The following is a 72089-nucleotide window of genomic DNA, read 5'->3' as shown; positions in this document are numbered from 1 at the left end:
CCGCTCATCATTACACCTCATCACTTGTGTTTTAATCAATTTTTTCCGGTAATAAACTAGCAAAAACACACTCCCAGTCATCTTTCCAAAATTCTCAACTTAACTATGGCTCGATATACATTGTTTTTGTTTATTTATAGCCTCTTTTAGTATATAAATTGTTCCATGGTCATGAGTTTTGTATTTTTTTAATGTAAATCATCCTGGTCTAATGTGCCTTACCATAGTAACACATAAATCGTGCTAAGGTATTGAGGGGGTGACTAATTAAAAACGTAACTCATGATGGCCTAGGCGATTTATATACATTTTGTAACACATAAAGGCTTGGGACGATTTATGTATTTTTGAGCAATGCATTTCATGCATAAATCGTCCCAAGGTAACATGATTCATATATTATTTAAATCACAAAAGTTTAGGACGGTTTATATATTATATGATTTAGGGGAATTACGTTTTCGAAATCCATTTAGGGGAATCGAGTAATTTGGTTCTCCTATTAATTTATTTAAATAAAAAAAGTCTTTTGTTAAGTATATATTATTTTGTGATTTTTTAACGTATTATTGGTTGTTAAAAAATTATAAAAAAATTATAAAAAAATATATACTTAACGAAAAATTATCAATTTTTATGTATAATAATATCTTATTTTTATACTCATACTTACAAAAAATTGCATCAAAATTCAATCTCTAGGGTATTTTTTGAAAATATATATTTATTGTTGGGTGTTGTTGTTGTGTTTTTAAATTATTTAAAGGTATTTTTGTCGATAGTAAAATTCGGGTGCATTTTTGTCCGCGTTTGAATAATTCGGGAACATTGGGTTCTTACCTCATGCTTCTGAAACCATCTCTCTCTAGTCTCAGTAGGAATCTTTGTGGAGCTCAGTCATGGGTTGTCGTACATGGACTTAATCACATTGGAGATCTCATGTTTACATGCATTGTTGTTTGGTGCAAACCTATCAATAAAAACTTAAGATTAGCAAACACATAAAACTTAACAAATTCAAAATAGATTACAGATAAAAGACATTAAAATAGTACTTATGCCTGCATGTCATCAGGTCAAATCCTCATCTGTATGACGGGTGGTGGTGGAGGGGCATCTAGCTGGGACGCATTAAAGGAATCACCCACCGCGGTCTCTGTCGTTAGAGTTGAAGGGGAACATAGCAGAAGGAGGCACATAGTTGGGGTTCAGGACTATGATAAACTACTAGTCTGGTAAACGATCCACATGTGACATCACAAGGGTCGACGGGGTAGTTAGGGTAGAAGGCGATGACTGAGAAGTCCCTGGGGTACCGATGGAAACCCTCCCTCTACTACGACCACGAGACTGACTCGTGACACCTCTGCTACTTATCGTCATGTCTGCAAAGAGAATACCAATTAACACTAATCAACATATATACAATACAAATCCTTCAATATTTATATTATTTCAAAAAACTTTTGACATAACCTCCCCTAAAATTGGACATATATCCACCTTTACAGTTTTCACAAATTCAACCAACCTCAATCTACAACATTAATCATGCAAAACTCAATTAAATTCACAATATTTTTAACAGAGTACATTGACTTGTTTATACTATTATATACATTTATAAAGGCATTATATATATTGATATTTAAATCTCAAAGAATGTCATTATATGTAATGTTAATCATTATACATTTATTTAAAAATATAAGAAATGAAGTTAAATTTTACCAAAATTTAAAAAATGAGTGTTAATTATTGTTTTAAAATAAATGATTTTTTCAATAACTATAGATATGAATTAGAATAATCCTACAAATAATACACTTACATTGACATAGTAAATCAGTACAACCTAATACTTTACATCTAACCTATCTTAACAACTTAAATCTTTTAGCTAAAACTAAATTTTAAATCTAACTCAAGGATAATACTAATTATCAACTAAAATATAAAATAGACATAGAGGCATATAATCGAGCACTTAGCATGCAAAAATATCAAACAACAAGAAATAGCACAACCAAGTATTCCTTCAATATCAACTCACACAAATCAACATTAATGACACAACAATCAATAACAGATTGCAGAAATTCAGAAGAAAATCAATTAATCCAGTCCAAACAAATTTAAATTCAAATTCAAGAAACATAACAACATATTGAACTATATATAAACAAACAGCAATTCTAATAAAAAATTCTAATCCTAATCTAAATCATCTAACCATAAGAAAATAATGATAACCAATTTTACTTACTAATTAGAAACTAATATATAACTAAATCCTAAATTAACTTAAACAGATAAAAAGAGTGATCATGGGACCTAAGTTTCACAATAGAGAAAAAAGAACTCAGAGAAAGAAGATGCAGTGGCAGCGACAACCGTTGCTGGTGGAGTGTCACAGCAGTGCTGGACAGCGAGACGAACTGAGAGGGAGAGAAGGAGTCACGGCTAATGTTGGGTTGCGAAGGGGAGAGAATGAAAGAAGGGGCTGGTTTCGGTGAGGGGGAGAAGATGCGGTGAAAGGAGGTTGCATAAGCGTTGCCGGTGGCGGTGGGATTGACGGAGCAGCGGGGAGAGGAGAGGGTTAGAGAGAGAATGGGAGAAAAGAGGTTAGAGAGAGGGAGAGGAAAATTCAAAATGAAGGGGGAAAGGGTTCGCACTTCGAATTTTAGGGCTCATAACCAAAACGCAACATTCCACTAATTGGGTTTACCCGCAAAAAAATCCGCCGGTAAATCTCACGCTACATTTCGCGCTTATTTTTTTCCGTTTTCTCTCAAATTATTACTGGTGAAATTTCCGTCGAAAACGAAAATCCGCTAGTAATAATTTGACCTGACGAATTTAACACCTAAACTGTCAATAAATTCGTCAGTAAAGCCAACACTAATATACGACGATAAATCTGACGATATTTAACATTTTTTTTTTTTAGTGTTAGGGATAGAATATGATAAGTTAGGTTAGGAAGAGGTAGTTTAAAAACTTTGGATAACGTTTTAAAGTTTGGTATTTTTATCAACTAAAACTCGTTTTTCATGAGTACGAAGTTATTGTCGTTTTTTATGGATAAATTTATTAACATTTTAAATATTTGTGGATAAAAATAGTAGATTATTTTATTACATAAAGAATAAAAAATTAAAATATTTATCTTTAATACTATAAAAAAATATATAAAAATTATACAATAAATATTATTTCTCTAATTTTATCCAATCAGTTATCTTATACCTAGAATCAATCCAATCAGTTATCTTATACCTAGAATCATGCGAAGAGCTAGACATTTCTTAAGAGACTCAAAATTATTACTTTCATATATATATATAAAAAAAATAATAATTTAAAGACAATAATATTTAAAAACTAATAATTTAAAATTATTTTATTTAATTTAATATTTATAATTTTATATATGTAATATCTATAATTATTATAACAATAATTAAAAAATATAAAATAAAATAACTTTAGATTGTGTTGAATTAATTTTTTATTATCTCAAAATGTAAAATTTAGGAGTCATCAAAATAAATAAAAAAATCAAAACTTTGTTAATAACTTTAGGGGAGCACCATGCGTGTCTTGGTATATATAAATAATTTAGAAGTAATTATATATGTCCAAATTTTTAAAAAGGTTTTTTTTTGTGTTTATACATGAAAAAAAATAAAGCAAATTCTATTCTATATCCGAGCGGATGATTTATTGAAGATCAACATAAGGCTCACACTAAATAATATGATTAGAGTTACTTTTGGCACCATATCTAGCCATCCAATACGCAGCTCTATTTACTTCTCGGGACACCCATTCGACGTGAACAAGCCAAGGACGAGATAAAAGCTCCTGAATCTTGTGAACTAAATCTATTACTTCAGATGAATACATACTTGTAAAATCATGCATGATGGGCAGAATGTCGAGACAATTCGTTTCACATATAATATCCTTCAAATTGCAATCCCAAGCTAAAACTAGCCCCCTCCAAGCAGCAAATAATTCACATATGATGATAGACCAGAGGAGAATGCTTCCAGAGCAACCCAGATTCAATCTCCTTTAGAATCTCTAATAATACACTCAAATTTCAACTAAATTCCCATTTTGGTCACTGAGATTCACGTGATTATTCATTTTGGTCTTTGAAATTCAAAATTACCTATGTTGGTCCTCCAGATTCAAGTCCGGGCACCAATATGGTCCCTTAATTCTTTTCGTGCTGAGATTGCACCCTCACTGCCACGTTGGATGATGAGTAAACGACATCGTTTACCTTTGGCGTCCAAATAAGTTAGAAACGAAGAATAGTAGAGGTAAAGAAGAAAACAAATACTTTATTTTGGGTTTCCATCGTTTTTTCTCTTTTTATATACAAAACGACGACATTTCTGACTTGTTTGGGTGACAAGGATAAACGACGTCGTTTACCCATCATCTAACGTGGCACGAAAGGTGTCATCTGAGCACTCTGTTTGCCTAGTCATCACCGGAAAGAATCGAGGGACCACATTAGTGCCTAAACTTGATTCTGAAAGACCAGTATAGGTAATTTTAAATTTTAGGGACCAAAATAGGTAATCGCATGAATCTCAAGGACCAAAATGGGTATTTAGTCTCCAAATTTCGCTAAATTTAAATCCAGATACAAGCTTGTATCACAATTAACTTTAAAACTGTTACCTGCCGGTGGTTCTCAATACAGACAATTTTGATCTATGTGAGTAGACCCAAAAAATTGATTGATCATTAAAAGAAAAAATACCCAAAATTTTTTTATTAAAAAATTTAAAAAATATATTAAAATTTAGTCTACATTTAACTAAAAATTTTTTTAAATTATTAAATAATTTTACATAATTAAAAATATTAATAATAATTAATTAATAATTACAAATAACAAAACCTTACCTTTCCCTTTGGATTAGGGTGCTATCTGTTTTTGTTATATATGCCTTTAATTTTCATTGTCTTGTAGTGATTGTAGCAATGGAATAAATCTTGGCGATAGAATTGCTAAGTAACTAAAATTCGTACACTGTCGACTCAATAATGAGGGTTAAAACCTGCACTACTGTTGAGATAGGCTTTTTGTCCTTTCTGTAAAACTGCAAGTTTGCATTTCGAACAGGCATTGTGATGACCGATTATAAATTATAAAATAAAATTAAGATTTAAATTACTCGATATTATATGCATTATTCTTTAACTTTCATGGAACATTATTTTTATCTAGAGTTGCCATATTGATGGGATTCATTATTGTTAATAATATGAATATTTTACTTTAAGAAAATATAAATTATTTTAATTTATTATCTTTATATTTGTTAACATTTTTAAATATAATTTTCATAAAAAGTAATATTATTATATTTTATAAAAAATACTAGAAATTCATCAGAATTTAACGTTTTTAACTATCACTTTATTATTAACTTAATTTTTTAATCTAGTATTTTTAGTCTAATAATTTAATAATATATTTTATAAATTTATTCTATATTTTTAAATATTAATAACTAATTGATTATCAAAAATAATAAATTCTAATAATCGAATATTTTTCGTTTATAAGATATATTTATATTAAATTAAATTTAAATAATCACAAAAGAAAAAAAAAAGTAAAAAATATATACCTAATTATTATAATTAACATTAAACTTAATTATAATTATAAGCATATATATCATAACGGTAGCATTCACCTTATATTAAATATTTATATATATAATTACTACCATGTCTAATAACAGTTAATGTTTGTGCCTATTTTAGAATATAATGCCACTCCAAGCTGTGATAGATAGAAAAAAGAAGAAGCCGCCAAAAAATAAATAAATAAATTAAAGAATTGAAAATTAAATGATAGAATAAGAAAACTCTAGTTCCAAACTTGTTGGAGTTATTTTAATTTCCCCCTTGTTTCTCTAAGATTCACTTCTATTCAATATCCAATAATACATACCTAACTAAAGCTTTTTTCTCCATGGAGCCTTCCCAAGATTTAGCACCAGCTGAAGAATTCAACACCACCAGTGAGTCTGGATGGACCACTTATATCGGTTCTCCAATCTACAAGAATGATAATGGTGATGACGATGATAATCGGGGAAGTGGTGTAGATATGGAAGAATATGGAAACGAGAATAATTATTACAAGAATAATGTTGTTGCTGTTGACGGCGGCAAAGGTGGGAACAGCAGAGATAAAAGAAATATAGAAGATGATGATGATGATAATGATTCCATGACTTCTGATGCATCCTCTGGTCCAAGTCACCTTCTACAACTTGGTGTGTGGATAAACAGTGAGAAAAGAAGAGATGATCATCACCATGGTAATGATAAGAAGATTTACACAAGAAACAAGAGAACCAGGAAGATTAATAATGAAAGGAAGACAAGATATGAAGAAATAATGGTTGAGAAAGAACAGGATGACTCTCTATTGCTTGTAACAGTAGATAGTGCTTCTAGTCATGTTTAATTTAAGGTAATAAGAATTTTTTTTTATTTTATTTTAACTTTTGGTATTCAAAATGTCGGCAAGAGAAGGGTCCAGTGCATCCCACCGGGGATCAGCCAGTACGTACGTAGTAGAGCAAGGTAAGAACATTTTTTCATGTTCAGAGGGTTTCATAATTTCACATAATTTGGGAGTGGTCCAAAAAAAAAAAAAATGATGCCCGTACATCTATGTAGAGACTCGGAGAGAGTGTCCGTTATGGTATCATTAGCTAAAGTATTAATGTATCTTGTTTATGTTCAAACTGAGGGACAGATAAATTAACTACCCTTCTACACTAAACTAATAGTTTATTTAAATTTTTTCTGAGTTTTTGAGGGTTTTATATTTTTTGGAAGGGGCATGAGTATTTTACCTCATCCACATTTGATGACGAGTTCTCAATTTTAATTTGATACCTGAAGTTGAAGCAGTTTATGAGTTTCTTATTTTCTCTCCCATTTTAATCTTCCATTTGCTAAAATACGCTTAATTCCGTATACTTTGTCTGTATCAAATTTCCGTCTTGTATGATGCATTTGCTCGTTCTGCATAATTGATTGTACTTGGTACAAACTTCCTTAAATAGTATATATGGATTAATCCAAGGGCAAAATAATTATTGGAGGAAACTTTTTCCTAAAGAGCATATGAAGCTTGGAGATGAGAAAAGAAAAATAATTAGATGTTTCAAAACATGTTTAATATGCATATAAAAGAATTCATAATTGTGATTTTTTAAGGATAAATTATCAAAATAATACTTGAAAATTTTGTGGTCAACAAAAATAATTATAAAAAATATTAATGGTAAGTAAGTCTACGTCTAATGAAGACATTTTATATGAAAAAAATATTAGTATTTTTGTTGAAAATAAAATTATTTGGTGTAATTATATGTTGGTATACAGGGTGTGTATTGCAATAAGCAGGATGCCTATTAAATATATGTCATAATTCTGACAATATGCACGGTATACGTTAGACACGTGTTATCATCCTAACAATATACAGGATGTATGTTAAATATCTTTTTTATATTTTTACAATACTATAATACATTTTAAATATCAATATATTTAATCAAAATATTATCTTCATCTCCATATTAAACATAATTTCTGTCAAATGATGCTTTTTTGGTTATTTTGTGAATGATCAAAATATTTTTAAAAAATTAAAAAATTTTAGAAATTAAATTTTATTCTGATTTTTTATATTTATTTTTTAAATTATTATCTAAATATTTTTGTAAAAATTCAGATCAAATGCATAAGTTCTTTATTAAAAATATATTTTTTCATGTTTTTAAATATTTAGAAACTTATTTATCTTTTATATCTTTTTAAATTAATTTTGTTAACAGTATAAAATTTTGGATAATATTTTAATATTTGATCTATTTTTAATGATATTTATAAAATTTATATTAAAAAAATAAAAATAAGTGATTAAAAATATTTTTCAACACATGCTTTAAATTTTTTTCTAAAAAATCTTTTAGAATAATATGAGCCCATTTTACAATCCTAAAAAAGAAAAAAAAATCATTATCATAAAATTCACCATTATTAACACTATCTCCGATGACTAAAGGATCAGTAACTTATTTTAGTAACAGTTAGGACGTCGATAAATGTCTATTAAAAGTATTTCTTGTAATACTAACAGCTTAGTCCTTGGTAAAAATATTTTTTTTAATTAAACATGTCCTATCAAAATAATAATAATAATAATATACACCCAAAATTACTCAAAAATCATACTCAAATAACAAAAATAATGTATTGAATGCAATTTAAAATAATGTAAAAAGTAAAAAAAAAAAAAAACAAAGTACATAAAAATCATCAGTCGTAAGCCTTATCAAGAAACACACTATCCTCCTCATTACCATCAAGGGCAGGAGTGGGATCGCAGGAAGTGGGTGGTCTCGCAGAGGTAGTAATCAACAGAACACTACATAGCATTAGGAAGGATACATGAAACTCCAGATCTAGCTGAATGAGCTCCTCATCACGATAATGTGAAGTCATGAGTGGAGACGGTCTATTAGAGTCGGGTGATCTCCTTCTGCTGTCTCTATTGAGTCTGCCTCCACTCATCATGCTTAGCATGGTATTATGCCTCTAACACAGCGTATTGTGTCCCGTACTCCGTCTACTGCTCGAACTGCTAGGTAAGCTCCATGTTGAGAAGAGTGATCTGCACCCTCAAATCTAGCCTACTGGTAGTAGAGTGCTTCTCATCAAATGTCCCTCCTTCTACAAAGTAAGGTATGGTGATAGTATTGATGCGATCTATGCCATACATCCTTTCCCTTTGGCGACCAACCATTTGTGTCCAAACCTCATCATCATGTGTAATAAGAGGGAAGTTTGATGCCCCTGAAAAGAGCTAGGTGGCACAGTCTTCCTCGACCTTTACTAAGGCCTCCTCAAAACATTTCTATGCGCACATAACTTAGTTAAAATAAATATAAAATTAAAATGCGAGAATTGCAAAGTATATGAAAATTCAGAGCGACGATCAGCCTACTTGTTGCGATCTTCCTTTCTCATGTGGAGTTGCTTGAAGAGCTCTCTCTTATAAGTTGTGCGACCTAGTTCACTGTTCTGAAGTGTATTTAAAATAAAGAGATTTCAAACAACAAAATAAACGCAATAATTTTAAAAATTTAGAGTAACATGTATAAAATGTTGCATACCATCTTCTTCGCAGTAGCAACGTATGAAATGGAGTCGCTAGTGTACAACGATCCACCTGTGGCAGATGCCCTAATGGCCTTGTCCTTGGCCCTCGTTTGGCAATAGTCCTCTATGGTCTAATACTCTTTCAATTGGGCAAGAATATTGGACGAAATCGAATCTATTGAGGCACCCTTATGACAAATGTTAGACAACATCTCCTAAAAGCATTTAGCAACCTCGGTGTTTCAAGCATTATGCACGTACTACTCGTGACTAGGTCAAAACCTGAAATGTTTCAATGAGGAAAACAACAATGTGATTAATAAAGTTATTTTAGAGTAGTTTTAAGATAGTAAACATTGTAAAATTGTAAGTTTGATAAAATCACTTACCCTAAATAGGTCCCACCACATGTCTTGCGCATGATCAGGAGCCATGTTGAACTTTGGAATAAACCACTTGAACTGGTTCTTAAAGACCCACTTGATCCGTTTGGTGTTGATGTGAGGACGATGCCAACTGTTCATTGATAATAAAGCGCAAAAGTAGACATCGAAGCATTGGGGGGTTGATGCTTGGAAATTTTGTATCGCTACAAACTTCCTTCGACAAGTATACCGAATTTATCGTCAAATAAAAACTCACAATAGAGTGAGATCGAATCCCACAGAAATTGATTGGTTGATCAACTTTAATTAGAGAGATGGTCTAGATGAATTGAACACAATTGAGTTGAGATTACAGAAAATTAAATGGCGAAAAACGTAAATAGCAAGAATTGTAAATGACGGAAAGGTAAATAGTTGAATTAAACTACTGGAATGTAAATTGCTGAATGTAAAGTGCAGAAAGTTAATAGCAAGAAATTAAATGGGAATGGGGTGATGAACATCAAAGTAAACAAAATATAGAGAATGGGAAGATAAGAATGGGGAAGTTCATTGGGTTCAGGAGATGTTGCGTTATCCGGATCAAGTTCATTCTCATTTCTTCCTCAATCCATGCAACTTGTTGATCTCTTGGCAATCTTAGCTGATTGAATCCCAATTGCTTGACAATTCAATCTCTCTAAACTTGAACAATTGTCCAATTCCTTGATCTAATTGCTCATGGGAAGAAATGAAGTACGATCACTGATTATACCACATACTTTTCTAGATCAAAATATCGGGAGGATTATATGTCATTATATCCCACCAATTCCCAATCTAGTCCAGCATGAGAAAATATTTCTAGCATGATTTTCTCATTCCTCTTCCAAGGTTCCGAGGGAATCCAAGTATGAACAATTTTTCTTCCGAGACAATTGCACAATTGGATGAAGTCCGAAATCTTTCAAGAAAATTAAAGAGAATGAATAGAAGAAGAACAATAAGAACTATTATTGATCCATTGAATTACAACAGAGCTCCATCCCCCAATGAAGTGGGGTTTAGTTGATCATAGCTCTGGAAATGAAAATAGAAATGTAAAGTGCATCCAAAGTAAGCTAACTATAGAGATGAGTAAATGAGTGTTAACAATTCCGGATTCTCAGATTTTTCATCCCCTTTCTAGTTCAAAACTACTCCTATATATACTACTTCTCTAATCCTCAGGTGAGTCTTCAAGTATCTGGATGTGGGCCCTTGGCCTTAGTTGAAACAGTTAACAAACTCTTTGTGCTTTTTTCAACTTTCTGGAAGGGTTTAGTTGAGGCAGTAGTCACGTTAGTGTGGGCGTTAGTGTGAGTAACGTCATGTTTAGTTGCATGGTTCGATGACGTTAGTGACACCAATGTGGTCACTAACATTGCAAACCTCTTGAATCCACGTTACTCTTAGCGTTAGTGGCACTAACGTGGCTACTAATGCCACACCTTGCCCCAGCCAACATTGCTCCTGGCGTTAGTGGCATTAACGTGGCCACTAATGCCACCAAATCTTGCCTTATAGCCCTTGTCGCTGGCGTTAGTGGCACTAACACCACCACTAACGCCACCAGCTTGCCTTCTCCACGTTAGCACTAGCGTTAGTGGCACTAACGTTGCCACTAACGCCACTCCTCCCTTGCATTTGAACCATCGCTGGCGTTAGTGGGTTGATAACGCCACCACTAACGCTACTTTGCCCTTGCTTCCCAACGTTGATGCTGGCCGGTGCCACTAATGCCACCAAGCCTTCCCTTAGCCACGTTGTTACTGGCGTTAGTGTGCCTAACTTGGCCACAAATGCCACTTATCCTTGCTTGGTCCACGTTGGTGCTGGCGTTAGGGTGCCTAACTTGGCCACTAACGCCACTTTGTCTCTACTTTTTCCTTGCCTGAAATCAATTAAACAATTACATCAAAACCTTACTCTAATCACAAGATAATGCATCATTCATTGCATCAATTTGTTATTTGCATAAATTACATAAAAATGTTTATAATTCACAATGTTTGATTGAATCAAGACATGCATATATAACTCATCCAAATGCTTGTTTATTGACTGAGAAAATGCATGAAACTAACCTAAAACATACTAAAAATGGCTTGTAAAACTAGCCAAGATACCCTGACATTACAACACCAAACTTAAATCTTGCTCGTCCCCAAACAAGTGATAAAACATAAGAAGAATGAATGAAAACATAAAGGGATATGAATCCTTATTGGAAGATTCCAAATCCTGGCTTATTACTTTGTTAGCTAAGTGCTCTGTGTTAAGACAACTCTTCATGATAAGCTTTCAGCCAACACTTCCGAACCAGTTGATTCAATGTGCTAGGTGTTGAAACACCCCTGAGGACTTACTTACTCAAGCCTCTCCTTAACACATACACACCACAGGCACATGGCTTGTTATTCATCCCTGAAACCTTGGTGTCCAACACCTCTTTGGAGTACTAAATGTTTTGTGACAAGGTTGCTCTTGATAGTGGACTTTTGGTTGATAATCCCGAATTAGTTAACCCAAGTTATCAAGTGATGAAGTACTCCTTAGAACCTAATCATCCAAACATATCCTTGCACAAAATCACCACAGACACATATCTCAGAATTCAAATTATTGGAAAATAATTATGTTTTAAAGTGTTTATTTATAATTTATTTATTATTTTATTACAAAATAATTTTTTCGATTGAACTACAGTTGGATTAATAAACTAATAAACTAACGACTCGAATGGCTCAATAACCGATTCAATTTTTAGAATCTTAGTATTAATTGAGTATTATTCTACTAAATAATAAGTTGTATATATTTATAAAGTTGTTTATTGAATTATTTAATAAAATAAACCAGATGTTTAAAAATATTAATTTTACAAACTTAATTTAAGAGAGAAAAGATTGGATGATTTAAATCAAGCATAACATGTCCATCTCTACAGAATTAAAGAAGGTTACAAAAATGCCAAAACATACGACATGTTAAAAGTGTCGTGAAAGTTACAGTGAAACATGAGTTGTAAAGTTTGACTGGCAATAAATGTTGGAACCTTAGAGAACTTCAAAGCAAAATTGTAGGAATTATACTGGCTTGTAAAACGTGTTTCGGTTGCAAATTGCACAGAAATCCACCGCCAATCTATAAATTAGTGGTTGTTTTATGCTTGTATATGTGTTCCACGAAATAAAATGAGGCCCATGTTTCAAAGAATATTTGTATTTTCATGTTGTTTTAACGAGTACCAGCAAGTTTGAATAAAAAATATGATAATATTAATTATATGAGTGAATAATCATAAGGCTAATTGAGATTTATATTTAATTATCTATAAATACTTTTTTAAAAAAATAAAGTTTTTTTTAATTAATACGATAACTTAGAAAAAAATTATATAAAATAAAAAAAATAGTTTAGTACACAGTCACCTCGCGTTAATGCAAGATTCGGAAAACAATGTACCGAAAATGTATAACCTGGTAATTTCACCAATGACTATTACTACGGCTTAAACTGGTGACTTTCAAGTCACATGGTAACAATTCAACTATTCAAGATTCTCCTTCAAACAATAATTATAGAAGATGTGTGTAGTTAATGTTTCTGTGCCTAGAGCACAACCACATGATACAAATGAAAAATAATGCGTCAAATTTCAAAATCCTCTAATGTAAACACCGTACATTACAATCACGTACAGCCATTACCACTCTTGCAAGAAAAGCAACGAAATTAAACATGCAGAAAATTTGAAATGTAAGTAAAGTACCACTGCATCTTGCTGTTACAAATCGTGGAACTGAAAAAAAAAAAGTAAGTGAAATCCAAATCAAATGGTAATTTTATTTTTTAAATAAAGGAATGGATCTGAAATGCATATTTCAACTATTTCCGGGATAAGAGTTCCTTCAGTTTTTTCCATTGAGTTGCAGGGTGAATTTCTTCAAGGACAGAAGCACTTCCTTCAACCGTTTCTTGGCATCTTCATCAATCAAATCACCATCATCGTTAAACTTTGCGGGAGGCTGGAATGCATTTAGGAAGAACTCAGGTTTATTTATGAAATGCAGATCGAGGAAAACCCCCACTTGGCGGAGATGATATTGTGATCTTCCTCCGCCAAAGCCTCCTCCGGCGCTTACAATGGCCGCAGGCTTACCAGCCCAAACATTTGGCGCTCTAGATGCCCAGTCAATTGCGTTCTTCAATGGAGCTATAATAACATGAAAGAGAAAATTAGTCAAAAGAATCACACATTTTTACATTTGATTATCTATGAAGTTCTGACAGGTGTTACGATCTTCATACAGTAAGAACTGATAGGTAATATGTGAAAAAACATCAATTGATGTTTCGAACTTTCTTGTAATTACTCTTCGGTTTCTTGATACAAAGTTGCAAACAGCTAGTTTCAGAAAACAAAACTGAAATGAGGACAGTGATGAGAAGATTTCTAGAGAGTGAAGCAACACTGAGGCAGAGTAACAGAAGCAGAGAAGTGTAGTAAACCAGAACTAGAAAACTAAGGAAAGAAGAGAATTGAGTGTGGAATTCAATAAACTAAGGAAAGAAGAGGAGTGTGGAATTCATTCTCTGTATATTCGTATCAAGCATGCTAGGTGTACATAGCATTTTTGTATTCCTATTCATATGGTTAACACAATAGAATCCTGAAGCGCTGATTTTTATGCATAACAGAAAGCTGTTATACTATAACAGATTGTAACTGAAAATGTAACAGCCACACAACTAACCCATGCTAAATCAGGAAACTGTCTCCTACAACTAAACTATCCTTAATAGCTGTAAAAGAATCAAATTGAGATCAAGATAGGTCTGAAAATTGCCCGACTAAGCATGAATTGTAGCAGTATGTGCTAATTACAATCCATGATAAAAGTGCACATACAAGAAAAAAGGATTCCCCATTACTTCTTCCGCTACTATCACAAAAGAAACTTTCATGAGATGAAGTTGAAAAGAAGAGAAGATGAAGAAAAACAAATACATATCAGGAAAGGATTTGGAATTAAAATTATGCTCCAAGTTTTCATGACCAAGTAGATACAACCTTGGTACAAAAGTGCACATTGGACATAAAAATTCGGAACCATTCTTCTGATACTGTTGCATAAGTGAATGCTAATTATGCAGTCTCCATAATAATAGAAAGAGAAAAGTTTAATTACTTTGTTAGTCCCTGAAATTTCCCTGAATTTTTAATGAAATCTTTACATTTTAAAATTTTGTAATTAGGTACTTATATTAGATAAAAATTTGTAATTAGATTTTTACCAATTGTTATTTTTTTAAAGAAAGCATAACAATTCTGGAAAATATTTGCTTCAGAACATTTCATAATTTATCCTACATCAAACATAAAAGAGAATATCTCAAAAAAACATTTGTATTTTTTAACAAAAACTGGTTAAAAAGGACCTAATTAAAATTTTGAAGGAACTCTAGGCATCAATTCATGCAATGGACTTCAACGGAACACTTACACTAAGGGCTTAGAAATCAGAAATTTAAGAACATAATCAGATAATAGAAGAAAGCATTCAGATCAAGCATCTTTGTTAAGGCACACTAATCATTACATCATCTTCACTAACGTTCGTTCTTCAAATTTCCTAATTTTTGCTGCAAACGTATATTATGTACTAAAAAGGAACACAGACAGAAGATGTTGTTCATAGAGGCTTCACCATCATTACTGATTTTCTTTTGCCCTTCTTCTTAAAGAGTTATTATTTATTAATGACAATTGAGCAATTATTGATCCACAAAAATTGTTTAGTAAAAGTTAGTGCAGGTACCTGCAATTGAGTAATTATACTCAGGGGAAGCGAAAAGAATGCTGTCAGCTACAAGAATCTTCTGGCGAAACGCTTCAACTTCTGGAGGGTAAGTCCCTTCCTTCTCAAGATCAGTGTTCAATAATGGCAGTGGCGAAATGTCAATGTACTCAATTTGGAGGCCTTCAACCGCAGTTTTGCTTAGTTCAATAGCTACGATTATACAATCATCAACCCCAAATAAGAAATTTTGACTAGATTTGATTTGTGCTTTTATTTTTATTTTTATTTTTGATGTTTTGTATTTTCAAAATTTTGCCAAAATGTAAAACAAATCCATCTTTTATTCCCTCAAATATTATAAAAGTTTGACAAATTTGACCGATTTAGCCGCAAATTTTAGTCAAGTTTGTAAAATTTTGTAATATTCGAATGCCTTCCTTTAATTGAATGTTATTGATATTACGTGTTAATTAAATCATATTTTAAAATAAAAAAAAAATAAAAAAAGGCAATAATAAAATTTTATTATCTAAAAAATAAATAAAAAGGTATACAGCAGATGGTAACACTGACCTGAACGGACAAGACCTCTGTTGTAAGATCCCTTTCGCAGCGAACCAGAAAGCGCCGCAACCTTAATAATCTGGGAGGAAGTTCCACTGAGTGCTGCCATGTCTTTCTTTGTCCCCGTTGTTTCAGTTAAATATTTTCGATGGTGAATGGAATGAGGGAAAGTGTGATAATATATATAAGATTTTGCGTTAAAAGAGCGTGTCGAATATTTTAGAGGGAGTGGACTTTGGGAATACGGACTGAATTCAAGTTTGGGGGTTCTAATTCAAATTCGTACGAGTGTTCTAATTCAAAAATTCGTATGAGTTCAAATTCAAGGTGGCATGTAAATATTGGTAAAATTAAAGTCGCATCACCAAAATGTTACTTATTCCTTAAATTTCAGTCTTTAAATTTAATAATATAATTTTAATTTTTTATGTCCACTTTTATGCTATTGATTATTCAAAAATAAAAAAAAATTATTTTTTTTCTCTTTTAAAAATTGAATAAAAGAATAATTTTTAAAAAAATTATAATTGTGCTGTATTTTTAAAAAATATTATTTTAATTTTAATATTATTTTATAATACATCATAACCATGGGAATATAATCATACTAACATAACATGCACTTCTTTATTAATATTACAATTTTGCCGGCTGCTTTTTTGAGGTGGCTGGATTCATGTCATTCAACATTTATGGCCGTCTTTTAGCCGAGAGAGTGATGCCATGAATACGTAGTGGTGACAACCCTGCTTTCTTAATAGACTATTGCTATGGAAAATACTACTCTATCTCTTTTAGAAAATAGCGGTTACGTTTTATGTTTATTAGAAAAGTAATATATTTGAATTACTTTTTAATAAACTAAAATATAATTATTTTGAAAAAGAAGATATACTATAATGGATCAATGAGCGAGTTTTTTTTCCCCTCAAAATGTCTAATTAATAATTAGACTCTAATAATTATTGAGCTTGTCGGTGATTTAAAAGAAAAAAAAAAGACAAAGTAGTCGGTGCTTCTCGCATCTCAATGCTTTGGCTATCCTCCCCAATTTTCAAGGTTTAGTAGCTTGCATAATTGTTTTTTCATTATGCATTTTATACATTTAAGAGTGAGGAGTTGATAGAATTGGAATTGATTTATTTGAAAATCAAATTATTTATTTAGAATAGAGAATAAAAGAGGGATTGAATTAATTTGTAAATTCATAGATTTTACATTGAAACTAAATTTAAATTTTTCTATATATATATATATACGATTTTTAATTGTCTTTTTTTACGGGTTCCTAATCAACCTATATTTTTTCAAATATTATGTATATATTCTGTTTTTAGATGTCGTAATACCTTATCACTGTTGATTTATGACCTAAACTTAAAATTCTGTGTGGTAGGGTATTACACTGAGAACTCTGTAAGGAATGATGTTCTCACCCGTTTAAAAAATTATTACTTTTCAAATGCAGGTTCCAGCGCTTCTTAATGAGCGAGAGGTTTATCTGAAAGGACAGTGAAAAAGATCTTTTATTCTGCTTTAATTTTAGACTATCTCCTTCTTTTGGAAACACTTATATACTTATTTTGGAAACTTGCCTTTAGAGGCTTAGGATGTATTTTGGAGAAATAGGTTATGTCTATCCAACTGTTTTACTGTTGTAAATCTAGCTAGCCTAATCTTTGCGGGCCAAGACTAGTTGATACTTATATATACTTATATATGTCTCTTTACTCTTATTCTTCCATTCGAACTTTTAATTATCTACTTTTCTTTTAACCCGCTTATATATATACATTATCGAGTGTGAGGGATCGACAAATTGTCTTTTTCTCGAGTTTTAAATCATTTCACAGGCTTTTAGTGCAATATTCCTATATATATATATATATATATATATATATATATATATATATATATATATATATATCTTAACTTTGTGCCGTAACACCAAACCATAATTGAATTATGACATAAGTATAAGGCAATAAATGGTAGGGTGTTACAGAGCCCAAGTTGGACAATCCTAAGACATCTGCTACTAGTCTTGTTGATGATACTTCTTAGTCTGCCAAGGACCAAGCTGCCCCCGGATCTTAGTTTTTCTTTTCTTGTATTTTGATGTTGATGGCCTGACTTATGGGTCCAAAAAATTTTATTTTTTAAATGACATGATCTATCGGTCTTTATAAATGATGTAATGTAATATTTTCGGATACTTTTTAGCCATTATAGTCTTTTAAATTTATTCTGTTTTCTACTTTGTTTACTTATTATTTTTATGATTTATCATCGTTCAAATAGCTAATGCAAACCAGTTGGGACCTTGTTGTTTTATCGTGCCGACCATAGAAGGCCTGTCGTGATTTTTACGATTTCTTGAGCATAAGTTCGTTCAAATAAAAATAACATTTGACAAATGCTTTTATTATTGATAAAGTGGATTACAAATGTGTTCGCTAGTTGCTACTAAGAATTTTCTAAGTTCTAACTCTTAGCCCTCACTATGATGCCTCATTAAAACCCTCTTCAGTAAAATTCATTGGAAAAAAAAACCATGAAGTTGGAAAAAATAATACATCAAGGAGTAAGGTTCATCTCTAGCTTTAATATTTCTTCAAGTTGTAAGCATACCACGATCTTGGTAACTCATTCCCCATGAGGTCGGATAATCTGTAGTATCCTTTTCCTAAGACATCAACAATTTCGTAAGGTCCTTTTTAGTTGGCTGCTAACTTTCCTTCGCCCGACTTTAGTGCTCTAATGTTGTTCCTGATTAAAAATAGGTTGTTAGCATTGAAGCTCCTCCTTATGATTTTCTTGTTGTATCTTGTAGCCATTCTTTGTTTTAATGCTTCTTCTCATAGCTGAGCTTGTTCTCGTATCTCTGGTATAATGTTGTGTTCTTCCTTTTAGGCTTGCATGTTCCCAACTTTATTATAGAACCGAATTCTTGGGCTTTTCTCATTAACTTCAATAGGAATCATGGCTTCCATTCTATAAACAAGTTAGAATGGATATTCTTCTATGGTTGATTAAGGGGTTGTTCGATATGCCTATAGTACTTGTGGGAGTTCATCTGCCCTTGTCCCTTTTGCTTATTCTAGTTTCCTTTTGAGTTTGGACAAAATGACCTTATTTGTAACTTCTGCTTGCCCGTTGGATTGGAGATGATATACTGATGTGAACTAGGGTTTGATTTTCAATCTTGCTACCAAGTTCTGAAAGGTGGAATTAGTAAGCTAAGTCTCATTATCAATGGTGATCGAGAAGGGTACTTGATACATGCGCATCTTTAGTAGTTTTTAGTTGTTATTCCTTTAAATAGTTGTAGTGATTTATTGTTTTGATTAGGAATTTCATGCTTTTAATATATGTTCTTAGCATTTCTTTCCTTAAATTCAAAATAGAGATTTTCCTTGAGTTAATTAAGATTTTTGGTGCTTTGATTAATGCTCTTTGGAGTTGTTTTGTACTTTGATAAGTGTAGAAAATGAAATAAGGATCAAAAGAACAAAGAAGGAAGTTAAGGACACGCTTTGAAAGTCAAGAACACGCTTTTTCCAAAGACCAAAAACAATACATTTGGGCCTGGAAGCTATTGCCAACCAACGTGGAAGTATTGGCATCCCACGGCACTCGTGCATACGCATCATTTCACACATACACACAACCGGCTCGATCTTCAAATCTTGCGTACGCACGCACCCATGCGTACGCACAACTGCAAATTGGCGTCCCACGCCAAGACTGTCCCGTGCCATGCCTGTGACCTTCATAATTGAATTTTGGGTCATGCAAGAAACATTCCTTTGGCGTTCCACGCCAAATCTTCAGCATTCCACGCCAAATTTTCAGCATTCCACGCTTATGCTCCATATTCATAGATTTGGGCTTGTTTTCTTTAGTTGCTTTTGAAGTCACACGCCAAGGCTTTTTCCGTGCCATGCTAGTTACCTCATTCATCAAATTTTGAGCAAATTCAAGGAGGAGAGCTGTTGGAATGCCACGAAAAGTACAAAAGAGGCCAAATTGGGCTAGCCTTTGAGGAAAAAGTGTGGTGTTACTTGCTTTCCAACCTCCAATGCTTAACTTCATCATTCATTCCTCAATTCTTCAATCTTCCAATTGGATAAAGCCCATGGAATCCATCTCAATTTAATCTTGAATTTACTATAATTTGAATTTCATTTGAATTTGTAATTTAGATAGGTTATAAATAGAGGGTCAATCTGAGAGCAAAAGGAGAAAACTTTCCCACACATCTCACTCTCAGATCACTTCTTTCACTATTCTCCTCTTCTTACTTTTCACATTTTGTAAGCCATGAGTGGCTAATTCCCTTTTCATTGGTGGAAAAAGAGCTCTATTGAATTTAATGGATCAATTGTGATTTACTCTTCATCTTCAATTCATCCTTCATTTGCTTCTTTAGAAAGAATCTTCCTTCTTCATCCCAAAGATTCAAAATCTATTGCGAGATAGTATGAATTTCATTTGAATTCCATGAGAACTTGAGAGAGGGATCATCGAATTGAGCTTGAAGATCTTTCTCCCAATTTGGTGAATTTGTGTTTGGGATTGATATGTGACATGTAATCATCCCATAACTTGGTTCATGAAATTGTGTGGTCTAAACCAGAGACCAATCTTCATCTCTTCTCATGAGCTATTAGATCAAGACATTGGCAATTGATCAAGTTAAGAGAGATTGAATTATCAAGACATTGAAATTTAATCACTTATGATTTGCCAAAAGGTCAATGATTACATGATTGAAGTGGAGATGAAAATCTATTTAACCCAGAGCATTCAATATCTCTGTACCCCAATTATCTTCCCTTATTCTTCTATTCCCTTCTTTATTAATTGCTTTCAATTTAATGCTCATTTACATTGCTTTCTTTACATTATTATAATTTACCTTTCTTACAATTTACTTTCCTAGTATTTACATTCTTGTGATTTACTTTCTTGCCATTTTATTGCTTTCTTTTAATTCAAGTCATTTAAGTTCCCATTGAAATTTCTTGTTTGCTCATCATCCCAATATGAACCGTCTAACTAGAATAATCAATCAACTATTGTTTGCTTAATCCATTAATCCTCATAAGATCGACACTCACTCACCGTGAGTTTATTACTTGGTACAACTCGATGCACTTGTCGGTAATTATGCAAGATTGTAAAATCTCGTATCAAGTTTTTGACGCCGTTGTCGGGAGTTAACGATAATTAACAAACTACTGGTTGATTGATTATCTAGATTAGACATTTTTTCTTTTCTTGTTTTAGTAATTTACTTACTTTTAATTTTTATTTTCTTTTGTTCCTTAACTGTTTGTGTTATTGCCTAACGTGGAATTTATTTCACTTTGACGGAAGAAATTTCAAACACTCTTTTCTTTTGTTATTTTTTTTGTACATGTGAGAAAAATCAAGAAGAGAAACCTCTCCTTTTTTATTCCGAAATTGAAAGAACTCTTTGGAAGATAAGAAAAGAGGCAAGAAACAAGAATGTTTGAATGGGTGGAATGCAAGTCTCTGCCATCAAGACACAAAGCTCATTGTATGACATAAATGGAGGGAATCAATCTGGTAGAAATTTTGACTCATTCAACATTAATCAATCACAAGTGGAGCAAATCAATTTCATGAAAAATTCCTCTAAGACACAACAAAATGATCCATATTCCAAAACATATAATTCATGGAGGAACCATCCTAATTTTGGGTGAAAAAACCAACAAAGCCAAGACCAAAAAAGCCACAATTTCAACCATACAAACAATTCCAACTCCCAACCAAACACTTAAAACCACTTCCGAAACCTAAAAAAATCTCCCTTTCAATTCTTCAAACAATTCTCACCAACCACAAACACAACCCATACAACCTTCTCAAAATTTCCAAAGACTTTCTAATCTTGAAGTTGTCCTAGAAAAATCCATGGAGGAAATATGGTCTAATTTTTAAAATCAAGGTGCTTCACTTAAGAAATTGAAAATACAAAATGGCCAAATTGCTCAACAATTAGAAAAACACATTAACACTTTTTCAAGTGACACTGAGGTCAATCCAAGAGATGAATGCAAGACAATCATGTTGAGAAGTGAAAATATTATGGAGAAAGAAGCCACCAGTCATGAAGTGCACAATGAAAAAGTTTCAAAGGAGGAATTGGAGGAGCAGAAGCAAGAACAAGAAGCCTCCACACAAAGTAACACTCCAATAAAGAAAGAAGCAGTGGAGACATACAAACCAAAAGTCCCATATCCTCAAAGATTCAAGGGAGAAATTAAAGAGAAGCAATACTTCGTTTCTAGAGGTATTCAAGACACTCCACATCAACATTTCTTTCATAAAAGCACTTGCGTAAATGCCAATGTATGCCAAGTTTATGAAAGAATTATTATCAAAGAAAAGATCCTTGAAGGGAGGATAAACTATAGTCATGATCAAGGAGTGTAGTGCCATCATCAAAAAGGACTTGCGAAGAAAGAAGGATCCAGGGAGCTTCCAAATCCCCTATACAATTGGAAACATAACATTTGAAAGAGCATTATGTGACCTTGGTGCAAACATCAACCTAATGTCTTTCTCTGTAATGAAGAAGCTCCAATCCATGAATTAAAATCAACAAAAATTGCTCTTCAATTGGCTAACAGATCCATGAAGCAAGCACATGGAGTTGTGAAAAATGTTTTGGTGAAAGTTGAAAAATTCTTCCTCCCAACTGATTTTGTCATTCTTGATATGGAAAAAGACTACAACACTCCCATTATTTTGGGAAGACCCTTCTTGACTACTGGTAGAACTTTGATTGATGTTGAAAATGAAGAATTGATGCTAAGAATGCATGATGAGCACTTGGTGTTTCATATTTTTAAAACCATGCATGAGTCAAATCATGCGGAGACTTGTATGAAGATTGACTTCAGAGACCCAAACTTGAAGGAGGAACCTAATGAATCACTTCAAAAACCACCACTCCCATGTTTAAAAGAGAGCAAAGAATTAGAAGTGAAACAACAAGCTGAAGGGATCATTGGAGCTAGAGAGAATATGCAACAAAAACCTCCATTTATGACAACCAACAAAATTCTTCCTGACATTGAGCCTAAGAATGACATTAACTGCAAACCACCACCACCAAAAAGGGAAGAAAAGAAGCTAAACAAAGTATCTAGAGGGTGGAAAAATAAAAAGATCCCTACTAAAGACTTCTCACCAGGGGATAAGGTGATGCTAGTTTACCAACCAAGGCAACTATCTCCACATTTGTCTGGGCATTACACAATCAACAAAATTCTTTCTCTTGAGCATGTTGAGATCATTAAAAAAGACACTAGAAGGAAATTCACTATGAGAGGAGAGAAGTTGAGACATTATGATCATCACTCACCATGACAAGGATCAATCGTCAAGCTAGTGAGTTAAAGAAGCGCTTATTGGGAGGCAACCCAACCATAGTATCATTTGATTTTCTTGTTTATTCTTATTTTTTATTAATTTTCTATTTTTAATATTAAATGCATGCATAAAGAAAATAAGCATTTAGGAACCAAAGTTTTTAAAGGAGGAGCTAGTTGAGGTGTTCCTCAACCATGCAATGAGAAAATATGTTGATGTTTGAATGCATATTGCTTTCCAATGATGAACAATGCATTTCATGGTTTGGTGCAAGATTTTTTGCCTTTAGGGATCATGCAGGAAACAAATTTAATGTTGTATCATGCATGCAATGTAACAGTGCAATGTTACAATGACATTCATATAGCTTGTGCATTAACATGTCATGCATGCATTATTAATCTCAAGATTTGAACCAACATTATACTGTATGAAACTAAGTTTAGTGTTACAACAAACCTTAGAAGGAATTCAATGAAGGATCGATAATGAACCATGCAACATTTGGTAGCTTGAGCATGCATTAAAAAAGGACTAAATTGAGCAATATGACTGTGACATGAAGAAAATTAAGAATGGTGTGCCACAAGACAAGTTTAGTGTCCAATAAGACCAAATGACATCATTTCTTGGCTTGCCGTGGCACAGCATTGTGATGGCACTCCACGCCTGTTACTAACATGCATATTTAACTTGTTTTGTTGCTTCTCGTGGCACGCCAACCTTGTGGCGTTGGACGACAAAAGGCACTCGTGCGTACGCATGGCATGCGCGTACGCACGATTTGGAAAAAATGGCATTTGTGCGTGTCAACGTACACACGAATACACTTTGGCATCCCATGCCAGTGCCTTGCTGTCCCATGCCTGGTGCATTTGCACTCTTCTAAAAAAAATTGGAGGGGGGGGGGGGGGTTGTCGTGCGTATGCATGAATTGGATTTTCTCTGTGTAGTTATCATATTGTGGTTAGTGACAAGGACAGTGATCCTTAACCCTTAACCTTTGCAAAGATCTTTTAGAATTTGAATTTCTTTTGATATTTAGTTATTGCTTGCTTCTTTAATTTCTTGCTATTTCAATTTTTGTTAATTGTGGACCAACCCCTCATGACCAAGGATCACACCTTTTTCATCTTCCTCCGTGAAGGTTATTATGGGCAAATCGGACTTTTCTTCATTCTCTCTAACTTGATAAACTTCCTTCAAATGTCTCTTGCAGGAGGACTTGGTTACTTATTCTCTTGCAAACCCACCAGTGTTCACATGAATGTGTCTCTCAAGTGTTCTTGCTGGTCATTCTTTCTTTTCTCTATTTTTCTCCTCTATTTTTTTTTCGTTAACTTCGGTGGCCTTCCAACAAGGTATTTGTCCAATCGCCCTTCTTTCAAAAATTTTTCTATCACATTCTTCAAATAATAACTATTAGTAGAGTGGCCATAAATGTTATGGTATTCATAGTATTCTGACCAATTTTTTCCTTTCTTACTTCGAATTAGCCTTGGAAGTGATATCTTTTCAGTGTGATATATTTTTTTATAGACATCTACCAAGGAAACTCGCAATAGAATATAGGAGGGATACCTTCGAGGCATGTTCGAGTTATCTCCTCCTTTTTTCTTCTAATCTTTTTCATTATCTCGGGGCTGATATTGGTTGTCGTGTCCTGGTGCAAAATTTCTTATTTGAGTAATTTTTTCCATGTTGATACATTTTTCAGCGCGTTTCGATACTTCATACAAAGAGGTCAGGTGCCTCTTTGATATTGACTGTGAGAAAGGACCCTCCTTAAGACCATTGACGAATCCCATGATAGCTGCTTCAGTGAGTAGATTTTGGATTTTTAAACACGCTTTGTTAAAATTTTCATGTAGGCTCTAAGGAACTCTCCGACCTCTTGTTTGATAACCAAGAGGTTTTAAGCGTGTTTGGTCTTGTATTTTTAAATTGAGAAAAGTGTGAGGAAGCTTTTGGCTAAGTTATCAAAATAGGTAATCAACCTGGGCGAGAGGCTGTCAAACCACTTCATTGCGGCATTGGTTAATGTAGTCAAAAATGCTTTGCACGTCGTTGCATCAGACGTATCTAGCAAGTACATACGACTTTTAAATTGCTTAGATGATGTCATGGGTCTAAAATGGCATTGTAGAGATCCATATTTGGGTTTCTAAAAGTCCTAAACTTTAGCCCCCATGATTTCTTCTGAGAATGGGTAATCGCTTCCTAAAGGGGTTGCATCAGGTCAGTTCAGGATTTTTTACCCTTAAGGTCGGATTGCAACCTCTTCAATTTTTCTTCAAGATCTATACGGCTTCATAGTTCTCTCCGCAACAGTTGTTCAGATTCGCGTTATCACTCTAACTCGATCTTTAGTTCTTCTAAACAACCTTGATGACCATGGACCAATCACATGATTTTCGTTACATCCCTGTTTCCTGATCCTTCATGAATGTGAATTTGAGAACCTATCCTTCGTCCTCCTAAGTCACCTTTATCTTTGTCCTCTGTAGTATCCTTACCTCTTTTTGAATGTTCGCGTATAAAGAGTGCTCGATTGTTATTAGGATGTCTCCCACAATAGGATTTTAAATCAGATGCAATGTGTCCATCTTGTGGGTGAACTTCCGCCATGATTTGGTGTTGACTTCCAATTCCCCATCAATGGCGCAAATGTTTCGAGGATTACCTGAAACTAATATGATTTGGGCATAGACATGAGGTCCAGACTCCTTTATGTTAGGGTTCTGATGTCTATTTCAACAAGGCAAAGCCGTCAGAGGTCTTTGAGTGAGGATGGAAGGTGGTACCTGCAAAGAATTCCGATGCTTAAGTTAGCAAGAATTTTAGCAGATTTTAGTGAATCGGACTTGAAAATACCTGAATTTGATTAGGTATTTATAGAGGAAGGTGACATCTTGTCCTAAGTATCCGTACTTTATAGCATTGAGTGGTTTCTTCTTGATATGTGGGGAGTTATCTCATGTTGTTATTGAAAAGAAACACATCTAGAATAATAGTTTTAACCAACTTACTTGTTATGCAAGTCGGATCTGGCATGGGTCGGGTAATTCGTGCCCCATGTAGGTCAGGCTGATTGACCTACCTTAATCTATCGAATTCTTTGAGAGTCTTGTATAATTGGGCTAGTTTATTTAGACCCTGATTTCTATCTCTGGGTTAGGGTATGAATAGTTAGAAAAGTTATTCTGGAGCACAACCATGATTTAACTCTAGCGGGGATGGTCCATATGATACTGAATTTTAGAGAAACGACATATTCAACAAAGACACAGGTTGATGTATACATGTGCATTGTGTTCCAACATCTAAGATCTTAGGGTATATGGTTAAGCACGCATGTGAGTATTCTTTTATGGGATTTAGTAAGACGGATACAAACAATTATACTGACAAGACTAAGCGTGCCAAGATTGTGGATGGAGTTTATATTGCAACAATAGTATATTCGTAGCGAAAAGTAGGTGCGGATGCTATGTGCATCGCGAGATACAATTTGATTGATGATAATATATTGGCAAATATGTTTTGGGCTAACGGTCAGTAGAATTTGATTATACTTACAAGAAAAATAAATACAAAAGACAGTTGGTATTTTTTTGGTTTCAAACAATCATAAGCAGACAATATTAAGGTTCGACCTGGTGTTAGATAAAAGCGTTGGACTGTATAAGCGATTGCTCCAAAATTTACTTGAAGTGATATGTAACAAGAAACCTTCGGTGAAAGTAACTAATGGATGTGATTCAACAAAAGCTACCACCAACTCGCTGCTAATGCTAAGAATACAATTGACCCAATAACATTGCTTTACCAATTTATGTTGCTGACGTGGTACGTGGAGGATACAAGACCTAGCCTTAAGTTTCCTTTTCAACTTATTGCTTCTTCCATTCCCATTCCTCCTTTCCGGTTAGTGGTTCTCCTCCATTCATTCACAAGTCGTCAAATCCTAATTTCTTCAACCGGTTCGAAAAAAAGTATGATAAAAGCCTACTACGACTAACTCTTCGATTATTGATTTGACTTTTATCCTTATTTTATTGCAAGATGGTTTTTCTTTTACAAACACCTATTCAAATAAATGTTTAAATCTAAGCAACACATATCCTCTTAAACAATAAGATCATTCTCCAGATTCACGCAACTCTTTCCTCATAAGTTCGAGCCTATTTCATCAAAACACATGTCAAATCGAGTTTCAAAGGATAACAACCAAGTCTAGGTTAGAGTTTGTTTTCTTCATTGGCTCTTGAAAACAACTTAATCAAGAGCTCAAGAATAGGAACAGACAATTCCATCTCTTACACTCTTCAAATTATTACTTTTTCGAGCAAACATCAATTAGGCTATTTCATTCAAAAAAAAAAATCAAACAAACAAACACAACTTCATTTTAATAGACCATTACTATAGGGTTTAATACTAATAAACTATTTTTAACATTTTCGGTAATTAAAATTACATTTTACAACTCCTTAAGAAGCTTTGCACACTATGTCACGACTCTAAGAAATAACATAAAATTATATCCACAACTTAACGGCCCATTTTGGACCTTTCAATAGACTGAAAATTCATTTTTATTTTTTTAATACGAAAAAGAAACTCGTTCTATTTGCGGGCATGGGCATGGCCATATTCCAAATAAATGTCGACCAGCTCAATTGCTATTTGCTGGATACTCAAAATTTCACCCAAACCTACCGTTACGGCAAAAAAAAGGGCCATGCCCAACAAAGGGAAATTACTAAGCTGAACTGAAATTAGCATTCGACAAAGGCATGTCAGCACTCAGCAAAATCTGCAACCTCTAATCTATTTGTGTAACACTTTATTTATAAATGGGTATAAATTTAGTTATCCGTTGTCACATAACCATATCAGATGCACATTGCAATTCATATACTTATAATGTAATACATGTTGAATTTTTAATAGGCATAAAAAATAAATAATTGAAAATTGAAGAGTTTGAAACACTCAAGTTTCCATTCAACCTCCTCATCAATGAAAATCAATATATGTAGTTAAATTGTTAAAAGGACAATGTTAGTCTATAGCAAAATTCTTACTAACCAAAGCCATGCAAGTATACTTGCAAGCTGAAGTGACAAAAACAGCGACTGAGAGACATAGAGAAAGGAAATTAACAATGCAAAAATTCGTCGGATCGATATTGCATGAGTGTATTAAACAAAGAATGTGTCCCGAAAGAAGGGGGGAAAAGTGGTTATGACATAGAAAAAGCACATACCTAAACGATATATTCAGTAACTTAAGCTTCCTTCCTAGTTATCCTGCAATTGAACAACAATCAAGACGGTCAATATCAAAAGCAGTTTCTCAGCATAGAGAAAATTATATTATGTTATAACTGACCACAGTCGAGATAAATACCATTTCAGGTTCAACAAAAATATGCATTGATTTATTTAAAATATTAAGTGGAATGTATAATAGCCAATTCTACGAATTCACTAAGCATACCGTGTACCAATTCATCTATGTACCGGAATGTATATTTTCCACATAAAATATTTTACATATGGCGTATTGCATACCCATTCTCGTACTAGAACGTATCGTGCCCCATGTAACTATGATAATAGCATACACAAACCGATTTTCTCTAGGTCCATCAGGTGGACTGGAAGTGAAGAAAGGGAGAGAAATGCCAAAATTTACCTGAAACAATATATTCCCAGGGCATCCGTAATCTCATGGATGACAGATGTAGCAAAATGCAAGTAAAGTGTTCCTGTATTAACATTAGCAGAATCCAATCATCAGAGAAAATTTTGAGTTTTTTTGGGGTGTGAAACATGTTATGCAGATCCGAAAAGCAATAAGGTACTCTTAGTGATAGTTAGATCTGTTCAGACTATTCAGTGAAATTGTCTATTCTAGTTCCAGAGTTTAGAAACGGAGGAAAGACGCCAAGGCTCTTCCACATAAAGCTACCTTGCTATTATCTAAGATTTAGGTACAGCTGACCCTAACCTTATTTCTGCAGATACCCAACCCGTTCGGGTAGGGGAGAGAACAGAACGGGTTGAGCTACAGGTAGGGTCAGGTGCGAGTTTAGGCCTAATCCTACCTGCACCCTTGATATATTATACTCGTATAATGAAGTTGATGGGAATCAAATCCACACTCTCCATTTTATAAATGTATAATTTTATAATTTTAGGGAGATGAATGCTTAAATGATAACCAAGCTTGTCTGTGATACACGATAAAGTGGCCTCCTTACCCAACTTACCAATAGGGGTGTTCGCGGTGTAGTTTAGATCTGTTTTGAGTCAAAATTTCATTCGATCCGAACACTAATTTTACTTGCGGTGTGGTTTAAATTTGATAATTTTTTTTTAATCGGATCCAATTTCAAGGGTTTGGATTGAATTGAATTTGCGATTTTGTAAATTATATATATATATATATATATATATATATATATATATATATGAGACAAGTCTCAACACAAATTTTAAATAAATTTCAACAATATCTTAAACAAAACCAAAAATAACATAACAAAAGAAATAAAATTATATATTAGTTAAAATAAATAACTAAATAAATAAATAAATCTCATTTTGAATTCACATAATATTTACTAAATATAATATTTACTAAATAATAATAATACATGAATAACATAAAAATGTATAACAAATTGAACATATTATAAGTAAAATTTGAAATATAATAATAAAATAATAACATTATAACACATTGTGCAATTAGGATTGGATAGGATCGGTTTTGAGACGTAGATCCGAAATCCGATCCAATTCGTGCAGTTTGCCAAAAATAAAATCCAATCAAATCCAAATTAATGCGGTTTTAATCAATTTTCGATTTGGTTTGAATTGGATAAGCGATTTAGTTTAGATTGATTTGGATTTGACACCCCTAAATACAGGCCTCCTACTTATTTTTTAGGGTTTTCTTTGGATATATTCACTGGCAAGCTTTGATGTTTTTTTCTTTTCTTTCCCCCCTCCTTTTTTTTTTTTTTGTCTCTCTCTCTCGTATATTAGGCTATTGGTTTTAGCCTTTTAGGGAAGATATATTTAGCCTCTCTCTTGTACTTTCTTCCTTTATGCTTCCAAATTACATTTCATCTTTTGTTGCTGAAAAAAAAAAAGGTAGGTATACCTGAAAATGCACAGTAACCAAGAAGAACAAATCTCTCATCCACTAGAGGAGCCCTGTGAAAATATCAATGGATTTCTGTAAGAAGAAACCAGAGAAACTCATAAAAACACATAACGTACATTTAACAACTCAGTCATATCGCATACCCATCATTTAGCCGTGATGCAAGTGCATTAGCAATGGCGAATGGGAGATACAGGAGCGACTGTACAAGGCAAATAATGCTTCCATTAGGTATCAAAGAGACTCAACCAGGAAACACTTCAATGAAATCAGCTAAATATTTAATTTAGATAACATCGTTCTTTGTCATCCCACCTTCAATGGATTCGGTATCACTGATGAATCTCTATCTTGTACCATATCAACTAAAATGTGATAGATAAACTAAAATTTATCCATTAAAAATCATATTGAAAAGTGTATGAATAAGTTTCATGTTTTCACAGCAATTTTATCAATTTCTCATATTCAATGCACCAAGGAAAACTCTCATTTATTAGGGGAAGCATCTAGCCATTTGTAGGAATAACTTATGCACCTATCTAAATTATTCTCATTTATCATATCCTCCCATTTCATAAATAGAACACTCCAGTTTTGTCGGCAACTCCCTCAAAACATACTATAACAGTTAATATCCGGATGCAATTTATTTCAAACAGGCAAACAGCCCTAACTTGTAACCAAGGACTGAGACACAACATAATAGACATTAGACGATATCTAAGAATCTTAAGTTGCTTTTACTTTAAACTCCTGAATATAAGTGAACTTGCAGTTAAGACATTAACAAATGAAAGTTTAATTGCTTAAAATGTTTTTAAAAAAAAAGGTTGTATGTCAATATGCAGTGTTTGCGGTTTTAGGACTAGAGATACTAGCCAAATATGTTATAAAATCAAGTATGTTAAGAGAGTTAGTACGGATGTAAATCCAAATAAACAGCCTCAATACCATGCACATTCCAGTTTTCAAGCCTTTGGGTTCATCACATAAGTGGGACAAAATCATCCTTCCCTGCAAAAATTAAGCATTCCTCAGTGAAAAGTCAGATTTAAAGAGGAAAAACAGCAACACAAGGAAGCAGATATATTAAGTTGAGTCAGTGAGAAAATATAGAAGACCAGAGAGAAACTGAAATTACCATGGGCGCACTGAAACTACTAAAAAATAGAAAAACGTCAAATACAATTTCCATCATCTGGTTTACACTCTTGCCTTTCCAGCTAACACTATTAAAAAGATTTCGATGAATTTGTGTATTATGTCAGATTTGGCCATATCACACCGTTCATAACTACTGGTAGAAAATGCAACTATGCTCTTCAGCTTGCATATAAATATGATAAAATTTATTTTAATAAATAACATGGATAGTAAAGGCACTAAAGTTAACATATTGACAAACTTACACTAATAATATGCGAATGGCAACCAGTATGGAGTAACCTTAGAGAAAAAATTACAGAAACCCATTGATAAAACCAAGTTTCAATAAAGAATGTTTTACATTGTGCGGCTAGTGTACACAAATAAACAAAAATTTGAAACTTGCAGTGTTGAGAACCCCACAGCAAACCAAGAACATGAAAGACAGCTTATTTTTAGGTACTATATGCCCGAGATAGATACCAGAAGAATGATAGAACATAAATTTAGTACATATTAGAGCATGTGTTTGTTTCAGATTCCTGATCTGCAATCCAGCACCAATACAAACAATCCTTTATCAATTGCTCAATACATAACCGAAGTGATCTAAGACATTCTCAAAAGCATAACAAAGAGCATCGTTTAAGGAATTTTAAATTCAACATATTTAATTAAAATAAAAAATTGTGGCTTTCCGTTAATATTCTGACAGCCATCTACTCCTATGCAAATGGGTTCATCCTCCAGTTCGCTAAGAGTGGTAATACTAATGACTAATAACGAGCTAAAATGGACACCGAAAATATAGATAACAACAAAAGAGTAGTTTGTCATAAAAGGGAGATAAACAACCATTTATCAAATTTGAAAACACAGATAGCTCACCACAAGATATCCAAAAGTTAGTCCTGTTCCTATAATCACTAAATGTGGATAGCTCCTTATGATGTCCGATGGAGACAAATAATCCCTGACAGAAATCAGCCAAGTGTGATGATATGTTTGCAGTGTATACATTTCTTACAAATAAAACTGGTAACAAAAAATAGTCCATGTTTGAGTTATACCAGATAAGAACTCCTCCCACAAGCACCACAAATGGATAAAGCTGCCCATAAAGAAAACACGTCAATGAGGAAATCTGATTCAAAGAAAGAATATCAAACAGGAGAACATATTACCATTGCCAATGCAAGCGGCATGCTTCCGTTTCTTGCCTTCACAACCTTATGAACATTACAAACACTGCATTGGAACCAAAAGATGTTGAGCGTATTGAGAAGAGGGAGCAGTAATGGTTGTATCATAGGGTATGTGATTCAGTTTATACGTACTTGAATGTGACTGTTGGTATAACACCAAAAGCTATCATCAAAAACAATACCACTTTATATGTTGTGATCCCTGAAATCCAGAAAGCACAATATAAACCGGGCAATTATTTATCAAGAAAGAACCCACACGATGATAAACTTTAATCTATCCAAAGGCCGTGAAGCCGGGCTTATACTGGAAAACCAAATGGTATCCATCCTGCTTATTTGTTCTACACATAATTTGCTTCATTCCAGTTTATGGGATAAGTACAGCAGATGGGAATATAACTACTCTTAATAAGATTAATATGATCAGTTTCTAAATATTTGACAAGATTATCCTAACCACCACAGGAATTCCCACTAGTCTAGAAAACATGACAAGAAATCCGAAATTTTAAAGATGTAACTGAAACTATAAGGCAGTGTAAGAAGAAACATGAAAAAATTGGCATTCTAGACATTACAAATGAGACTACTATAGCAAAGGTCTTTACCCTCCCAAAAGATAATAAAACAAGATAAAAGTGCAAAAATTTAGACAACTCTGAAGACTTTATTCTTGACATAGAGGATTTCCCTACCATGGCTAACTCAAACTGAATGTGTTTTCTGTGCCTATATATGCCCAGATCACACGTTCAGAGACAACATCGGCAACCACCTAAACTGACAAGAACATAAGCAAAGACTTAAATAACAAGTTGATTAAAATCAGGAGACAGTAAAATTTGTTGAGACTGGTTTCAGATAGGAGGAAATGAGAAAATAAATACTATAAAATAATATGAAATATATTGATATGATTATGTTGTGGCAAACTTTGTTGAGAATGGTTTTAGATAGGAGGAAATGAGAAAATAAACACCACAAAATAATATGAAATATATTGATATGGTTATGTTGTGGTGTCTTACAAGAAAGGAACCCTCACCTCAACTTAAAATAATAGTAAAGTCCTAATCTAATCAGATAACGAAATAATGATGAGATGGTAGATATCAAACTAATACTACGAGATATTCTTTGATATGCTGAGCTACATGATAGAGACATTATAGGATATTCTCTTCATTTCTAAAAAAACTAATATCATAGAATAGACACCTTCGCGTGTACATAAAGCTGGCTCCAAATACATGTGAGGCCTTATGAAATATAAATAACAAAAAAACCTTTTTATAAGGTGCTCTTTACGAATTGGTAAGGCTCTATTTTGATAGATCACAAATAGCTTGAAGAATACAACATCAAACCTTTTAGGTCACTGATATAAAAATAATATCTGATATTGAAGAATAGCTTACCCTCAACAAAAGGCAACCAGTTCAAAAATGGGAAAGACTTTCCAAACTGTTGAGCCCACCACTCAGAACCTATATATAAATAATGATCACAACATCATTCATTTGGATGTTGTAAAAGCAATAACAATAATAATGATAAAGGATAAAGTATACTTTTTGTCCCTAAAATTTGCGATTTCTTTTAAAAATATCCCTAAGGTTTAGTTGCATTCAATTTTGTCCCTAACGTTTTCAATTTTTGTCAAAATTATCCCTAGACGTTCACTCCATGTAAAATGTTAGGGACAACATTGAAAACTTCTAGGGATAATTTTGACACAAATAAAAAAACGTTAGGAACAAAATTGAATGAATCGAAAACATTAGGAACAAAATTGAATAGAATTAAACATTATGGGTATTTTTGAAAAAAATCGCGAACGTTAGGGACAAAAAATATATTTTACCCAATGATAAATAAAAGTATATCAAAATCAAGGATAAGGCATACCAACAAAAGCAGTAAAGAAGTGGGCAACATATATCAGCATAAGACCCTCTGTAGGTCCATTTACAACTGGCAGTATAAGTGTATTGGTGAAAAAACTGCATCCAAGACAAAGGTTAAAAGAAAATCAATACAATAGTATAAACCAGAAAACAACATATAAGACTCGATCAAAAATTACTCCAAGATGCACTTAAAAAATTAAGATAATTAGGTAAAGTTGTTTTAGTACTTTTCCAGAGCTGGTGACAGTAGCTTCAGGAAAGAGGAGAGAGGGGGGGACTTTAAAAAAGGTCAGATCAACTGTTTTTTCCCCCTACGATTAAAGTAATTATCCAGATCGCAATACATTCCCATGAAAACAGGTACACGGTACGGGGTACGCCACCTGCCAGATATGGTACGTGGGGGTATACCTATTTGGTACAATTTCAGTACGCGTACGTTCAGGACCATGTGAAATACCATCATAGATTACTAAACCTACCTCTTTTTAGTTTCTTGTAAATTTGTTTTTGTTTTATCTTTTTCTAAATCCAAAGCCTAAACATCATCTTCCTAGTTATCTTTCACTGTGCATCAATTATCTTACGAGTCTTGCATGCAAACTAGCATCATTATTATCTCTATTTGTGACCCATAAGTAATTAGTTCCCTATCCATGGCGTTCCAATACACAGATGAATTGTGAAACCAGTACACGACACGTCGCCTAATTGGTGAATTCATCTAACAATTACATTTAACACTCGCATAATCATTTTCAAACAGCTTGCAAAGAAATGCAAAATGAAGGTTTTACCAATCAATCTAACTCAATTCAAACCAGCCTCTAATTCATACTCCATTAGATGCAACGTATAATATCAACATGAGTTTCTATTTCATGCTTCTCATATATTATATAGGAGTGAGAACCTCCACATTTTTGCTTGAACAAACCCTCTTTTTTGTCTTTCCTGATTCAATTTTTTAATGTAGAGCAAGATTGTTATTTCTTTTCACTTACTATTTACTACTCTAGCTTATCTCATTTAATTAATATCAGTCTTCAGTCTTCACTACTTATCTCTGCATGAATATTATTCTTTTTTATTTTACTTGAATATTATATAATTATAAAATTTTGCAACATTATTACAAGAAGGAATAAAGATTAATGCTACATAATATCATTATACAAAACAAATAACATATACTACATATTTCACAAGTGGTCACTATGGTGCACTAAATAATTTAGACAAAAACATAAATGAATACAATATCAGTGTGAAGTTTCAAAAGAAATGCTAACTAATATAAGAGTTTAATTTCGATGTACTGATAGTGTAAACCAACCACATCAATTCTTTTGGAAGACTATTCACACAGTCAATGCAAAAACTAGTTATTTTTCTAATATAACATTACATGAATGGATGTAAATTAAACTATGAGTTAGTGTAAAACTACTTTACCATATCAAAATTAAATTCTTAATATAATTACATTAGTTTTCTAATTTCACATAAACTTATAAAATAGTGTTGTAAATTATTTTTAGTATCATACAATCTAAATGACTGGTAAGTTTTTCAGTCATGGTAGTGACTTTTTAAATCATTCAGATTTCTTCAATTAGGTATTTCATCTAAATATATGAATAATTTGACAATAATAATTATTTATGGCTGTTATGAATAATATTCTCTTAAATTAAAATTAAAATATATTTATGCTTTATAGAACATGTAAAGAATTTATATGATTTTCTTGAGAAAAAAATTTATTTTAATTACCGGAAACAACATACATCATACTAGAAAGCAAAATAAAAAAGAAAAAACGGGGGCAGTGGTTCAAAAATATAAATTTATATGAATTCGAAATTTACGTAAATTTAGGGATTAAATAAAATTTTGGTCTCTACGAAATAGCCGTTTTCAGGTTTTAGTCCTAAAAAAAAAAAAAAGATTGGCTTTGGCACAATAAATTTAAAGGTTGTCTATTTTGGTCCCTGCAGTTAGTGTGCTTCATTAAGTAATAACATGGCAGGTTAAATGTTGACATGTGATGTTTTGACATGCCGACATTTTAATTTTCCATGTTAACAGTTAACCTACCTCATCAACACTTGAGAAGAAAATATTTATGTAGATATAAATATTGAAGAACAAGTATTAACAAAGTGAAAGATGACCTACAGTAATGCATGTGAATGAAATAAAATTACTATACGATAATTCATGAAAGAGAGGAGGGTTTTTATACTTTTATGTGTCCAAAGTAAAGCATAAAACATAATAAACTTACTGCTCCCAGGTTGCACCATAAAATGTAATTGCAGATATCAACCAGAACCAGAAAGTACTTCTTCCACACATGGCTGTGCTCCCAAAAGCCAATGCTTCAAACTGAAAAGCAGTTGACACAGATGATTTCTTAATGTTTCTTTTAGTTAATGGTTTAGAAATAATAGCAAAAGCTAAAAGACACATACTGTGCAAGCAAGTGCATCGCACCCTGAAATGAAGTAGTGTGCCTTTGTTAGTAACTAACATATGTGCATTATGAAAAAGAAATGGGATAAAACCAAAGTGCTGAAAAATTACCATGATCAAACAGCTCCCCTAATGGGCTTGAAGAATTTGTTCGTCTAGCTTGCTTCCCATCAACAGCATCAAATGTCTAAGCATATACATATCAAATTATCAGCAATAATCTACGATAAGAGAATTAATTACCTTGTCTTCCATAGATAAATTATAATAGTACTTCACATTTTTTGGAAAGACAATATCCACTTATTTATTAGGATAAACTACACATGAAATGCGCAACCTAGTTTATATAATTTATTAGGATTAAACACCCAGCATCTGTTTAGTTTAAAGTTCATGTTTATACGGGATATCCCCTCAGAGACATGTTGAGAGATCAGAAAGCGATGTTTCATAGATGGATCATTTTTTGCTTGCTTTTGTATAGGGGAAGTATTATCCCCAGTCTTCATGCACCTTATATGACAAGTTTTCTGACAATCATGTTTTATGGGGTAGGATTAGATCCCTAGCATGTATATGGTGTAAAGCTCATGGTCTTTATAGAGGATTTTCCCTCCAAGACATGTTGAGAGATTGAAAAGCTATGCTTTATAGAAAAGTGTTGTTTTGTTTTGCTTTTGTAAAGAGGAACCCTTATCCCCAATTTTATTAGCCTTCTCCTCTAAATGAAATTCTTCTTATGTGGGGAAAAAAACAGTATTATCCCCAATTTTGTCTTATTGTTCTTCCCACTTTAATGGAATTCTTCTTTAACCCAAAAATTAAAAAAAAAAAAGGAAAAAAAAAAGTAGAAAGTCCTTGTAGGAAAGAGAGAAGTATATATTCATTTTTTCTACAACGTTGTATCAAATAAGAGGGACATCAATTGACAAACATGATTCTAATATAAAAAAATGCTGATAATACAATCAATCACAAACATAAACAGCTTCAGCTTATAACTGGAATCAGACAAAAGTAAAATTATGAAACAATACCACAGCCATGACAATCTAGAAAGCAAATATTACATGCATGAAATGGGTGTAGATTTGTGATCATATATAAAACTTAATGTGTTTGTTCATGATCAAGATGGCAAAACAAGGCTGACCACCATTAAAACTGAGTAGAATAATCAAAAGGGCAAAGAAATGAACAAATAAGAGGACAACCGTACCTGGTATAGAAAAAGAAGCAGGCCATGCGCAAAATTAACCCATCTCGGTGGAGCTGTATCCAATTGAGGTGAGTATATCTGAATAATTAATAAATAAACTTAAGCATAATGGACCTAGGAAATAACCATTCAATGTTCCAATCCAAACTCTTAAAAGCTTTGATAGAGAATAGTGAGAATATTTCTAGATTACTGTTGCATGGCTTTAACGCCTATGCAATGGCAGGATTCATCAAGATTTGCTTAATTGGGCTTATTAGTTTCGGAATTTGGGCTCATAATATAAATACCAGTATTTGACTTAGCCATTTGGACAGATAAAGGTATCAAGCTAGTTAACTCAGTTCCACTTACATAGCCAAGCAATGCAGACAGTAGCAAGAACATAAATCCTGTAAGAGTGATCTGCAGCCAAAGAACAAACACATTATCAGTGGAAAGATAAAGCTTGTTACAACAAGAATAACAATTACAGATAACACTTTAGTTATGAAGGAAGCAGAAATTGCACCATGTTTGGACTGCAAAGAATCCCAGAATGCCAAGATGCCCAGAGATGTGAATTCATCAGAGAAAAACTATGAGTTAGTGTAGCTCAGTATTGAAACTTGAAATTCTGAAAATACTAAATGACATCATTGCCGAATAGTAAATGTAAATATTGTCATCTCCATCAGTAAAATACCGTATGTGGCTATGGCCTTAACATATAAAATTCAAACAAAAATGTGCTTACAAGCTACAACTATATAGTGAAATATTCAAATGTTACAAGCACTGTGAGCTGAGCTTCCTGAATCTTAGATGTTAAGCTGTTTATAGCTCGTAAGTCATGGAAGGATTTCCAACAAATGTCATCATTTAACCACTATTACCACAGCCATTCAGGAATTATTTATTACACTAACCTGCTAGAACAGGAGAAGGAATAAGGAACCTATTTATCCATTACAAAACGGAAGGCCAATGACAGGATACATGATACGGTAAGTGCCTTTTTGGTATATTCTACCACGAAATACTCTTAACTTCTAATGATGGTTAGTTTATATTTTAAAGCTTGAAAGAACTTCATATAAGTGAACACATCAAATAATTAAACTACTCATTCTTATAAAAACCAAAATCTTAAACACCAATTCTGTATAAAACTGGGAGATATGAGATATCCTATGGCTAGTGTTAACTTCGTCTACATTTTTATTCAGACAAATAATGTAGTATAAGGTTACGCTGAATACACAATGATATATTATTATTATATATACTTTATAAAAGTTCCTATAGTTAGATCCAGCACTCAATCTGTCAAATGAAGTTCATACTAGGATCCATCATCCTTGAAATGAACAGATATTTTTTTATTATAACTTAACTGATAACAGTGAGAAATTATTAGTTCAAATTAAAAAGCATATAAAATTACTCACGGCATCCACAGCGGGAAAAAATTAACAAAGCGGCTCCAAAAGGGCTGCAGTACATATTTGGCAAGGTACGAATGATCTACGCCACTATATTTGTATCGGTGCAGAGCTTGAACACCATGAGCCCCAATATAAACCATTCCTTCTTATCAAACTTTGAATTATGCTTCAAAGGCCAGCTATGCCGTATCCAACCTGCTAAAATTTGAACAACAACATGGTAACTAAATAAATATATATGAATTTTCAAGATACCCATGAACACAAATGAGAAATGAGATTGAATTTCAAGCTCCAAAATCAAGTTGAATGTTTATCGTTGGCGAAAGAATGAGAAGTTGCAGGAACATTGAATTTACCCTTACAATAATATGAAAAATGAAATCAATTTAAAGTTATGTAGGAGACAGGGGGAAAAGGCAGTATAGTTTACAAAATAGTATGGGAAACAAACAGATCAAACAAAAAAAAAAAAAAACGGAGCAGAATAAACGGGAAATAACTAAACAATACTTTCAATTAATACTCAAAACAAACAGGGAATCAAGGAGCTTAAACAGTAACGCATAGTCGCATAAGAAACGCAAGGATTTCTTATTTCTATTTTCAATTGGCAAAGTTATTAGAAAGAACTAAAAGTCTCTGAATCTTTGAGACCCATAGCTATCAGCAGCTTAGGGTTTGGCAAAATTGTACAGTGCAATATGTTATTTACATATTAATAATCTGTTAATAGAAAAGAATACAATATTTTACTGTTATCTACTTATCTTCATTAACACAAAAGTATATAAATGACTGCTAAAAGAATGGATCAACAAACAGATTAATGTAAGCCACATCTCAATCTCAACTCACTTATGAAGTTATGATCCCTTTTATTAGAAGTAAAAATCATAACAGTAATTATATGAAGGAAATTGATTTTCATTATCTATACAACCTATCCGATCTGAACCATAGTCCCCTCGACATACAAACCAGTAACTAGAACAGCAGAGAATGGGAAAGAAGAAAAAAAAAGGGGGAAAACAGAAAAGAAAAAAGAATGCTTAAAGCAACTGTCACAGTAGAAATAGATCAATTATAAGTTCAATTTAAGGAAAATTTTGAAAGCAAGAAACCAATTGCGCCATAAGTAACCTACTGCTACTACTAATGTTTCTTTCGAATGCTAATACCGAAAAATCTAGCATATAAGAGTTGTTATAGTTCTTGCTGAGAGCAAAGTGTAAAAGGCTAAGATCAAAGGGGAAACGTTTGAGGGAGAATGAAACTGGGATCCAAAAAGCAGAAGCACAAGGTGTTACCCTTTTCAAGTTGAAAAATACAAATATTTTTATAAAATAATAAAAGCTTGGATGATAACAACGAAGCTTCTATTCCACCATCAAGTATGCTTCAAGGTGAGCGAGAGAGAGAGAGAGAGGAAGCAAATTAGTTTTAAGTAAGAGAAGGAAAGAATGGAACCTGGGAATATCGGAGCTCTTAGTGGTGGAGGCCACTTGCTAGGAGAAGAGGTTAAGTGAAGGAACTAGACTGGTGAGAGAGATGAAGAACGGAGAAGACCAGGGTGGAGAGGGAAAGCGGGGGGCAAGAGAAGCGGAAAGGGGGGTCTGAAGAGCGTGCACGTTTTGGAAGTTTGCCAAAAACATTGGAATACGGTATCATCGTGTAATAGAATAGAATCATCACTCCACTTTAGTCTTAACTTTTTCAACATCAAAATTTGTTTAATACTATATATTACTTTTTTTTACGTAAAAAATCTTTGGTGACGATTCTATAATAAAATTTTTTAGCTTTTTTTCGATATTAATAAATTAAATGATAATTTTTAATATATTTAAAAAAATTGTACTATTTTAAATTTATTAAATTTATAAAATTATATATTTTCTAAAATTTAAATTAAACTACAAAATTTAGTTTTTATTAATTTTGATCTTTAATATTTTATTTGAATCTTAATAGAATATTTTTTTATTAAGAATAGTAAAAACTATGTAGAATAGCTGAGCTATTTTTTACTATTCCAATTCCTTCACAATGTTTGTGAAATTAAGGTAAAAATATAAGTTTCTAACGTCGCTTACAAAAACAACGAAAATGAGAAATAATACATAAAATGCTAAGTATTGTTGTGATAAGTATGAATAATGTAGATGATCATTAATAACGTAAATGATTCAATATTTTTATGGTAGAATGTTCATATTATCAAGAGAGCCTTCATTTAATGAAGGTTGAAAATGTAGATCTTATTCATGTATAAATAGGAGGTTAATCGTCCGTTAATTATACACTACAATCAATAAGAATTCTCTTTATCTATATTCTCTATGTACAAAATTCTTCCTCTCTTTCTTTCTTTCATACGCTCATACATATATATAAATATATAAGTATCATATTTTATATTGAAATAGTAATTGTGGTTAATATTGTTATCCAATTATATTTCTTTACTTTATGTTTGTTACCTCTTCCTTATTTATTTATTTATTTTACAACACGTTATCAGCACGAAGCTCTAACAAAGTTTTAGGAAGACTTTAGGTAACAAATTTTTATTATGTCGAAACTATTTCATCTTGAATATAATACTCTTGATATATTTAGAAATAAATTTTTATCATGGATATAGATGTTGAAATCCATTTTGATTCAATGCATCTTGAAGATACCATTAAAGCCGAAAATAATACATCCCAGAAGGATAAAAGTCAAGGCCATGATTTTCCTTCATCATTTTGACAAATGATTGAAAAATGAATATCTCACATTAAAAGATCTTGTAGATCTGTAGAAAGACTTTGAAGAAAGGTACAATCATGTGATACTTCCTCAAGCCTGATATGTTAGAAAAAAATTTCTTGACCTTCCATGTCTCGAATGTGCTCCTGCAACAGCAGTATCGAGAAAAAGAATTTTAAAATATTCTGAGTTAATTTCTTGCTTTCTTGTTGCTGAACGCAACAATGAGTTACTTCTAAGGAATCATGAAGCGCATCCAGTTGGTGCCACCCCATTTCCTAAAGTAAATGCGGCAATTAACCCCGAAGAGGTAAATGGTAAGATTTTGATAATAAAAAAATTATGGAAGGAAAAGAAATTATGCCCACAAGAAATATCTCACCATAAGTGGGATAAAGAAAGAAATAATGGGCAAAGTATATCAATTGAGGATAAATGCTTTCGTTGTGGTGGAAAGGGCCATTGGTCACGTACATGTTGTACCCCAAGGCACCTAGTTGATCTTTATCAAACATCCTTGAAAAGGGATGACAAAGAAAAGGAAATAAATTTTGTTTCAAATGATGAAAATTCTACCACTCATTATGATGTATCTAATTTCTTTAAGGATTCTAAAGGAAATTTTGCCTATTTGATCAATAATGGAATAGTTTGATATATGTATGTGTTTGTTAAGTATTCATGTGAATAATTTTACAATGCATGTACTTCTACTCATTTTATTATTATTATCATTTGTTTTTTGAAGAAAAATGGCAAGGACATATTCTGAAGATATTTGCCTTGAGGATAGTACAAGTTCGCACACTATTCTTAAAAGTGATATATATCTTACCCATCTTGTACCAAAAGAAGAATATGTTAATACTATTATTGACTCGGGCAATGTGATAGAAGGCTCCGGAAGAGCTATAATTTTGTTTTCTGGAGGAACAAAATTCATAATAAATAATGCACTATTGTCTACCAAGTCTCAAAGAAACTTGTTGAGTTTTAAAGATATTCGCCGAAATGGATATCATATTGAGACTATGAATGAGGAAAATTATGAGTACTTATGTATCACAACTCATGATTCAAATAAGAAAGTTATATTAGAAAAATTACCCTTACTTTCATCTGGGTTATATTATACTAAGATTAGTGCAATTGAATCACATGCCACTGTAAACCAGAAGTTTACTAACCCAAATGAATTCATAACTTGGCATGATAGATTGGGTCATTCGGGAACAACCATGATGAGGAGAATTATTGAAAACTCTCATGGACATTCACTAAAGAACCAGAAGATTCTTAAAATTAGTGAATTTTGTTGTGCTGCATGTTCTCAGGGAAAGTTAATTTTAAGGTCATCACCAGTAAATATTGGATTTGAGTCCCCTGAATTCCTAGAAAGGATTCAAGGTGATATATGTGGACCTATTCATCCACCATGTGGATCTTTTAGATATTTTATAGTCCTAATAGACGCATCTTTGAGATGGTCACATGTGTGCTTATTGTCTTCTCGGAACCTGGCGTTTGCGAGATTACTAGCTCAAATCATTCGATTAAAAGCACAATTTCCAGAAAATCCAATCAAAACAATTCGTCTTGATAATGCTGATGAATTTACTTCCCAAGCTTTTGATGCTTATTGTATGGCTAATGAAATAAGTGTTGAACATCCAGTAGCTTATGTTCACACACAAAATGGGTTAGCAGAATCACTTATTAAACGCCTCCAATTGATTGCTAGACCCTTGCTTATGAGAACAAATCTCCCAACCTCGGTTTGGGGGCATGCTATTTTACATGCCGCAACACTTATTCATTTGAGGCCAACGAGTTACCATCAGTTCTCTCCTATGCAATTAGCTTTTGGCCAGTAGCCAAATGTCTCCCATTTAAGAATATTTGGTGTGCGATATATGTTCCCATTGTACCACCTAATCGCACCAAAATGAGATCCCAAAGAAAATTGGGGATATATGTTGGATATGATTCTTCCTCTATAGTAAGGTATCTTGAGATACAAACGGGAGATATATTTAAAGCCCGGTTTGTGGATTGTCATTTTGATGAATCAAAATTTCCAACATTAGGGGGAGAGAATAAGCTTCCTGAAAAGGAACTTAATTGGAATGCATCATCCTTGATGCATTTAGATCCTCGATCAGGGAAATGTGAACTAGAAGTTCAAAAGATTATACATTTGCAAAGAATAGCAAATGAATTGTCTGATGCATTTTCCGATACAAAGAGGATAACGAAATCTTATATACCAGCGGAAAATGCCCTAATTCGAATTGATGTCCCAGTAGGACAAGCAGCCACTGAAGCAAATTCACGCCAGAAGCATGGCAGGGTAGAAAATGCCCCAATTCGAATTGATGTCCTAGTAGGACAAATAGCCACTGAAGTAAATACACATCAGAAGCATGGCAGGCCTATCGGTTCCAAAGACAAAAATTCTCGAAAGAGAAAAGAGGTAAATAATATTCCTATTAAAAGAGACATAGTAGAGACACCTGCAGTTGTCCAAAGTTCTGATATAATTTTAATGCCAGAAGACATTCAGGTACATGAAAATTGTGAAAATGATGAGATATCGATAAATTATGTCTTTACAGAAAAGAAATGAGACCGAAATAAGACAATTGTCAATGAAATATTTGCATATAATGTGGCATTGAATATCATGCATGAAAGTAAGGATCTTGAGCCAAGATCAGTCGAAGAATGTCGACAAAGGAATGATTGGGCAAAATGGGAAGAAGCCATGAAGGCTGAATTAGACTCACTTGCAAAACGTGAAGCCTTCGTACCTGTAGTTCGTACACCAGAAGATGTAAAACATGTTGGATACAAATGGGTATTTGTGAGAAAACGAAATGAGAAAAATGAAGTTGTGCGCTACAAAACCCGACTTGTGGCACAAGATTTTTCACAAAGGCCCGTTATAGATTATGAAGAAACGTATTCTCCTGTAGTGGATGCGATAACATTGCGTTATTTGGTCAGTTTATCTGCATATCATAAACTGCATATGCATTTAATGGATGTAGTAACAGCCTATTTATATGGCTCATTAGATCGGGATATCTATATGAAAGTCCCTGAAGGACTAAAGATATCTAAACCATCCAGTGAATATTTACAAGGGTTATACTCAGTTAAATTGCAACGATCTTTATATGGTCTAAAGCAATCTGGACGAATGTGGTATAATCGTCTTACTGAGTATCTGGCCAAAAACGGATTCAAGAATGATGATATCTGTCCATGTGTTTTCATAAAGAAAATCGCATCTGGATTCATTATAATTGCTGTGTATGTTGATGATTTAAATATCATTGGGACTCCTGAAGAGATTCCAACAATTATAAAAAATCTAAAAGAAGAGTTTGAGATGAAAAATCTTGGAAGGACTAAATTTTGTCTCGGCCTGCAGATCGAGCATACAAAAAATGAGATCTTTATTCATCAAGCGACATACACAGAGAAGATCTTGAAAATATTTTATATGGATAAGTCACATCCTTTGAGTACCCCAATGATCGTAAGATCTTTGGATATGGAAAAGGATCAATTCCGTCCTAAAGAAGAGAATGAAGATATCCTTGGTCCTGAAGTACCATATCTTAGTGCCATTAGAGCGCTAATGTATCTTGCCAATAATACGCGACATGACATATCATTCGCGGTGAATTTATTAGCAAGATATAGTTCCTCTCCAACCAGAAGACATTGGAGCGGAATCAAACAGATCTTTCGATATCTTCATCGAACGGTTGATATGGGGTTGTTTTATCCCTACGGATCCAAGTCACAACTAGTTGGCTATGCAGATGCCGGATACTTGTCTGATCCACATAAAGGCAGATCTCAAACAGGATACCTGTTTACATATGGTGGTACAGCTATATCATGGAGGTCCACGAAACAGACGATAGCAGTAACCTCCTCTAATCATGCTGAAATACTAGCAATTCATGAAGCTAGTCGCGAGTGTTTTTGGCTGAGGAGCCTGATTCAATATATTCTGTTATCATGTGGACTGACTGATCATAAGATGGCTCCAACTGTCCTGTTTGAAGATAATACAGCATGTATTGCTCAACTTAAAGGCGGATATATCAAAGGTGATAGAACAAAGCATATTTCTCCCAAATTCTTCTTCACTCATGATCTTCAAAATCAAGGGACAATTGATGTCCAACAGATCCGCTCAAGTGACAATCTGGCAGATTTTTCCACAAAGTCACTCCCAAAATCCTCCTTTGAAAGATTGGTACATGAGATTAGGATGCGCCGATTTCGAGACATTAAATGATGTCGGCAAGAGGGGGAGACTGTACTCTTTTTTCCTTGGCCAGGTTTTTTCCCATTGGGTTTTTCTTGACAAGGTTTTTAATGAGGCAGTCCCCATCACAAAGGATATTGTACTCTTTTTCCTTCACTAAAGTTTTTCCCATTGGGTTTTCTTTAGTAAGGTTTTAACGAGGCAATAATTCTAAATGGTCATCCAAAGGGGAGTGTTGTGATAAGTATGAATAATGTGGATGACCATTAATAACGTGGATGGCTCAATATTTCCATGGTAGAATGCTCATATTACCAAGAGAGCCTCCATTTAATGAAGGTTGAAAATGTGGATCTTATTCATGTATAAACAGGAGGTTAATCCTCCATTGATTATACACTACAATCAATAAGAATTCTCTTTCTCTATATTCTCTATATACAAAACTCTTCCTCTCTTTCTTTCTTTCATACACTCATACATATATATAAATATATAAGTATCATATTTTATATTGAGATAATAATTGTGGTTAATATTGTTATCTAATTATATTTCTTTACTTTATATTTGTTACCTCTTCCTTATTTATTTATTTATTTATTTATTTATTTTACAACAAGTATGTGTTATTGTATAAAATGATAAATATATAATTTTCTATTTATTTAAAAAAAAACCTATAAACATATATAATTTAAAATGAGATTTTTTTAAATAAAAAATAATTGGTATTTTAAATGTGCATTGTTCTAAAGTCATACCTAAAACAAAGATGATAGAAATCAAGTTCGATGATATAAACTAAAAACCTGAAACTACTCCCTCGTACATTGTTGAAATAGCAATTGGGGTACCTACAAAAAATTTCTACACACAAAATGAGTTGATGTTTTAGTAGAATATAGTTAGTGTTGAATCAAGAATTTATTTGATATATTATGATGACAAATATAATTAATTATTTTTTGATTTTTATGATAAGTATTATAGAAATTAATCAAGGATGATAAATCACAAACAAGAATTATGCAAAACACCTACATTAATAAAGATATCATTAAAAATGATATTAAATTATGTTTGGAAAGATTCAACACTATCAAATAATGTTTGGACAGTTACTGCATATGTTGAAGAACAAAGATGAAAAGTTTCACCCTTTATGGTTAGTGCATTAAAGAGTGCAAGTTACTGCATATGTTGAAGAACAAAGATGGAAAGTATCATCCTTTACGATTAGTGCATTAAAGAGCGCAACGGTTAAGTTCATCAAAAGAAAAATAATTCTTACATTAAAGAATAGATATGAAACTCTACATATTGTTGATTTATCAAGAAAGAAGGCAATCAATTTGTGTAGATTTTCAGACTATACAAATAATTTTTGTATTTCTTGTGTTTTGAGTGTGTTCATTTTTTTTATTGTCTAAAAATAAATTTATATTGAGAAATACAAAAGATAAAGAGAATTGATCACACAAAAGCCATGTTAATATATTGTTTGAGTGTTTGATTTTAAAAGTGAGTTGCGATTAAAGTGCATTTGGTTTTTCTTACCTAGGTTGAGTTAGCACTTAGATGATTTACTAAACTTAAGATAGTTTAGGTGATTTATAAAAATGTGAGTCTCTTAAAATTTGTGTATGCAATCAATCTTGATTATAATGAAAATTCTATCATTATTGTAGTGGAGATTGAACGTAAGTCACATTATATTTCGTGGTCGAATCAGGATACATCGTGGTGTTCTCTTTTTTCTTCATCTCTTTCAGTAAAACTGTTTTTGTTTTACTATACTAATCAGGAGATTTTTTTTAAATTATCTTCTAAATTTTGAGTTCTGGGCAAGTTGTATAAATAGCCTAGAAGTGGTTGAATTGATTTAAACCCTTCCTTCTCAATTCACTTAGAAATCTTTAATTGGTATCAGAGTCTGATTCAAGGGGCAAGCTTCACAGTTTGGAATTAACGATCTTTGACGAACTAAATTATTGCATTCACTTTAACAGAAGGACAATCCAACAATTGGTCGCCATTCTTTAATGATACTAACTATGCTTATTGGAAAGAAAGGATGAGAATTTTCGTGCAATCCATTACAACAGCTAAAAAATTATTCTTAATGGACCAAACATTCCTATCAAACTCAATGAGAAAGGAAATGTCGTTCCAAAAGAGGATCGTGAATAGAATAATGAAGACAAGAAGAAAATTGAGCTAAATGCCAAAGCTATTAATTTAATGCATTGTGCAATTAGTTTTGACAAATTTAAAAAAGTCTCAAGATGTAAAAGTGCAAAGGAGATATGGGAGAAGCAACTTCACTCATGGAGGAACTGAACAAGTTCAAAAAACTCGTATTAACAAGCTTATGAAAGAATACAAAATATTTCTCACGAAAGAAGGTGAAGTCATAGATGAGATGTTAGAAAGATTCTCTATAATCATGAATAATCTTGATGTTATGAGGAAGAAACACATTGAAAAAGAGCTCGTGAGAAAGATCTTAAAAAGCCTCACCGAAAAATGAAAAAACAAGAGCATTACTATCGCTGAAGGGAACAATCTAAAAAAAAAAATCTCCTACGACAAGATGAGAGGAAAATTGCTGGTTTATGAAACAACTCGTAATTAACCAAAGAAAAAGGATCTTGCGCTAAAATTCAAGATCTCCTACAAAGATGAAGAATCGAAAGTTGATCTCTCTTATAATAAGCTTATCTCCTTCGCTAGAAAGTTTAGAAGAATGATCAGTCAAAGTGAAAAGAAAAATAATATTTTTCAAGGGACTTCAAAAGAGACCAAAGTAAAGTTATCTCTTATCACTGCAAAAAAATCGGTCATTACCGATCTGATTGTCCACAAAAGAAGAAAAAGAACAGCAACAAAAGGGAGAAGAAGAAGAAGGTTCTAATGGCATCATGGGAGAATCTTGAAAATGACACTAAGAAAGAAGACTGACCATAAACTTCAAATTTGTCTCATGGCTGATCAAATCAATGATGATGCGGACTTTCAGCTGATCAATTATATTTTTTTATTAATAATTTAACTGAAAATTCTGGAAAGTTTTTTAAAAAATATAGTAAACATAAAAATAAAAATAAAGCCTTAAAATTAGAAAATGTCAAACTCAAAGAACAATTAAGCAAAGTCAAATCCTTTAGTATTTTGAGACAAGAAACTGAGATTTGGAATACTAAAATAGAGGATTTAAAAATAAGGAATTCATTGTTGGAAGTGAAGTTTTTGTTGAGATTGAAAAACTACAAAAGAGGATTAAGAACTTAAATATTGATTTAGCAAAGTTTGCTAAAGATTTTGAAAACTTGGACAAAGTAATTGCTAACTAAAGGTCTTTTTCATTAAATCTGGTTTTAATTTTGTGGAGAAAAGAAATCCAATTTTAAAAAATGACTTTGAAACCTCCTCATTCAAAACCAAAAAGACCAAACCAGTTTTACATAAAACTCAAAAGGCCAATTTTTTCAAAAACAAGAATTCTCCCTTTATATAACAGTTAAAAATTCATTGATGGTCTTCCTTTCCAAAATAACATTGTAGGCCATGGAGTTTCTCAAGGCAACAAACTCCGTCATTACTGACCTCTTACTTTCCTCGGTTCCCACACAGATTGGGAGAGAGATCATTCCGTCAGGTCATATGTAGTTGTCACCCAGATCAATGACCCCATGTTGGTGAATCTTGAGATCGGCCTCTCTGAGACCCAAGGCATCAAACATGTTCCTGAACATAATGTTGGAATCGGCTCCTGTATCGACGAGAATCCGTTTGACTAGGCATGTCCTGATCATTGCCGTAATCACTATGGGTGGATTCCCGGGATGATCGTGGCACCATTGATCTTCCGGGCCAAAAGATATCTTGGGAGATTCTTTGGATGGGGCCTTAGAGTTTCCCGATGACACAGCTAGGACCTTGGCATCTTTTTTTGTTGCCGACTTTGATTTGGGGGGTGCATCTCACCCTACCATGATGTTAATGACCACCGTCGGGGCGTTGTCAGCGTTCTCATTGGATGTTTTCCTTGGCCTTACCGCCCAGCTTCGGTCCTCCTTAGAACGTTCATGTTCTCTTCTTCTTGGGTCCTTTATGAACTGAGAGAACTCAGTCAACTTTTTTTCACGAATAGCTTTCTCCAAGGCGTCTTTTATGTCAAAACAGTCATGAGTCTTGTGACTGAAGCTTTTGTGATAGTCACAATACAAGCTCTTGTTCCCGCCTGTCTTATTCTTCAGTTGTCAGGATTTTGATAGGATACCTTTGTCCGCGATTTGCTGGTAAACCTCCATTATAGGAGCCGTGAGGGGGGTATAGTTCGTGAACTTCCCCACCCAAGGAAACAACTTAACTTGCTTTCCCTATGTCCCTTCCTTTGGCGTCTTTCTTGGTTTCTCTGCATACCTGGATTGGCGGGGAGACGGGTTGGTCGGTTGCAGTTTATTGGCTGCCACTACCTAACTTGCTTTCTTGTTTTTCTTTTTGGGCCTTATGCCCTCTCCCTTAATAAAAATGGTCGATTAGTATAAAAGAAAAAAGTATGCCTAACCAAGTTAGATAATTTTAGTCAACCTTTTATTATAATTTTTTTAACTCTCAATTTTTGGTAGTTTTAGAGTTTCAAGTTGTGATTTAAAATATAAATTTTAAAATTTAGGATTTATGATTAATAATTTAGAATAAAAAAATAATTTTAAAAAATTAGCTAATATTAAAAAAATTAAGTCACTAGTTAAACTAATAAAAAAAAAGTTAATATTATAGTAAAGAGTAAAATCTTAGTGAAGAATAAAATTTTTTTTTAGTAAAAAAAAATTCAAAAGAAATTGTGATATGCATTGTACATTTGTACATGTTTATAAAATTTAAAATGGATAAACCACTGAAAATATATTTGAATAATTTTGTCGTTAACAAAATTGCACTCAAATTTTATTATCAATAAAAATGCCTTCGACTAAAATTATTTGGATGTAGTCCTTGTCCAATTGTTTTCTTCATCGTAAAAATTCCCAATAAGAAAATAGCTCGTGGTGCAACAACATAGAAGACCAAAAACAAACGAAGATACAAAAGTTGCAGCAGTCAACAAAAAGAATGAAAGAAAGGGGACTGTCAAGTACTCAAGTGTCAACTAACTGTGAGGTGCTAATTTTTTATAAAGATTTGGGGTTAAATGCAATTTAAGTAAAGATGAAGGGTACTTTATGCAATTTGAGATTTAAAAATCACACGGCATGTGGTATTTCTTGATATCTAAGTATTCTCAGCACTAAAACTGGATCGCAACGATTTCAGTTGTTTATCTATTGCGTAAGATATCTTGTGATCACGTAAGAACTATGCACTATAATTAGTAGTTTATAAACCAATCAAGTCAATTGACCACTTTGAGTGTTCTGTAGTCTATGTCAAGTTCATGAATCACTGTTTTTATGTCCTTTTCTTTTTGTTCTCTTTTCAAAATTCATTGGATAGACAATTGAAGTTCTTCAACAGAAATTGTTCGCATAGGCTAATGTAGGCATGTAGCAAGCAGCACCCTCTTTGTAAACTCAAAGCATAGGTTAAAACCCGAAAACTCAGCAAGGTATGTTGATTTTCCTTTCTGCTAGAGCATTAATATGTATCCATGGTTCTTGTATGCTGATATATATGATTTTACTGTATTCTGTTAAGATTCTCAGGAAGTGACTAAGAATTCAGTGGGCCCAATATGTGGTTTAAGGTTGATTAATAACTTGTTCCAATTATTGGAGTCAATAGTGCAACATGTTTTCCTATATACCTGTAGTTAAACTCATACATTTTCATTAGTTGGAGATAGGAGTGTACGTGAGTCGGGTGAAGCTGGTTTCGTCTTGACTCAAAGTTGATTTTAGATTGAGTTTATTTTTGAGATCTTTATCCAACTTTAAATCTGGTAAAATCTTACTATTTTTGGGTCACACTAAAATTGTGTCTAAATCGGTGAAGTTTGAATCTTGATAAATATTATGTCAAAAAGTTATGATATACTTATTAATAAAAAAGAAAAAACATATTTGTTACCAAGAAGTATATCTATATTTGAACTTGAATTTTTTCCATAAATTTTAATCTCATACTTTTTTGTATATTTCTAATTCAATAAGTGTGATTAATGGCCTGTTTGAGAAGTTTCAAAAGTTCATTTTTTGAGCTTTTGACTTATAAAAAGTAGTAATATTAATGTCTGTTGCAATTTTCAAAACCAAATTGTAATTTTCTAAGAAGCTATTTAAGTTCTTATAGAGAAGTTAAAAAAATTACTTCTCTCATAATAAAAAGTTTTTTTAATCATATTTTACTTAAAATAAGTACTTTTAGAACTAAAAAACTAAATAGAAAATAACATATTTATAAGCTACTTTTAATATAAGCATTTATTGTTTAAACTATTTTTTCAAAAGGAGTTTAATTAAGCTATTTATCCAAATTGGGCCTAAAAGTAAAACAATAAGCTTATAATTAAAAACATAATATTGGAATTAATTTAAAATATATATACATTTTTTAATCCCCTTAAGATACACATGAGTCAGGTGAAGTTGGGTTCGCCTTGACTTAGACCCAGTTTTAAATAATAACCGGTCTATTTTTGAGATTCTTATTCAACTCTAAACTCAATAAAATCACACCAAATTAGTCTCAAAGTGTTGGAGTCTAGACTGGATTTCGGACCGGACCAAACCAAGTACACCCCTAATTGGAGATACTCTTTCTGAACCGGATCTTGGATGTAGAAAAATCGGTGCTAGGAGAGCCATGTCTTTACAAGATTTCAAATAGTCAAATGCAACATGAATTCACCGATTAGGTGACATACCGGTTATCATTTCACAATTCATCTAGGTACCAAAATGCTATATATTATTCACATACAATATTTTTTTGGCGTAATGCATATCTGTTTCCGTATTAGAACATATTGCGTTTCATGTCGTTGTGGATCCTCCCCCCAAAAAAGCAAAGTTTGATCATCACTTCTCCATACCTTGTGTTACACATTCTTTTAATTCCCCCAATTTGTTCCTCCTAAAAGTTTCACATTTGCTTTATATATATATATATATATATACTAGAATAATTCATCTGTTTTTGAAATTTTCATCAATAGGAGTTTGTGCTCAGTAATGGGGAGGTCATGTATTCCAAAATACAAAATTTCCAGAATAATGGGGTGGCTGCAAATTATTCTTGGAGGGTTGGTAATCTTAGTTAGCATTTTGAGTCTAGCAAGATTCTACTATGCTGGTTTTTTCCTACACAATGAAGATATATGCCACCATTTCTACACGGCAAAGGAAGTTTACGAAGATTTCGACGCCAAATCACTCTCCGAAAGAGTACAAGAAGTGTTGGATAGGTTGGAAAGTTTGCAGTACAAGCTCGAGTCAAAGCTACAAGAATTGGAGAAAAACAAGGGGACCTTAGAAAAAGTGTTCTTAGAATACGAAATAGTTAGGCCTCTTCATAGTGCCAATGTCGCCCTAAGACAAATTAGGCTTCCAAAGATTGAAGAAGAAGAAGGAAAGAACTCCATAGTGAAAGAGGATCCTTTAATCAATTTCTTTCTAACAGAGGAAATCAGAAAGTACATAACCCCAAAAGAGAACAGAGTTGGTAAGATCAATCTCTATGGAACAGAAAAAGTTTACAACACAATTGGGCATGCTTGTGTTTTGTACAAGAATGAGCTTCAACAGTACATGGACTATGACATTGGATCCTACTGCGACGATGACTGGAATCTCGCACAGAAGCTTATGATCAACGGCTGCGATCCTTTGCCTAGACGAAGGTGTTTGACAAGAGCTTCAAAAGAGTACCAGAAGCCTTACCCCATCAACGAGTCACTCTGGAAGCTTCCGGACAACAAGAATGTCCGGTGGAGTAATTACCGTTGTAGAAATTTTGATTGCTTGCAAAGCAAGAATCCGAAAAGGGGATACACAAAATGCACCGGCTGCTTCGAAATGGAAAAGGAAAAGCTGAAATGGGTAACAAACTCTTCACTCAGTGCAGATTTTATGATCAGTGATGTTTTGAAAATCAAGCCAGGGGAAATAAGAATCGGATTGGATTATGGAATTGGAACCGGAACATTTGCTGCAAGAATGAGGGAACAGAACGTGACAATTGTTTCGACAGCACTGAACCTTGGTGCTCCATTCAATGAGATGATAGCACTAAGGGGACTGATTCCTTTGTATGTAACATTAAATCAGAGGCTTCCATTCTTTGATAACACCATGGATTTGATTCATAGCACTGGTTTCATGGATGGATGGATAGATCTTTTGCTGCTTGATTTTATATTGTATGATTGGGACAGGATTTTGAGGCCTGGAGGGTTGTTGTGGATTGATAGATTCTTCTGTAGTAAGAAGGATTTGGATGATTATATGTACATGTTTCTTCAGCTGAGGTACAAGAAGCATAAATGGGCTATTAGTCCAAAGTCAAAGGATGAGGTGTATCTCTCTGCATTGCTGGAAAAACCTCCTAGAGCTATATGAATGAAAATACCAATTTCTTGCTTCTTTTCATATTATGAATTTATTATTTGGAGGAGTGATATGATCATTCGTATTCATTTAAACTTGTACTCTAACTTATGCGTAAAATAAAGAGAAACTACAAAGTTGTGTGGTAGCTTCTAATTTTATGCCTATGGAATTTTCGATCCAACACGTTAATGACTAATTCGTCACAAATCTAAACTTTATTTAAAGGTCTGCTACTGACTAATAAGTTGTTTCATATACACGGCTAAATTCGAACTCTCGACACTTGTTTAACCAGACGAATGAGTTGATTACTTGACCAACTTAAGTTGGTTAGTTGTGTGGTAGTTTGCTTACACAAATTTTGTCCTTTTTTTTCATGAGTTTGAGTATGAATTTTAACCAGTACAAATCATCATATTATTTTTTTATATTTTAATAGCTGTTATTGCTGCATGCACAAATTTTTTTGTCAACTAAGTCTAATCAAGTTGGACAAAATTCAACAAAATATTTACATAGCGTGCACGTGAATAACGTGTTTTTCTATTACAAATCATCATATTATTTATGAAGGTTCTTGATGGCTTAGAGAACGGGAAGTTTGAATCTATAACCTTCTTTAAACTTGATTAATAAAGCCTTAAAACCAGAGTTTATAACTTAGCTTCTGTTTAGTCTGTGTAGTGGATTATGCAGGAGACAATTTCATTTTGTCTCATAAATCGTGAAAAACAGAACTAGAGCAGAGAAAAAAAGATGACACAGCCATGTATCCTGGTTCAGTTGCCTAGTGTAATGCAACCTATATCCAGTCTCCACCACAACGTTAGTAAAATTTTCACTATCTATCCAAGTATTACATACACCAATCCCAAGTACTCAACATAATCCTATCAGAGACATATCAAAGCTTCAACACAAACTTGACTCTGATATGTAATTACCTAGACTCGACGCACTAAGTGCTTACCCAACTTAGCAAGGGATACCTTTCAGGTACTTGACACAAAACAGAAATATAACCAAAAGAAATCTGAAATCACTTTTGCCTTTTCTCTCAAGTGTATCTCTCAATCTTTTCACTCAATAGCTTTTTCTCAATGTTTCTCTCTTTTGCCTTTTACTTCTGAATGAATACAAGGAAAGATATAACATTGAAATAGAAATACAAATAGTAAACCAGGAAGGAGATGATGATTCACAACCTTGACTCTATGCGCTGAACCCAATTTCTGAACTCAAAATGTTGTTGTTTATCTTGGCAGAATACTCCCTTTAGTTTAGGTGCAATGCTTCCAAGACTTCAAACTCTATTGTGAGGTTTCACTCTTCTCTCCAAATCGGGTTCTCTCTCCTTGAGCTCAAATGAGAATCATTTTCCTTTTTGTATCTTGCTCTGAGCCACGGCTAGGATTTCTTCAAAGTTAACTTCTTGGTTCTTGAACCAGCTATAATATTTTTTTCTCTTTTTTCAATCAATCCCAAAAATTAGAAATTTAGAATCAGGACTCAACCCCGTAGCAGACATAACAGCAACATCATTTACCTTTTTCAAAGAGCTTAGCAAACTTCAACTCCTTAGATTTGTGTTTTGGCTCCAAAAAATATTTTTAACCATTGATTCATAATAGAAAAACTTTATCACCACTTTTTTCATGTTACCCAAAATGGTGGTGCAGAAGAAAAGAGAAAATATGAAACAACTGACTTGCATGCAAATGAAAATAAATTACCTTTAACCTTTAAACTTGCTTAGCATGCTTTTGATTTTCTTGATTTGACATTGGCCTCCTTGATTAACTTTTCCTTTCTTCCTCTTTGTGTTAGAACGAAAAAGTTGCTTTCTTTACTGATGCATTACCCAAATTAAACTTAGCAAGGCTTAGGGTTGATTCTCTTTGGATCGATTTGCATTGGGCTTGGTATGTTTTCATTTTCATTTGGAAGCCTTGGAAGCATTTAGTCTTATTTGTTTGGGCTGCATCAACAATCCTTTAGGCTTGCACACTTGAATCACTTCATCAAAAACCCATTTGGATTATTAACCCAAATTAACATATTTGTCATCATTAATATGTTATTTATTTTCTAACTCAACAATTTTCCCCTAAACGACAAACATATTTTCAAAGGATATAATTAAAGGAATTTACATAGACAAGTTTAAGACACTTCTGTAAAACCATGAAAATTAAATAATAATTAATAAATTAATTATTATTCAAAAAGTTAGAAAATTATATTTTACAATTTATGGAGGTAGAATTAATTAAAATACGAATTTTAACATTAATTTTAAAGATTTTGGTCCAAAATTATATTAACAAGCCGAACCGATTGAATCGGCCCATTTTGGGCCCAAGGCCCAATATATAAAAGCCATACTTGAGCTTTTCAGCTCACAACTCAAGGGAAGGGGGGAGCACGCTAAAGGCGAAGAGAAGCATGAAGAACCCTAACCCCCTTTTCCTTTTAATATTCAATCTTCCATAATTTTCAATTCGAAGTTTCGATTAACGAACCGTTTATAGTCACGCATTCGTTTCGGAGTCCTCTTCAGTTCTAATTAAACATTGTGGCAAGAAATTGTAAATTTTGTGCCCAGTTCTCTGTTTTCTCCCTTTTTCACAAATTTGGATTTTGGTATTAAGAGATTTTATGATTTTAATGGTTTAAAAGTACTCTAGCGATGGATAATTGTTGGGTTTTGTCCAAATTATCTGTGGGTAAGGTAAAAAATTCATATCCCTTGTGAATACTTTGATTTTGTGAAGTTTATGTATTGAATTATGGATATGTATGGAATTGTATGTATTAGATTGAATTCATGTTAAATTGGAGATCTAATCGATGAACTGGAGCACTTGGAATCAAGCTTTGGCGGGTGGAGCCCTTTGAAATTGATTTGGAGTCTTGGAAGCTTGGAATTTATGGTGTTTGTGATTTAGGAAGAAATTGGCCAAGGTATAGTTTTGGTTTCTCGTACATAATATATAATGTTACGTGAAAACTTAAGCTAATTGACCATAGGATAAGTTGAACTATGTGAAATTGTTAAAGTTTAGTGATTTTAGTGATACAATTGAGTATTGGTGGTTTGTGGTAGAGATGGGAAGGATGTGGACTTATTTTGAATACAGTTGGTGTGGTTTTTCGGGTGTGGAACACTGGTTTGAATTAAGGTTTTGGTAAAAATAGAGGTTTGATCTTTTTGGTAAAAACTTGATTTTTAACCAGTTTCGGCGATCCATAATATGAGCCTCAGATTTTTTATTTGAATGAAGTCTATCTCAAACTAAAGATAATTTCAAGAGCTTTAAAACGGTATAAATTCTGTGAAAATTAGAATTTTGTAGAGGAAGTTATGGACGTCGGAAGTTAAGTGCCAAAAACTGAATTCTTCCTAAGTTGTAGAAAACTAGGATTTCTGGTGTGCATGTGTGCACACACAGACCAGAGCATTCATTTGGGCTCGTGCGTACACACAAGAGGATGTGTGTATGCACACCCTAAGGATTTTGGCAAGTGTGCGTACTTACACTACGATGCGTACACACAAGCATGGGAAGGTTTGCTATTGTGTGCATACGCACAACACCCTGTTTTACACTAAAACTTTATTTTTGTACTGTTTGATCTTTCTGGCAAGTCGGTAAACCTCTGAAATCATTGTTTTGATAAAAATTCACTATTTTTTGAACTATTGACCATTCTTCTGATTTTTCAAACCCCTAAAAAACTTTGTTTAATGTTTATTGGTTAGGTTTTAGGTTACGAAGTAAGAGTTAATGAGTGAAAGAAGATAAAATTGGTATCGGAGGGGTTTGAAGAGGAGATGATTGATTCGATGAGATAATGAAGGTGATGAATGAGGCAATTATTAGAACAATGTAATATTGATGAATGAGATATGATGGGAATGATTGTGATATTATGAGATGATGGTAAATGAGTTTAATTTAGATGATGATGACTAATTTTGATTGAGATATATGTGACCAGGTAAGATGCAGTGATGTTATCTACTTGCTCCGAGTAAGAGTCGAGAAGTTAGGTAAGATGCAGTGGTGTTATTCACTTTCTTCGGATAAGAATTCAAGACTCCGGGTAAGATACAAGGGTTGAATCTTGTCACCGCTTGCTCCGGGTCGATAATTGTAACACCACCTGGGTAAGAGGCAAAGGTGAGGTTGTCCCCTTGCTCTGGGTACGCGGGTAAGATGCAAGGGTTGTGGTTTGGTTCCACTTGCTTCGTGTTTGGTCTTCTGTCTAGGGTTAGCTACCGGACATGTCAGGTTTGACTATATAACCAACAAATGAGACTCATCGGCCATAGAACAGACATGCATCACCTGCATTTGTGTGATTTATTTGGGAATGTATTTATCTTGGTTTGCCCAATTGCTTATCTATAATTAACTGCTAATTGTCCTATATGCTGTACTTGTTATCCATAATTGTGCTTTCCTTGTATGCTTTGTATGTGTGTTCAACTAAGAGATCTCTCGTGTGGTGGAAGCACGACGAGGGTTGTTCCATTAGTAATTTGGAGGTTTGGAAAGATAGGAGATGAAGTGTTAGTTTAAAAAGAGATAAAAGGAGAAGGGTTAATTTAGAAATGGGAACCCCTTAGGTAGAGTACCAATCTTTATGGTTTAGTATTAATTTTAAGTTTGAGTCTGAATGTCAAAGTTATAGGATTGCCTCTGACTTTTTCGGGACCTTGCATATTATGTATGTGGGCACCTTTATCATACTGAGAATCCCTAGTTCTCATTCCATACATATATTATTTTTTTCAGATGTAGGACGTGAGACACCGTATTGAGCATTCTGGAGACTTTTGGAAGCAAAAAACTATCTTGGGATTCGGTGTTTGTATTTTGTTTATGTTTATATATGTATATAGATTCTCCACCTTGTATATATTATGTTTATATATGTATATAGATTCTCCACTTTGTATATATTACCTTTTATAGATTTTACGTTGTTGAAAAATTTCTTTAAGGCCATTCTTATGGTTGTCTCTGGACTTATTCTCTGCTACCATATTGTCAAAATATACTTTTATATTTCATCTGATCTGGCTAGTGAAGACCTTGTCCATGAGCCTTTAATATGTAGCACTTGCATTTTTAAGTCCAAAAGGTATGATCTTATAACAAAAATTTTCATAGTTAGTAACAAAAGCAATCTTATCCTGGTCAGTTGAATACATTATTATTTTATTATAATGATGACACATCATTTTAAGCGATTTTTAAAGTTCTTTTTCATTTACTTAGGTTTTAATTAAATTTATTACGTTTTCTAACAGAATTTAATAAATAATTAAATATTTGGAGTTGTGTTAGTATTTTTATGTTTATAAGAGTTTTCGGCAAAAAAATAAGAAAGAAATGACGCTTTTTTTACAAAAAAATACAATGACAGCAAAAGTATGGCCTAAGAAAGCAAAACTGTGCCCTAAGGACACCCAAAACTCTAACTCACACATAAGCCTGGCGGCCAGCTTCCACGCTCGGCGGAAGGGATCCTAGCTGTGACCTCTTCACACTCAGGTGGTCATAACTTGAGCTATAGAGGTCCAAATAAGGTGGTTCTAGCTATCTTAGAAAGCTAACGTCCAGAATTTCAAAATAATATGGATATGTCTATAGTGGACATTTCGTTTAAGCTACGCACCACCACCATCGTTTTGTCGCAAGAAATCAATGCCCAAGACACCCACGTCTGGCGGCCTTCCCTCACGCTCGATGGACTCCCCTTCATGCTCCAGCATGCTCGGCGGCCTAGGCTCTATGACTAGTAGACCTGCCTCCCTCAGAAGTGTAATTTTAGGCTTTTTGTCCAATTTTCTCTAATACAAGCCCGGATTAAATAAAATTACAACTCTCAAGAAATGATAATTAAGGCCCAAAATTAATTATCCACATCATTAGAACCCTTAATCACATCCAAAACATTCAAGACTCTAGAAGATTAGTTATTAATTCTTTCTAGAAACATAATAGATTTGATTATTAAGATTTTATTTGAATTATTATTTTTAATTTGAAATTGAAATCAATAATTATTTATCTTATCTTTCTCTCCGAGAGATAAGATTAGGATAGTTTAAATTTGAATTCTAGAATTTAGGATATAAATAAGTGAACTTAGTTCACAGAGAGGGCATCAAGGAAAAGGATTTTCGGATCCAAACTCAACATTCCATTCCTCATATAAATTGGAGAACCGAGAGTTTGTGCATGATTTTACCATATAATGTGACATAAAATTCTAGGCTAGATGCCCCTAGGAATAAGCTTGAATTGTATAATTCGATGTGATTGAAATGTTGTAATTAATAAATTGTTGAAGTTGATGTCATTAGTGATTGGTTATTTCTGATTGATGAATTGATGAATTTTGGGTTGGAGGCCGTGAATTTTAGGCCGGAGGCCATGAAAAGTAAGCCTGGATAAATTGATGAGATGAAATAGATGTGTAAAAATGTGAAGGGTATTTAATTGGGAAAATTGATGAGAAGGGAGAATAAAGGGTGATTAATTTGGAAAGCAAGGTAATTTAGGTGTTGGATGAATGAGAAATAATAGAGGAGTATTTGATAATGTGTATGAATTTTTAGGATTGGATTTGGTATAATTTGGTTTGTTTTGGATGGAGAGTTCTTGAGATTTGAGGAATTTGGAAAAAACTTGTTTTTGGCCAACTTCGACAGGTCACAACTTGGTTCTCGGACCCTCAAATTTTGTGAAATTTGTCTTAAATGAAAATTGGATCCAAGTAGTTTATGACGTTCGAAGAATAGACAAAAAATTATTTTTAACAGAAAAGTTATGCACGTTTGAAGTTTTGATAAAAAACTGAACTTTCTGCAGCATATCAGCTTTCTGAAAATCCTACATTCATGCGTATGCAGAAGTGTCACGTGACACGAATAAATGGTTCTCCCCAGTACTCTCGCATACATGAGAGTGGTCCACGTACGCGACAATGTCACTTTTGAACTCTTGCGTACTCGGTAGTGTCGTGCGACGTGAGTAAACGTTTCTGACAATATTCTCACGTATGCGAAGGTTGTCTGCATATGTGACATTCCCAAATTTTGAACTCATGTGTACGCAGAAGGTGCTTGCAATCGCGACCATCCTATTTTTCTGAAAAGTAAAACTTTGAAGTTTTTAGCCATTCCTCTAACTTTCTAAATCTCTGTAAACCCTGTTATGAGTCTAGAGCCGGTGAAATAGAGGGTAAAGAGGTTAGGAATGAGACCTAATGAGTCAAGACAGTAAATTAAATAAAGATGGATTATGATATTGAATTATTGAGAGATGATGATCGTTGATTATATTATGACTATGAATAAAGTGAAATATGAATGAGAATGAAATTTGAGTCTGATTTAAAATGTACTGCCTAGACCTGGTAGATGTAGTAGCGTTGTTTTGCTTGCTTCGGGATGTGGTGAGATACACCTGTTTGGGTAGATGTAGTGGCATTGTTCCACTTGATGAGCTTTTGGGATAGATGCAAGGATTGTGGTTTTGTTTCGCTTGCTTTCAGTTGGTATTTCAGCTTTTGGGATAGACGTAAGAATTTTGATTTTATCCTACTTGCTCCCAGTTAGAAAGTTCACCCTCCATCGCAAGATGTGGCTGGGCACTCAGACCTTTCCAGATGTTTCTCTCAATGCTATTGATAAATGAATATGAATATGAGTATGAGCTTGGGGATGCACGCACGTAGGGACTGTTCAGGATTAGCTACTGAACATGTTGAGTTTAATTGTATAACGGACAGATAAGCACATCGGCTATAGGGCAGACATGTATAATTTGTATTTGTTTGATTTGTTTGGGTTTGTTACTTGTCATGGCTTGTTTAATTGTGTATATTAAGTGAGTATGTGCTAATTGCTTTACTTGAATTTACTTGTGTATTATTTATTTTGCTTGTGTTTGAATATCTGAGAGGTCCCTCAGATTGGTGTCGGTTGATGCTGGGGCTATTCCATTTGGAGTCTAGAGAAAGTTGTGGAAACAAAAAGGAAATTGAATTAGATTAGAGTCCCCTATGATAGTTGCCTAATCACGGATTATTGAGAATCTAGGATGGAAAGATTGTTGTTTGAAAGCTTAAGATTGCTTAGAGAGTTCCTGTTACCTTATATTGTATCTATTTGACATTTTTATCCTATTAGGAACCCATGAAATTGGAGGTTCTCATTTCGTACATATTCCTTATTTTTCAAATGCAGGTCCTCGTGCTCCGCAGTGAGCTGGAGTTCTTCTGGAAGACGGCGAAGTTTTTTTAAATCTTATATTGTATTTTGTTTAGATTTCTCTCCCTTTATTTTGGAAAACTTTAATGATGTGTATATATATATATATATATATATATATATATATATATATATTTAAAAAACTTGTCTATAGAGGTTTTGATGTGTATTTGGGAGAGATAGGAGCTGCTATTAACTGTTTTTGTTTTTGTAACCCTAGCCGATCTAAACTTTGTAGGTCGTGACTAGTGGCTATCATACATACATACATACATACATACATCATACATATATACATACATACGTATATATATATATATATTATGTTTTTACTCTATTCCTCCTTTAAGTTTTTATTTTATCCCGCTTTTTTGAAGCGTTATATTTTTTATACGTGTGTGTTTGCGTTCACGATTTTCTTTAATCTCTTTTCAGGCTTCTCGTTTTATAATATCTTCTAATTATATATATTACAACTCCATCTTGAGTCGTACCACCTTATTAATCATTGACTTATGAATCGAGCATAAGAATATGAATGGTAGAGTACTACATTATGGTATCAGAGCAGTTTGTCCTTGTAAGTATATGGTGCATGAAATTAGAACTCGCACAACTGAACTGGCAAGTGCACTGGGTCGTCCAAGTAATACCTCAGGTAAGTGAGGGTCGATCCCACGAGGATTTTCGGATTGAGTAAGCAATGGTTATCCTACAGATCTTAGTTAGGCGATAGAAAACGTAGTTGTTGTTGAATGCGCATAAACTAATTAGAGAAAGCAATAAAGAAATAGCAAAGAAACAATCATGAAAAATCAGTTAAGGCTTTGGAGATGCTTTATCTTTTTGGATTAACTTTTCTTACTAAGTACTTTAATAATAAATGATTCATTCAATGGCAAAGCTGTAAGTGATTAACTCATGTCCTCTCATCAAGTTAATCTCCCCTAATCCATAGCAAAACATCGTATTTGAGTAACTCATGTCCTCTCATCAAGTTAGCTCATGGTGACTCACTATAGCCGAAGATGAAGCCCGTGCAATTCATTCTCCTTTTGTTGATCCTACTCAAAATGCCACAAACAAGGTCGGATCTTCCGGATCGGAGAATGATGCTTTATGATTCTAGCCTTAGCGCCACAGAGACCTCGTTTACCCATGACTAACGAGATTTTATGTCACATATCCCAATTAGCCCAGGTACTCTCTTGGAACCTGTCAGCTTTGGTGCTAGTTCCGGCGTTTTACGCTAGAAAAGGGTCTCTGGTGGGCGTTTGGATGCCAGTTTGGGCCATCAAATCTCGGGCAAAGTATGGACTATTAAACATTGCTGGAAAGCCCAAGATGTCTACTTTCCAACACAATTGAGAGCGCACCAATTGGGCTTCTTTAGTTCCAGAAAATCCACTTCGAGTGCAGGGAGGTCAGAATCCAACAGCATCTGCAGTCCTTTCTCAGCCTCTGAATCAGATTTTTGCTTAGGTCCCTCAATTTCAGCCAGAAAATACCTGAAATCACAGAAAAACACACAAACTCATAGTAAAGTCTAGAAATGTAATTTTTGTATAAAAACTAATAAAAATATACTAAAAAATAACTAAAACATACTAAAAACTACCTAAAAATAATGCCAAAATGCGTATAAATTATCCGCTCATCACTTCCCTTATGGGTCGAGAATTTTACTAACATTCGAAAAAAGAACTCTACTTAGACTATAATATCTTGACTATAAAACCTGAGATGTTTAAATCATGTCCAACCTATAGATAGGGTATCATTGTTCACTTTTCATATTTCTTATACTCTTTCTATTTGAATATAGTATTTGCGTAATTATGAACTAAATAAAATTTATCACCCCTTCATAGTAGGGCACACTTCATTTGTAAACTGTAATACAGTTAGCGAGAAATGAAAACATTAAACTCTCCTACGTGACATTAAAGTAATTATAAGCATAATATTTGTGTTAGTTATAAATCCAATTCATAATAATATAAATAGGATCTCAAGCTAACATTGATAAATAGTCATCTCTATCTGATATTTGATATAAGCCTAGGAGTGCTATTAAAGCTCATGGCATGGTAGATTTTCTAGTAAAGATGGAGCTTCAAACAACAAAAAGAGAGGTGTTCATCTCATCCTAACAAATAGGGAGTAATTAGTTTTTTAAGTGTCCATAAAATACAATTTTCTAATATCAAATAATCAACCTGAGTTTGAGGATTTGTTGATAGGATTGTTATTATCTTAAGATGTCAGAGCAATTAAGATTACGGTATATAGCGACTCATGACCTCACAAGTGAACGGAGAATATTAAGTTCGGGATGCTCTTTTGTAGATATACCATCATAAGGTGCAAAATCATGTAATTGAATTTGAGTCATTTCTCCTAGAGAAAAAAAATGTAAGAGTAGATGTTCTATTTAAGTTGGCAAGCACAAAATTAAGTAAAAAATAGAACTCTAATTCAAGAGGTATTACAAGAACTTTCAGTATCTAGGGTGATAATTTTGTATATTATGAATGTGCTCACTTGGATTCTATTAAGTCAAACTTGCAGTATGGGATGTTACCATCAAAATCCAAAAGAACCAAAAGTTCAAAAATCCAATACCGGATTATTAATGACTAGTTGTACAATTAGCACTACAAAAAAAAGGTCTATGGCTATGCTTTTTTCTTGCCATACTTTAAAAGTGTGGCCAAAAGTGGTCAATGGCCACGCTTTTATGATGGTGGTGATTGATTAGAGATTTGGTCACGTTTTTTTTTGCTACGCTCAAAAAGTATGGCGAAAGGGGTTCATGGTCACACTTTTATGAGGGTGGCAATTGATTTGAGATTTTGGCCACGCTTAAAGAGAGAAACAAAAAAACTTTTAAAGCATGGCAACATGGTTTCGTTACAGTGACATTTTAAAAGCGTGGTCATTTCCTTTAACTCTTTTGGCACACTTCAAAAACATGGCCAAAAGGTTAAAGAAAAAAAAGCTTTTGTTCAAAACAATTTCGAAACCCTTTCAATTTACATGAAACCCTTTTGGTCGTTCCCTAAACACTAAAACACTAGCAAATAACCCCAAACACCAGTGATGGCAAAGAACCCCAGCACTCCGAAGAACATCGCCGGCACTCGCAATGCCTCCGTCGGTGCTCCCTCTTCCGGCACTCCCACCATCCCTGGTCCCTCCGCCGGCATTCCCTCTTCTCATTGGTAACTCCCTCTGGTGGTGACTTTAACTGTCCCTCACAAACCCTCCATCGATGCTCCTTCCGCTGCCGCTCCCTTCCGTTGCTGCAAACCCCTAACTCCTTTTGTCGCTGCTCCCTTCCGTCGCAATGCCCCCGTCGGTCCTCTCTCTTCCGACACTCCCACCATCGCTGCTCCAATCCCACCATAACTCTCTCTCCACACACACACACACACACTCTCTCTCTCTCTCTCTCTCTCTGGAGCAACATCAGTAACACCTTAGTACCTTACGCATCATCCAGTTTAGTTTCCTGAATTCTGTATAAAGACAAATAAAATTAATTTATATATATTCTAAATGATACAAAAGGTCCTTCTGAATTGATCTTATCCCTTAAAAATCAAAAATTTATTAAGTAATAGCTTTATTCTTCAATAAAGAAAATATTTTGGAATTATCTTTATAACCCTCCGTCCATCGTTTTAGGTTACGAAAAAGACTTGCATATTTTTTTCTAATAAATTAGAAAAATTCTCTCTTCAGAAAAAGAGAGAGAGAGAAAACAAAACGACGGGGTCATTTTTTTTGTTCCTATTCGTCTTTTTTTGTGCAAATCAAAAGGGGATACTTAAAAAAAAAAAGATTAACGGATTATTTCGTTCCCGATAGTCATTTATTTAATCAGTGGATAGGAGCATACTCTAGATCGGAATTGGGGGAGGACTGCCTTCTCTTTTCTACCAACTTTAAGCCCCAATTAGTATTCTTTATTTAGATTATGTGGAAATGTTCCTTTTGACAATTTACATAATCCGTGTTACTAATCCCTTGTGTATCTTGGTGCTTCTAACCATCCACTTCTTTTTTTTGAGCTGCCCTTATTTTATGTTTCTGTTAATACATGAATAATAAATCATCCAAACAGTAGCAAAAACTCAATCTCAATAAGGTTGGTCTTTTGAGCCCGCTTCAAGACAAGATTACTAATTATCCAATCCTGGGGTAATAAGACTCGTCTGTTTCTAATTTTTTTTCACTTAATTCTTTTACATAGAAAATGAGACTCAATATTTTGACTGCAATTTCAAATCATCATACCATAGAAATAACATATATAACCATATACCCATATATAATATATATAAGATAAATATAATATATATTATATATATATATAATATATATATAATAGGCTGGTAATCTACTATCTAATCTAATATAGTATTTGTAAATTATCTAAATAGAATCTCGAATTTCTATTTCTATAGAAGCTGTCTGATTTCACTCATATAACTATCAGATTTTGTTCTTCAATCAGACTTGAAGTGAGAATAATAATGAATTTTTTTTATTCTGCCCCTTTCCTATTTTCCTATAAAGTTGTCCTACAAGGAAAGGGCCATAGCAATAGCATCGAGAAGTTTTTGTATCAACGAATCGCACGTAGAGATATTGATAACACACATAGAGTTAATGGTATTTCATAACTAATCGATTGAGCAGCTGCTCGTAGACCACCCAAAAAGGAATATTTGTTATTTGATCCATATCCTGACATAAGAAGTCCAATCGGAGCAATACTCGAAATAGAAATCCATAAAAAAACACCGATATTGAGATCGGATAAAACAAAATTATATCCAAAAGGAATTACCGAATAGCTTATTATAATGGATATAACTGATATGGATGGTCCGATACTGAATAAACGAGTATCTCCCCTAGATGGAATAAGACTCTCTTTGAAAAGTAGTTTTGTTCCATCTGCTAGAGCTTGAAGAACTCCCAAAGGACCCGCGTATTCAGGTCCAATCCGCTGTTGTATACCTGCGGATATTTCTCTTTCTAACCATACAATTGCTAGTACACTTATGGTGATTCCCAATACAAGAGTAAAGATAGGGGCAAATACCCATAGAATTCCATAGACCTCCTTTAAAGATTCCAATCTGAAAAAAGAATTGATATCTTGTACTTCTGTTGTATCAATAATCATTTCAACGATCAACTTCTCCCATAATGATATCTATACTCCCTAGTATTGTCATAATATCGGCCAATTTCATTCTTTTAACTAATTGAGGAAGAATTTGCAAATTGATAAAACCGGGTGGACGAATTTTCCATCTCCAAGGAAAACCATTCTGATCTCCTATTAGAAAAATCCCCAATTCTCCTTTGGGGGCTTCAACTCTTACATAAAGTTCTTGTTTCGGCAATTCAAAAGTCGGAGACGGTTTTTTACTAATGAATCGATATTCAAAATCATTCCATTCTGGTTCCCTTTCCCTATCAAAGTAACGGATTTCTAAATTCTCATATGGTCCGCCGGGAATTCCTTCCAAAGCCTGTTGAATAATTTTTATGGATTCCACCATTTCACCAATTCGAACTAAATAACGAGCTAATGAATCTCCTTCTTTTTGCCATTGAACGTCCCAATCAAATTCCCCATAACACTCATAATTTTCAACTTTACGCAGATCCCATTGTATTCCGGAAGCCCGAAGCATCGGTCCTGATAAACCCCAATTAATTACTTCCTTTCCACTAACAATGCCTATTCCCTCAACCCGTTCTAAAAAAATGGGATTTCGCGTAATAAGTTTTTGATATTCAACAACCCCTGTTAAAAAATAATCGCAGAAATCCAAACATTTATCTATCCAACCATGAGGTAGATCGGCCGCGACTCCCCCGATACGGAAAAAATTATGCATCATTCTCATACCTGTCGCAGCTTCGAATAGATCATATATTAATTCTCTTTCTCTAAAAATATAGAAGAAAGGGGTTTGTGCACCAATATCCGCCATAAAAGGTCCCAGCCATAATAGGTGAGAAGCTATACGACTCAATTCCAACATAATTACTCGAATATAGCTGGCTCTTTGGGGTACTTGAATATTTCCCAACTGTTCTGGTCCGTTTACGGTTATTGCTTCTGTGAACATCGTAGCTAAATAATCCCAACGTGTTACATAAGGCAGATATTGTATAATTGTTCGATTTTTCGCAATTTTTTCCATCCCTCTGTGTAAATAACCCAATAATGGTTCACAATCAATAACATCCTCACCATCTAGAGTAACAATAAGTCGAAGAACACCATGCATTGATGGATGGTGAGGTCCCATATTGACTACCATGAGATCTTTTCTTTTAGCTGTCCCATTCATAGGTTTTTCCTCGATTTATTCTTCCATGAATTTCGAAAGAAAAAAAATTAATCAAGATTCAAGACCTAAAAAATCGAATAATTCAAAATGACTCTTCAAATTCAATTAACGAATTATTGACTCCCGAATATCCAATTGATTTATTAATTTGTTATAGCGTATTCTATTTTTATTTGACAAATAAGATAGTAGCCGTTGTCGTTTTCCCAAAATTTTTTGTAAACCTCTTTGAGATAAATAATCTTTTCGGTGCAATTCCAAATGTGCGGTAAGTCTTCGTATCTTATTGGTGAAATTTAATACTTGAAATTCAACCGAGCCGGGGTTTTTTTCTTTTTTTTCTTGTGAAAATCCTGGTAGAAATAAATTTTTTACCATAAGTTAAAAGCGTTCTTCTCCTCCTTCCATATTTTATAGATATCTTGTTTGATCTGTAATAGTAATGATACTAATTTAAAATTAGGTATTTTGTATATACAATAATCTAAATTTCCTTAACATTTTGCGATTCTGATGTCAAATCATACTATATTTCTGTAAAAAAAAATGGTCGATTTAAAAAATAAAATACTAATTATATATATAATTATATAGATAAAAGTAGATATAAGACGATAAGACGATTTTTTCGATTCCTTTTTGTATCTAAAGGATATATAATTGAATTAGTATCAAGGCCTCAGAATACAGTTAACACAATGCGTGTGCGCATCTATGCGTGTGCGCATCTATGCGTGTATCCATTTGTATCCGCATACCGGATATGTTACGCTAAATTGAAGAAAGAAATATAGATTATAGATTACTCAACTTCCACTTCTACATCAAGCAGAGGTTTTTCTTGGTGAGTCCAGCTCCTTTGTAATTCTTTTTTTCCCTCTCCCTCAAATTTTTCGTGGAATTTGGGGGTTAAGATTGCTCGTTTGGGAGATTAAGGTTTGACAAGTTTGGAATTTAAAGATTTTAGTGAAATTTCCGGTTTTATTTGTTTGTATGGTTATGTTATGGTATTCTTGATCTATTCTAGCTTGTCGTTGCTATTGTTGCTAGGGTTTCTCTGTTTTATTCATTATTATTATTATCAATTAATTATTAATACTATGATATATTGTGACGTGTATTGCATAATGGTGATTGACTTTAGTGGTTTAGTGGTTGCTGATTTGGTAACTTAGGGTATTATTATTGGAAGTGAGTGAATGTGAAATGCAAAGGGCAACTAGGGACACAAAAAGCATGGGTAAGAGGTCACTTGGGCTACGTTTATTTTCGAGAACAGGATAAGACAAGACACTGAAAATAGGACAGGACAAGACACTGATGGACAAAGACACAATTTTGTGTTCTTGTATCCTGTTTGGTGATGAACTAGAATAAATTATAAAAATCTAATTTATTCTCAATTTTTTTTCACTCAAAAAAAATTTGAGATGAAAAATATAATAATAAAAAATATAATTATGAAAAATTAACAAGAATAATGAAAGAAAAAATAAAAAATAAGTTGTGTCTCTTGTTAGTGTCTCTGTGTCTTTCCTGCCAGGATGGACACAAAATACAATACACTAATTCAGTGTCTCTGGACACATTATCTCTGTCTATGTTTTCTCTGCTAAACACAATTTTATCTTTCTGTGTCCCTGTTTCAGTGTCCTGTCTCTGTAAACAAATGCAACCTTGAGGATGGAGAAGATGACCTGCTTGAACGAAAGAGGCCTATTCTTGCCAGGTGCTTCTTCCTTATCCTCTCATCTTCCATCATTGATTTATATATTCTCTTGGCTACTGGCATTTTTTAATCAGAAACTTGACCACTACGTCAAAGTCTTGACC

At 33.4% G+C, this 72089-nt stretch overlaps 5 protein-coding genes across 6 annotated transcripts; 2 read left to right on the top strand and 3 right to left on the bottom strand.

The window, feature by feature from the left end:
* The first annotated feature begins 6010 nt into the window (after window positions 1-6010).
* LOC130981460 (protein SOB FIVE-LIKE 4-like) lies at window positions 6011-6511 on the top strand. The gene has a single exon (XM_057905056.1). The coding sequence runs from the start codon at window positions 6011-6013 to the stop codon at window positions 6509-6511; it is 501 nt and encodes a 166-aa protein (XP_057761039.1).
* A 6755-nt stretch (window positions 6512-13266) lies between these two features.
* On the bottom strand, window positions 13267-16310 carry LOC130983190 (NADPH:quinone oxidoreductase). Its single transcript, XM_057907374.1, has 3 exons — window positions 16007-16310; window positions 15452-15643; window positions 13267-13845 (listed from the first exon to the last, which is right to left on the bottom strand). The coding sequence occupies exons 1-3, from the start codon at window positions 16104-16106 to the stop codon at window positions 13541-13543; spliced, it is 597 nt and encodes a 198-aa protein (XP_057763357.1). The 5' UTR covers window positions 16107-16310; the 3' UTR covers window positions 13267-13540.
* A 12085-nt stretch (window positions 16311-28395) lies between these two features.
* LOC130981872 (choline/ethanolaminephosphotransferase 1-like) lies at window positions 28396-41690 on the bottom strand. Of its 2 annotated transcripts, none has more exons than XM_057905612.1 (19): window positions 41454-41690; window positions 39987-40178; window positions 39068-39077; window positions 38911-38961; window positions 38557-38634; window positions 37446-37521; window positions 37334-37356; window positions 37147-37247; window positions 34855-34949; window positions 34365-34433; window positions 33076-33145; window positions 32923-32986; window positions 32809-32849; window positions 32627-32711; window positions 31544-31606; window positions 30733-30791; window positions 30587-30639; window positions 29111-29183; window positions 28396-28722 (listed from the first exon to the last, which is right to left on the bottom strand). In XM_057905612.1, the coding sequence occupies exons 2-19, from the start codon at window positions 40121-40123 to the stop codon at window positions 28701-28703; spliced, it is 1170 nt and encodes a 389-aa protein (XP_057761595.1). In that variant the 5' UTR covers window positions 40124-40178; window positions 41454-41690; the 3' UTR covers window positions 28396-28700. The 2 variants fall into 2 exon arrangements, with proteins under 2 accessions (XP_057761595.1, XP_057761596.1); XM_057905613.1 differs by having other exon boundaries at window positions 39987-40181; window positions 41454-41677.
* A 10881-nt stretch (window positions 41691-52571) lies between these two features.
* On the top strand, window positions 52572-55703 carry LOC130983181 (probable methyltransferase At1g29790). The gene is made up of 2 exons (XM_057907367.1): window positions 52572-52642; window positions 54191-55703. Exon 2 carries the CDS (start codon window positions 54207-54209, stop codon window positions 55590-55592), a length of 1386 nt encoding a protein of 461 aa, XP_057763350.1. The 5' UTR covers window positions 52572-52642; window positions 54191-54206; the 3' UTR covers window positions 55593-55703.
* Window positions 55704-67522: 11819 nt separating this feature from the next.
* Window positions 67523-70490, bottom strand: LOC130979434 (NAD(P)H-quinone oxidoreductase subunit H, chloroplastic-like). The gene is made up of 2 exons (XM_057902881.1): window positions 69110-70490; window positions 67523-69051 (listed from the first exon to the last, which is right to left on the bottom strand). Exons 1-2 carry the CDS (start codon window positions 70254-70256, stop codon window positions 68507-68509), a joined length of 1692 nt encoding a protein of 563 aa, XP_057758864.1. The 5' UTR covers window positions 70257-70490; the 3' UTR covers window positions 67523-68506.
* Window positions 70491-72089: the final 1599 nt, after the last annotated feature.

This window comes from Arachis stenosperma, chromosome 5 (genome assembly GCF_014773155.1).
Source record: "Arachis stenosperma cultivar V10309 chromosome 5, arast.V10309.gnm1.PFL2, whole genome shotgun sequence".
NCBI classification, from domain to species: domain Eukaryota; kingdom Viridiplantae; phylum Streptophyta; class Magnoliopsida; order Fabales; family Fabaceae; genus Arachis; species Arachis stenosperma.
Note: the sequence above shows the minus strand (reverse complement) of the source record. Positions and strands in the feature narration are given on the sequence as shown.

Excerpts from the sequence above, each read along its gene's own strand:
- LOC130981460 (XM_057905056.1), top strand. The coding sequence starts at position 6,011 with ATGGAGCCTTCCCAAGATTTAGCACCAGCTGAAGAATTCAACACCACC.
- LOC130983190 (XM_057907374.1), bottom strand. The coding sequence starts at position 16,106 with ATGGCAGCACTCAGTGGAACTTCCTCCCAGATTATTAAGGTTGCGGCG. Across the intron at positions 15,644-16,006 it reads CAGAGGTCTTGTCCGTTCAG|CTATTGAACTAAGCAAAACT; the intron begins GTCAGTGTTACC and ends GTATAATCGTAG. Across the intron at positions 13,846-15,451 it reads GTATAATTACTCAATTGCAG|CTCCATTGAAGAACGCAATT; the intron begins GTACCTGCACTA and ends ATGTTATTATAG.
- LOC130981872 (XM_057905612.1), bottom strand. The coding sequence starts at position 40,123 with ATGGTTTATATTGGGGCTCATGGTGTTCAAGCTCTGCACCGATACAAA. Across the intron at positions 38,635-38,910 it reads TGTCTGCATTGCTTGGCTAT|ATATACTCACCTCAATTGGA; the intron begins GTAAGTGGAACT and ends TTAATTATTCAG. Across the intron at positions 29,184-30,586 it reads TGGTTACTGTGCATTTTCAG|GAACACTTTACTTGCATTTT; the intron begins GTATACCTACCT and ends ATGTTAATACAG.
- LOC130979434 (XM_057902881.1), bottom strand. The coding sequence starts at position 70,256 with ATGAATGGGACAGCTAAAAGAAAAGATCTCATGGTAGTCAATATGGGA. Across the intron at positions 69,052-69,109 it reads TATTATGACAATACTAGGGA|TACAAGATATCAATTCTTTT; the intron begins GTATAGATATCA and ends ATACAACAGAAG.
- LOC130983181 (XM_057907367.1), top strand. The coding sequence starts at position 54,207 with ATGGGGAGGTCATGTATTCCAAAATACAAAATTTCCAGAATAATGGGG.